Genomic DNA, 67,724 nt, shown 5'->3' with positions numbered 1-67,724 from the left:
CTTTATAAGGGAGGGAAAGCCCCCTTTAAACCAACTTTTCTTTGCGTTTCTTTGGCTAGAACCAGGTAGCATAATCACCCTCAGTTGCAAAGGAAAAGGTGGAAAAATCGGTGTAAACCAGTTATAATTTATCTCTAGGGCTGGGGAAGAGTTTCACCCCAAACAAATTGAGTTTCTGCCGTGAGTGAGGGAGGGAGGATAAATGTCAGGTAGGCATGGCATGATGTCTTTACTGCTGGCCTCAGAAGGCCAAACCTGCCCCTCCAGCTGTGCTGTGCTCATGTCCTGTCCTCTTGTGGGCAGTGCCAGCCATGCCCATGCTGGGGGGTGAAAGTGCCAGACAGGAGCCCGAGACAGGGACAGCGCAGAGTCAGAGCCTCCAAGGAGGGTGCAGGCAGAGGAAGCATCCGAGGTCAGTCCCTGGAGCCAGACCACCGGAGTTGGAGTTCCAGCTCCATCACTGAGGAGCTGAGCCACCTGGAGCAAGTAACTGAACCCCATCAGACAGGGACTTTCCTACTTCATAGCCCCCAGACCTGGGTGCAGAGTTAAGTGCTCAGTCATGTCAGCTCTCATGAGGCAGCTGGCCCAGTGGTTAGCTCCAAGATCTAGAGCAGCGTGCCCCCCCCCCACCTGGGTCACACCTCACCACTGCCACTTGAGCACCTCTGTGCCTTAAAATGACCATGTTAGCACTTTATAGAATTGTTCTGGAAGATTCAGTGAGTGTGCCCATGGGTTGGAGTTAGAGGAAGGCCTGGCACTTGGAAACAGCTCAGTGGATGGCTCCCCTGCTACTGTTATTACTCCTCCACGATGCTCTTCCATTGTAGCCTTCAGCTGCCCCGGCCAGGAACTCTCGGGAAAACAGGGGCGGCACAGCAGGGGTGGGTGGGAGCCCTGGCTCTGGAGTCGGGCTGGGCTTGAATCCCTGAGCTGTTCCACTTGTGGAACCTCAGACACGTGTCCCCCCCTCCCTGGGCCTCCCTCATCTTCTCCTCTGTACATCTGGAAATGCTAACCTCTTGTGAGGACCTAAGGGGAATGTCCTGAGCACCCTGACTCCTGGTGATGGGGAATGGAGCGGGGTTGGGTGAGGGCTGGGACTGGAGACTGTGCTGCCCCCTCGTGGACACCACAGGGATGCAGAGCCCAGGGAGGGGGGGGCGGGGCGGCTAGTGGGGACAGGGATGGAAGGGCTCTGGTCTAGTGAAGTGGAGGCCAACCCCATGTCCTGCTTGCCCAGACGCTGAGTCCCCGCGAGCTCTGGCACTTGGTGCATCAGTGCTACGGCTCAGAGCTGGGCCTCACCAGTGAGGATGAGGACTATGTCTGCCCCTTGCAGCTGAACGGTCTGGGGTGAGTCAGAGGTTGGTGGCTGGTTCCTGGGGTCGGGGGAGACCGTAGGGGCTGTGTGCAGAGCTTTTGGAGTCCTGGGTGGACCGAGGTGGGTGTCCAGCCTGGGAGACCAGGAGGATGTGTGGGGTTCAAAGGTACGGTGATCCCAAACCCTCCCTTTCCCCGCAGGAGCCCCAAGGAAGTGGGAGATGTGATTGCCCTGAGTGACATCACCCCCTCGGGGGCAGCCGACAACAGCCAGGAGCCGAGCCCCGTGGGTTCGCGCCGTGGCCGCCTCACCCCCAACCTTTCCCGGGCCAGCAGTGATGCAGACCACGTGGTGAGCCCAGGATGGGGGACAGAGGAGGATGGGGAGTGCTGTCAGGGAGAGGGACAGACTGGGGGGGGGCAGGATGGAGAGGGGACAGCCAGAGGGTCAGAGAAGAGGGAGTTGGAGGGGTAAGGGAGGAGATGGACAGAGGGATGGGGTAAGGAACGAGAGAGAGAGAGGCAGAAGGGCAGAAGACAGGAAAAGACTCTGAGACAGAAGAAGCAAGACTTGGATGGATGGATGGGAGGACGGAAGGGTGGATGGACAAAGACAGACAGATGAGGCATGGAGGCATGGAAGGATGGGTGGGCAGGAGAGGCACCCTGGTGGGGCCAAGAGGGGCCCTCATCTGGGCAGCCCCAGGGCCCCTTGCAGCACACCCCCCCAGCGTTGGTTTTCCTACAAATCCTTCTGGCCAGTGTGGGTGCACGGGGGCCTCGGGCTGGAATGGGGGTGGGACGGGGCTGGATTGAGCCTTTCTCCACAGGCAGAGGAGGACAAGGAGGAGCAGACAGACAGCCAGCCAGACGCCTCCTCCAGCCAGACAGTGACCCCAGTGGCTGAACCCCCAAGCACAGAGCCTGCCCCGCCCAACGGGCCCGCCTCCCTGGGCCCCTTGGATCTCCTGCCCAGTGAGGAAGTGTTGACAGACACCAGTAACTCCTCCTCGTCCACAGGGGAGGAAGGTGAGGGGGCGGCCCCGTCCTCCCCATGGGTTACCCGTGACCAGCCTCACTCAGGCTGGCGTTAGCAAGGGGTTCACCGGCTCGGGGGACTGAAAGCTCCAGGGGCGGGCGGGTAGGGCATTCAGATGGCGAGGCAGCCACCTGTCCTGAGCTCCGCCGGGCAGGCAGCGCAGGGATGGAGAGGAGCCCAGGCTGAAGCCGGATCCCCAGCCAGGGGCCCAGTGCCGGCCACACTGCCGTGGGACTTGGGGAGGCTGTTTAACTCCTCATTCTCCTCATCTGAAAAATGGGGGCAGCGATACTAATACCCACTTCATAGGGTCCCTGCTAAGAGACCTTAAGGACCACAGGGTCCCCTTAAGAGAATGAAAGGAGTTAATATGCGAGCAGTGCTCAGCCCACTTAGCGGTGGCTCTTGTTACTATTGTGTCCATTTTTCCTGTGCCAACTTCCTTCTCAGGAAGCCTGTATTCTCCCGGGGGCCCCTGGAGCCCCAGCCCGGGGCCCCCGGGGCCCCCCTGGCCCCCCTCAGCCTAGCCCAGCAGGGAGAGAGCGAGCTTCTGAGCTTTTCCCATGGGCCGCACCCCAAGCTCTCAGCTGGGCTCTGATTGGCCCAGCTTGGAGCACAGGCCCACCCCCAGGCCCATCAGTGTGGCCCAGGGTCACAGGGTGGGGTGCCCTGGGTGTGTGTCCCGCGTGAACCAATCGCGGTGGCTCTGGCCGAGCCTGGGCAAGGCCCCCCCAAAGCCACCCCTGTGGCAGAAGGGGGCCAAGCTGCGCTCCAGGGCAGCACCTGCGCCCCCCCCCCCAAGCCCGGGAGGCCAGGGTGCAGAGGGGCAGTCGCCAGGGGGAGACCGGGGAGCTGCCCTGGGGGGGATGCACCATCCAGCGCCCCTCTCGGCCCCCAGCTGACCTGGCCGCCCTGCTTCCCGACCTCTCCGGCCGCCTCCTCATCAACTCCGTCTTCCACGTGGGCGCCGAGCGGCTCCAGCAGATGCTCTTCTCAGACTCGCCCTTCCTACAGGGCTTCCTGCAGCAGTGCAAGTTCACAGGTCGGGGGGGGGGGCCCCAGGTGACGGGGGTGGGGGCGCGGGGAGGACGCTGGGCCTGGCCGGCATCGCCCTGCGCGTGGGTGCAGCTGCCACATCCCGGAGACCTCACCCCTCTGCCTCACAGCTAGCTGAGTGCCTCTCGCAGGACTCTGAGCCTCTCTGCCTCAGTTTCCTCATCTGTACATTAGGGGTGTGGTGATAGTCCCTGCCCCATCTGCGGCCCCCGAGAACTGAGTTGATACTAGAAACGAGCCACAAACAGCAGTAGGTCGGAAGCGTTTAATAAGCCCAAGCTCGCAATCACACACTTAGCGGCCGCTGGGTCCGATTGCTGCAGAGGCCGGGGCAGATGAGTTCTAGAATCTAGAGAAGCGCAAGTCACAGGCGGGCCGGGGCTCTGCACGTCAGAGGGGTGTCAGGTCACAGACAAGGATGGAAGGATGGATGGAAGGATGTGAGATTGGGACCACGAGGCCTGAAGGAGGAACTCTGCTGGGGAAAGGGAAGGAGACGAGGGGAAACCCGGGCGGCCAGCGGGGCACCTGCAAAGGCCCTGAGGCCAGGGGCGGACCCTGGGAGGATCCCTTGAGGCCGGGCCTCTGTGGCCGGTGCGGCGAGGTGAAGCCACAGCGCCAGGGACGTGGAAGGGTTCCCGTGGGACCAGGCGAAGAGCTCAGTAGGCTGTGGAAGGGCGTCAAGCAGCGAGGGGCGAGTCAGATGCTAGTCTTCCTGTTTCTTTACCGATGTGGGTGGAAATGAACCCCGTAGAACCCCCTGCAGGACGAGTGAGGCCGTGCCTGGGGTTCCATGCTTACGTCCTAGAAGGACTGGCACATCAGATTGAGGAACTCAAATTCTGTCCGGGGCCCTGGAGAGCCATGGAGTGTTCTAGGCAGGTTGGGGGCAGGGGCAGGCTTGGCTTTTAGAAGCTACGCCTGGACCTCAGTGGAGACTGGGGCCAGAAACTCGGGCGGGGGGGCCGGAGTGGGACCCTGGGCAGGCAGGGATGGGCTGGACCAGGAGCCACGCTCAGGAGGTCAAGTGAACACACAGGGGAGGGAGTGTCCAGGGCAGGGCCCAGGGCTCTGGGGAAGCCTGGAGGGTGGAGGGGGGGGCTACCCTGTGACAGGACCCCGAGAGAGAGAGAGAGGTTTAGGGGAATGCCGAGACCAGTGTGGGAGCTGGTGGGTATGAGGTGTCTGGGGAACTTCCAGGGGAAGGTGTTCAGGAGGTCACAGGATCCTAGGTCGGAGGCTTAGGGGAGAAGCCAGGACAGATACAGAGAGGGAAACTGAGGCTGCAGGAACGGACGAGATGGCCCCAGGATGGGTGGGTGACGAATGTAGGGAAGAGAGAGGTCCCAGCTCTGAGTATTCCCAACACCTGCAGTTTTAGGGTGTCCAGAAGGAAGGTGGGCCAGACACGCGGTGGGGCTGCGGAAGCAGGGCAGGTTTGGGGGCGAGTCCCCAGAGAACTGGAGTTCTTTCCCACGGCCTGCGGGCAGAAGACTGGAGAATGGTCTCCTCATTGTGTTCCTCCCTCTTGCAGATGTGACCTTGAGTCCCTGGACCGGGGACAACAAGTGCCACCAGCGCCGAGTGCTGACGTATACCATTCCCATCAGCAACCCCCTGGGCCCCAAGAGCGCGTCGGTGGTGGAGACACAGGTGGGCCAGGCAGAGGGGCTGGCGGGGCGGGGGGCACGGCCCGGGTGGAGCGGCCCTCACCCCCGCACCCCGGTCTCCGCAGACACTGTTCCGGCGTGGCCCCCAGGCGGGCGGCTGTGTGGTGGACTCGGAGGTGCTGACACAGGGCATCCCGTACCAGGACTACTTCTACACTGCCCACCGCTACTGCATCCTGGGCCTTGCCCGGAACAAGGCCCGGCTCCGGTGGGTAGCGGCCCCTCGCCTGGCGCTCTGGGGGTCCCAGGGTCCCCGCCCCGCTCTCCCCAGCCCAAGTCAGTTGCTTGCCACCCTGCAGAGGAGCGCACGTGTTGGGCCCCGAGGCCTCTGACCTCGGGATAGTAGAGGGCAGAGCGCAGGGACTCGGGTCAGCTGTTGTCCGCTCTGGAGGCTGTGCTCTGTGCCTGGTGCTGTTCCCGACAGCGGGGGGACAGCAAACCGGAGGTGTCTGGCTTGGGCTGCCACTGCCCGGGAGGGGGAAGGTGGGGAGGAATGGGTTTGGGGGAAGATCAGGAGCTCAGTTTGGGACGTGGCGAGCTGTCTCAGGGACCCCAGGTGGAGCTGGGGCACAGCAGCGTGACGGAAGAGTCCGGGGCGAGGTGCAGGCTCCGCTGCTGGCATGGGAGGGCATTGCTGAGGCTGGGACACTTGCCAAGGGGTGCTTGTTTGTCCGTGGGGGACCAGGGGCCCTCTCTGAATGGATGGACGGAAAGCACCCGCTTGGAATGGTTGGAGTCAGACCCTGACCCCCTCACCCTGTCCCCCCAACCCCAGAGTGTCCTCCGAGATCCGCTACCGGAAGCAGCCCTGGAGCCTCGTGAAGTCACTCATTGAGAAGAACTCTTGGAGCGGCATTGAGGATTACTTCCACCACCTGGGTAGGGGACGGGTCGGCCAGGGCAGGGACGGGGTCGTGGCCTGGCTAGGTCCAGCCATGCGGAGGCCTCCCTTGTGTCCACAGAGCGAGAGCTTGCCAAAGCCGAGAAGCTGTCCCTGGAGGAAGGCGGGAAGGATGCCCGAGGATTGCTGTCAGGCCTGAGGAGGCGCAAGCGGCCCCTGAGCTGGAGGGGTCACGGCGATGGGCCCCAGCACCCGGACCCCGACCCCTGTGCCCGGGCTGGCATGCACACCTCGGGTGTGTCCCTGAGGCCGGGGCAGGGCAGGTGGAGGAGCGGGGGCCGTGGGTGTGCTGGGACGGGTCTGACTCCTCGGTGCTCCCTATCAGGTTCCCTCAGCTCGCGCTTCTCGGAACCATCCGTGGACCAGGGCCCCGGGGCGGGCATCCCCAGCGCCCTGGTTCTCATCAGCATTGTGTGAGTAAGGGGCCCGGGCTTTGGGGTCGGACAGGCCCGGGTCTGCGTTCTGGCTGTGTGACCTCGGCAGGTGCCTGGCCTCTCCCAGCGTCTGCTGAAGCCAGAGCGTTGGGCTCACCCCGTGGCCTAGCGGAGATGACTGTACCGCTCCGTTTGTCGTGGAGAAGTCTGTCCCGCTGGGAGAGGGGGACCCTGGGGGCTCTGGGAGGTCGGAGGGGGGCCTGACCTCACCCAGGGGGCAAGGAGGGCTTTCTGGGGGAGCTGACGCCCAAAGGAGGTGGAATGAGGTGAACCGGGAGAGCGATGGAAAAGAAGCGCTGTCACTTACACATCTCAGTCCTGTCTTCTGTGCCCAACCCTAACCTGGGTGACGCTGGGGACAGTAGTGACTAACAGACCTGACGCCAGGCCAGAGAGCTAGGGGTCAGGGCCGGGCCGGGGAGGCTGGGGGAGGCTTCCTGGGGAAGCAGAGGTCACTCACTCAGCCCCTCTGGGCTTCCGTTTTCCAGCACCGGCCAGAGAGGGGCTGCCTGGCGTGCTGGGGGGCACTGGGGGGGCTCTCATGGCTGGGCGGCTCTCATCTCCTTGTCTTTCCGTTGCTGCTTCCACAGGATCTGTGTGAGGTAGGGCCCTGCTTCCTGCACCCCCCTCGCTTCTCACCTCAACCCCCAGCTGCAGCCCCTTGTCCCTACCTGAGCCCCCAGCTCTCCCGGCAAGGCGGCCTGCTGTGGCAGTTGAGGGCGGGGCTGTCAGATGGGCCTGGATTTGACCCCTTGACTTTGCTGCTGCTTCTGGTCTGTCGCCCTCTCTAAGTCAGCCTTGTCCTCTGAGAAGGGGGGTGATTGTGGTGCCCCTTCAAGGTGTGGTTGTGTGGGTACCGACTTACGAGAGCATCTGTGTCCTGACTCTGACCTCTGACCCCTGCCCTCAGCCTCATCGTCCTCATCGCCCTCAATGTCCTGCTCTTTTACCGCCTCTGGTCCCTGGAGAGGACAGCCCACACCTTCGAGTCCTGGCACAGTCTGGCCCTGGCCAAGGGGTGAGTAGATGGCCTGCAGGGGATGGGAACTCGGGCAGGTCCGGAGAGACCATGGCCCCGCTCAGGCCCTGCCTCCCTTCCAGCAAGTTCCCCCAGACGGCCACGGAGTGGGCGGAGATCCTAGCCCTGCAGAAGCAGTTCCACAGCGTCGAGGTGCACAAGTGGAGGCAGATCCTGCGGGCTTCCGTGGAGCTCCTAGACGAGGTGAGGCTCTGGGGCTGCAGGGCCCCGTGTTCAGATCCCAACGTGTGGTAGATACATTTGGGCCTCAGTTTCTTCCTCTGTAAAACGAGGAAGCCATTCATAGTCCCCAGCTCCCAGGGTTGCTGGAAAAATGGAAGAAAGAATCGGCTCTCATTGGAGGAAGAGTGTCCACGGTGTGTGACTTCAGGGATGGCTGAGTCCAGCCACCCCCACGCCATCCATCTCTTGACTCTGCTCACCCCCAGAGTTGGCTTTGTTTTGGGGCATCCTCCCCTCCCGCCCCTGACCGAGGCAATAGCAGCAGCTCCAGGCTGACCTGCAAAGGAAAGAGCTCATTCTCACCGGCTGCTGGGCTCACACATCCATCACTGAACCGGTGACAGTGGCTGGGGGCAGGCGGGGTTGAGGCTGGGGTCCCATCCCTCAGAGGGATGGCAGGGCCTCCCCATGTTAAGGTAAAGTCTGATGATCTTCCTCTCCTAAGTTGCCAAGGGCACAGAGTCAGCTTCTCATATTGGTTCACCGCAGACACAGATTGAGCCGGGCTGTTCTCTGGGCTAAAAGGACCAACTGATTTGCCCCTCGAGGCCAGCCCGTGAGAGGGATGCTCTTGTTACCCGCCGTCCAGCAGATAGGGATGCTAAGGTCTGAGAAGTTCAGACCTGCCCAAGGTCACCCAGTGGGGAATGAGAATGGCCTTCCCGTGTGCCAGGTGCTAGATGTTTGCCCGTCAGAACCGGAGCTAACCCTGTGGAGCAGGGCTGTGACTGACCCACCTTTCAGCTGAGGGACCAGGGGCAGGGTAGGGGCTTGCCCAAGACCACCCAGTGCGTAGTAGCAGGGCTGTGACTGGAACCTGGGCCATCTGGGCTCCTCCCATTGGCCGCAACTTAGAAGTTACACTGGGTGCAGTAGGCTCCCCTGTTGTCCCAGGGTGACCTTGGCAGGGGGCAGGGCCCCTCAGGTCTCTCTCCAGGTCCTCAACTGCAGGAACCCCTGTGGGCGCTCACCCCCCACCCTGCCCTCTCCTTCCTCCCAGATGAAGTTCTCGCTGGAGAAGCTGCATCAAGGCATCACTGTCTCAGACCCCCCCTTCGACTCCCAGCCACGGCCCGATGACAGCTTCTCCTGAGGACAGACCCCCAGCCCTGCGGCCAACCCCCCCCAATGGACAGATGGACACAGAGCCTCGGCGGCCACTGCTGGCACGGTGTGAGCGCCGGGAGCCTCCCGCCCACCCCTCCCAGAGGCCCAGCCAGGGGCCACGCAGACATGGGGACCACAGAACCGAGATGCACTTTAGACCAGCGTGTGCGAGTCCAGCTGCCATCGCCTGCCCAGCCAGGGAGCTGGCCCGGCCTACGGCAGGCCCCTTCCGCTAACTTATTTTGCCCAGCTGGGGTTGTGGGGGGTGCCTCTGGGGTGCACGATTCCCTCAGCTCTGGGTTTAATGTATTATATTTATTTGGGGTGACAGAGAGCCCCAATAAAGGGTTGGAAATGGCTGTGGCTGTGCCTGTGAGGTCCCTGGGAGCGGGCGGGAGCCTCCGGTTGTGCTGAAAGGGGGGGATCTGTCCATTTTCAGGGGCTGAGTCACTAACACGATCTGGGACTCTCCAGCATCTTCCACGAGCTTTGCGTCATCAGGGTCCTGTGCTGGGGCTGTGAGGACAGACTTAGGTGCCTGGAGACCTGGGTTCAAATCCCCTGACCCTTAGCAATCATGCAACTGGGGTCAACTCTTCTGAGCTTTGGTTTCCCCTTCTGTACAATGGACGTAAGAGTGGCACCTGTCTCCGGGGTTCTTAGAAGTGAATGGTTCTCCAACTTGAGGTGCCGCAGTCTCCCCGAGGGCTTGTTGAAAAACAGACTTCCAGACCCTCCCCACCCCCCGGGGTTCAGAGTCAGCAGGTCTGGGGTGGGCTGAGAGTCTGCACTTCCATCAAGTTCCCAGGATCTCCCTTTGCCAGCCACTCTTACGAGAGATGAGTTAATAGATGTGGCTACTCGTAACAGGGCCTGGCACAGAGTAAGCGTTCAACTAAGCTTACTCTTACCATGGAAAAATTGGGGGGGGGGGAGAAGTAAGTGCTGTAGTAAGCACCAAGTGTGTACCAGGCTCTGTGCCAAGGCCTGGTGTTCATTTAAGTCTCACCGTGACCCCCTGAGATGCGGTAGGCAGACGGGCACATGTCTGAGGCCACTCTGCAGGAAGACAACAGCCGCGGGCCTGGTTCCTGCTTCTCCACATTTAAATGCAAGGTCCTGTCCCCTGCAGGACCCTACAATGGCCTGTCTGGGTTGAGGCCATCTGGACTCCTGTCTTACCAATGAGGAAATGGGCTTAGAGGCCACGTGTCTGGTCCTGGACAAACCCAGGTCTCCCTCTCAGCCCTGGTCTGGTTCCAGAGTGAGTGAGAGGTCAGGAGAGACCTTTGACATGTCCCGGTCAGGCTGGAAGAAACTTCTCAACTGATGGCTTGGGACAGAGGACTGGACAGAGGGGTTGGATGGAGGCAGGAAGGACCACAAGTGGCACAGCCTCTCCTCTAGCTGTGTGATCATGGCAAGTTAGCCACCCTGCGCCTCAGTTTCCCATACCTGTTAATTGGCAATAATGGTAACACCTGCCCTATAGACAGAATTACAGTTAATATTAGGAAGGTGCTTAGAAGGGCACCAAGCCCATAGTAGGTGCTCAGTGAACACCAGCTTGTAGGGCTATGAGTAGGTGCCCTCGCCCAGTGCCTCAGGCCTGTGCTCACTGCCTCTGCCCGTCACTCGCTGCCCGGGGGAGGGCCTGGTACAGCAAGGGAGTTATTTTCTGCAGGGCAATTTCACAGCCCAGGAGGTGTTGGCAGAGAGGCCCAGACCACAGAGGTGTCCATTGTCCCTGGCTTCCTGTTCCTCTGCCCCGAGCCTGTCACACACCCTGGTTCCTCTTGCTCAGCGGGTCTGGGCCAGGGGATGGCGGGCAATCTGGAACTTCACCCTACCCATAACTGGAGGCCAGGACTTGAGCAGCCAGCCAAAACTCACTCCCACCCTGGTCCTGAGAGCCCAGAGCCCCCACCGCCAACCTCTCCACCCACCACTGCTGGGGCAGGATTCCAGATCCACCCGAGGCCAACTACAAGACCCTGGGCAAGGGAGTGAGGTGCTCTCGGCCTCAGTTTCTTCTGTGAAATGGGGATAATAACTTGCCAATGTTGGGGAGGTAGAAATGGACCCCGCATACCGGAAGGGCTCTGGCATTGGCATTTATTCACTTGATGAATATTTACTGAGCACCTATCATGTGCCAGGCACAGTTCCAGATGCTGGAAACAGTGGTGTGCGAGACAGTGTCCTCACTTGGGGGCACCTTCTACCCCAGGGTTGGAGGGACAGGCGTGGAAGGAAGATCTATATAAAGGAAGAATATAATGTCAGGTGGTGACAAGTGCGGTGGAAAAAAAAACGAAATGAGTAAAGTCGGTCAAGTGAGGGACAGGGGAGGCAGTTTCCTGGGAATGGACAGAAGACCTGAGGAAGGTGACATTGAAGCCAAGAGATGCGGGAGGAGAGGGAGTGAGTTACCAGGGGGAAGAGAGTGGTCCAGGCAGAGGGAAGAGCAAAGAGGGCAAAGGCCCTGAGGCAGGAACGAGTGTGGTGTGTTGGGAACAGCAGCAGGGGCCCTGACGGCGGTGGCGGTTGGGGGTGGCGTTATCAGAGCCCAGGGACCCTCCTCCTGAAACATGGTACCCCCGGGGGCCCCCAGGGCAGCGGCTCTGGTTTAGACCCAGCACACCCCACCTGCCTGGGTGCAGTCTGAAGTACTCTTGGTGGCCCTGGCCTGGCTCCCCCACCTCACACCCACTTGAGTTCCAGCACAGTGACCTCCAGGCCCAGATGTCAGGGATCTGAAGGCGAGGTCCCCTGGGCGTCCCAGCCGAGTCGCCGTCCAGTCCCATGAGGATGACCTCCATAAACTGAAGTCGGCAGCCCTGTCCCCCAAACGCCCTCTAAGCCCTTCCGTGACTCTGGGGGGGGTGACCTTTCCCAGACTCCGAGGCTGGGTGTCCCCAGAGCCGGGAGGGGTCGCCCCCCCCACCCCGGCCACCCCCCTGCCCAGAAGCCGCCGTCCCTGCGCCACCGGGAGAGGCCGGTGCAGCGGGCGCCTCCCGGGCCGCTGCGGCAAAGGCTGGGCGGCCGCGCCCTCCCCCCGCGGTGATTCATCCCGCCCCCTCCCGCTCCTCCTCCCTCCCGGGCCGCCGCCGCCGCCGCCGCCGCCGCCGCTGCAGTGCGCAGGAGACCGCGGCCCGCGCCCCAGCGCGCCCGAGCCGGAGGGGCCGGGGTCGGCGCACCTGGCGGATGCGCCCCGCCGCGCGCCCCAGCGCAGCAGCCCGAGCAGCGGCCGCCCGAGCGGCGGGGATGCCCGGACGCCGGGCCCCGGGGCTGGGCCCCCGGCGGTAACCGGAGCGGGGGGGCCGCGCCCCCCCCCGCCCCCCCGCCGGTCCCAGAGCCGCAGCTGCTGCGCCCGCGCGCTCCCGGGGACATTCTACTCGCCGCCCGGGCCCGCTGCCTCCTGCCCCGCCACTGATCCCGCGGCCCGGGAGGGGGGCGCAGCGCGCAGCGCGCCATGGGGACCCTGCTGGCCCTGGTGGTCGGCGCGGCACTGGGTGAGCGCGGGGCGCGGGGCCGGGACGGCGGGCGAGGGCCGGGACGGCGGGGCGAGGGCCGGGACGGCGGGGCGAGGGCCGCCCCCGGCCCGGCCAAGTCGGCTCCCGAAGTTGTGAGCGCGGGGAGCGGGGCGGGGGCCGGGGGGCGCGCGGCGGGGGCCGGCCTGGCACGGCTCGGCGGCTGCGGGCGCCCGGCCGGGGGCGAGGAAACGCGGAGTCAGCTGCTCCCGGAGCCCCGCAGGCTGCAATGTGACACCCACAGCCGCGGGAGGGGGTGGGGAAAGGCGGCGCCCGGAGACCGGGACGGGGGAGCCCGGGAGCCCGGGGGAGACGGGGACGCGGGGGAGGGCGCGGGAGGCGCAGCGGCTCCGAGAGCTCCGGGGTGGCCCGGCGGGCCCGGGAGCGGGAGAGGCGGGGGAGGCGGGGGAGGAGACGGAGAGGGCTGCGGGGTGAGCCCGGGGAGGCCAGGCCGAGGAGCGAGTTAGAAAGCGGAGCGCGGGGGACCCAGCAAAGTTGGGAGACGCAGGGAGAGATGCAGACACAGGTAGACGCAGGGAGACACGAGTTTGAAAGGGACGGCCCGGTGCAGAGGGAGACCCCGAGAGGCCGCGTGAGCCTGGAAAGAGGACCCGACGGGGTGGGCCCTTCCCAGACACTCCCTAAGAGATAAAAAGTCCGGGGAGACAGACACAGAGGTGCTCAAGGAGTTAGAGACGGCAGCGGAGGAGGACCCCAAGTTCCCAAGATTGAGAGAGGAAGCTGCTCGGGGACAAAGAAACACCCAGGGCTGGAGCCCGAGAGGCGCAGCATCAGCTGGTGGGCGCTGGGCCTCGGCAAGCGGGCGGCAGGTAGGGATACGGAGGAGGCACCCAGAGGGACCGGCATCCAGCGGGGGTGCAAAGTCCCTGAGGCTGCAAAGAGCTCAGTGAGTTTCAAGAAGCTGAGAGGAGGTGGGAAAGGGGTGTGGAGGCGAGGAGCCCGGAGGGGAACGGGGGACAGAGGCCAGAGAGGCTGGGGAGGGGGTGGGTGACAGCCGAAACTGTGGGGCCTGAGAGCTGGGCAGGAGTTGGGCCCCCCACCCCCACCCCCCTGAGGCCTTGCCTTCTCCCACCCACCCTCTCGGGCTGGCTGGTTCTGCAGAGCAGTGGCGGTGCAAATGACTCGGCCGCCTCGACTTCTGACACATCCAGAACTCTAGTCCCACCTAACTGCCGCCTACCGTGGGCAGGGGGACCTAAGAAGGGGCGCTCGGGTATCTCCTTGGGCACAGAGCAAAGACTCCGAGTAACTGACCGCAGAGACAGCCCTGTTGTTGGGGAGGGGGTTCCTGTGTGCCAGACCCCCTGCTGGGTTCACCTAACCTGTGGAATCTGCCCAGCAGCCCCTAGAGGCAGAGATGATCGTCCCCCTCACCTCACAGAGGGAAACTGAGGCCAGAGACGATGAGTGACTTGCCAAGGGCACACAGCAAGGGGCAGGGCCGGGCGTAGTGTCCATTCGCTGGAGGGGAAACAGATGGTTCCGAGTGCCTGAGAGCCAACAGCCAGTAAGCCTGGCATTGCCCCCAGGGCGACGGGTGCCCCTGCTCGACCTGAGCCCGCTGTCCCCGCAGTGTCCTCAGCCTGGGGGGGCTGCGTGGAGGTGGACTCAGAGACCGAGGCCGTGTACGGGATGACCTTCAAAATCCTGTGCATCTCCTGCAAGCGCCGCAGCGAGACCACCGCCGAGACCTTCACAGAGTGGACGTTCCGCCAGAAGGGCACTGAGGAGTTTGTCAAGGTGTGTGGGTGCCTGGCACAGGTGTGGGAGGGGGCGGCTGCGTGGGCGCTGGTGGCAGGCAGGACCCGGGAGGGGCTGTCTGTCCGTCTTCAGCCATGTGCTATTAGCAGCGACCCGGATTCTGATTCCGGCTCCACCGCCGACCAGCTGGTGACCCTGGGGAAGGCGCTGAGCCTCTCTGAGCCTCAGTTTCCTCCTCCGTAAAGATGGGCTGGCGATGGTCTCTGGCTCGTAGGCTTGGGTGGGGGTCGACCCAGCTGGTGCCGGGGGGCACCGGGTAAGTGTCGTTGGAGTGACTGAGTCCCAGCAAGGATGTCTCACAGAGTCATCGTGAGAGCAAAGCAGAACTCTCCTGACCTCCTTTGCGTGATGTGTATTTTGAGCTACAAACGAGGGGGACACCGCAAACCCGCAGGGCCCCCTGAGGCCCGGGGTCTGCGGTGGCTGGGAGGGGACGCCTCTGTCCCTGCCTGAGGGAGAATGAAAGCCAGGAAGGCCAGATGGGGCTGGGAGGGGGGCCAGGGGGTGCAGAGGAGGCTGCTGCCAGAGGCCTATGTGTGCGTGTGTCAGGGCCAGGGACACAGGGCTGGGGGCAGGCCAGGGCACGATCCTAGCCCCCCGTGCCCTCCCTGCCCGAGGTCAGGGCGCCCGCTGTCTCTTTGAGCCGCAGGGCAAGGGGCGGAAAAGTCTGGGGACTGCGGCCAGTGACCGGTCCGCTGCCCCCAGATCCTGCGCTATGAGAACGAGGTCCTGCAGCTGGAGGAGGATGAGCGCTTCGAGGGCCGCGTGGTGTGGAACGGCAGCCGGGGCACCAAGGACCTGCAGGACCTGTCCATCTTCATCACCAACGTCACCTACAACCACTCGGGCGACTACGAGTGCCACGTCTACCGCCTGCTCTTCTTCGAGAACTACGAGCATAACACCAGCGTCGTCAAGAAGATCCACCTTGAGGTGGTGGACAAGGGTGAGTCAGGCGCTGCTGCCCCCTCGCCCCCGTTGCCCACTGGCAGCCAGATGGTGGGACAGATGGCAGGTAGGGGACAGCCTGGCTCCATGCCTGGGCCAGGCAAACGCCCACAGCAGTGGGGAGAGGGGGGTGCAGTGGGGAGCTGCACCTCCTTCCCCAGCCCCGGGGCTCCGGCTTCCCTTTCCTTTCAACCCGCAGCCTGGCCACACCAGGCCTCTCGCCTGAAAGTTCTGGGTGCAGAACTCGCCCACCTGTGCAGAGTTTCTCCTGCAGGTGCCTTCCCGTCTCCGAGGAAGGGCCGTCGGGTGGGAAGCTGATGATGGCATCCACCTCGCAGGGCGCTGGGAGGATGGAGCGGTGCGCGGGGCCTCACCAGTGGGGCTGACAGTGGAGGTTCCGACTGTCCGGGAGCCTCGGGCCCGCCTCCCTAGAGCAGAGCCCCTTAAATTCTGCCGTGCACCCGAGCTCCCGGGAGTCTTGCTAGTGTAGACCCTGACTCAGCAGACCCGGGGCTGGGCCCGGGCGAACCAATGCTGCAGGTCTGGGGCCACACTGAACAGCAAAGATCTCAGGCTGTTTGGGGACATTTCATCATTTTGGCTCTAGCTGCCTTGGCTCCCTTCTCTGAACCATCTTCCGAGAGGTATAAATTGGAACTTTCCAGGGCCCGAGGGCCCACTGGCTTAGAGTCAGGAAGATATCCCAGAACCTGAGCCACCCGAGTCCTGGCAGTGCAACTCCCGAGGGGCCACCAGAACCGGGCATTGTCCTTCCTTCCCCCAAGAGGGGTGCAGGCCCACCCTCCTGGCTAGAGGCTGTTACTCTCCCCATTTTACAGATGGGGAGACCCAGGCTTAGGGAGGTGAGATTACGTGGCTGAGATCACAGAGCTGGGACCTGGATTTGAACCCAACCAAGCGTGTGTGACTGCGTGTCTGTTCTTGGCGTGATTCACTCTACTCTGCTGTCAGCCAGAGCCTGTGGGTTTCTCTTGATAATTAGCATTTTTTACGTTTGTTATCGAAGTTGATCCAGCAGGGTTCAGTGCAGGAGACACGTCTGAGCTACGCTTTGGTGTAGGTCACGATGCCGGGTGGGCGGCCACCCGTGGATGTGGAAGAGGGAGCCCTGCCCATGGGCGTGCCTGTGACAAGAAGCGCCCCCAAGTGCAGTGGTTTAACGAAATCTGCGTCAATCCTGCCTCCGGGATCAGTGCCCCGGGGAGGGGTCAGGAGCGCAGGGGGCCTGCCAGGTTCCTTCCGTGTGTCCCTCGCTTGGGTAGCTGTCCCCCTCTGCGGGGCGGAGGCTGGGGCTCAGGCTCGCCCAGGACCCAGCAGAGCCTCCGTTAAACACCATCTCCCATATTCTGTTACCTGCCCGCGCCCGTGTTCTTCACGTTGACCAAGGGCAGAGAGCTCTTTCCGTCGTCTTCCCAGGGTCTAGGGGAGTATCCAACATACTCTAGTGTTTTTTTTTAAGATTTTATTTATTTATTCATAATAGACACACGGAGAGAGGCAGAGACACAGACAGAGGGAGAAGCAGGCTCCATGCGAGAGCCCGATGTGGGACTCGATCCCGGGACTCCAGGATCACACCCTGGGCCGAAGGCAGGTGCTAAACCACTGAGCCACCCAGGGATCCCCTCTAGTGGTTTTTTATCCGCCCTGGTACAGTATTTTATATTACTGTATACTATCTGATTTAACACTACCAAACATACGATAGTATTTTTATGATAATCCATCATACTACAGGTTTTTTTTTAACATTACCCACCATGCTATAGTATTTTAGATTGATTATATTCTAGTAGTTAAAAGTTTTACTGGTTATACTATATTCATCATCAGCCAGCGTACTCATCCCACCACAGTATTTCTTTCATTCCCTCTGGTATGGTTGTACTGTTAGCATTGCCAGCCTGTCGTATTCTTTTATTATTATTGTTATTATTATTATTATTATTTTTATTATTATTATTATCCACTCTCTCCCTGCATCCTCGGCATTACCCATCAGCCTATATTGCCTCCTGGTAATAACCCCAAGGAATGAATGGTGTCATTTCCAGAGGAGGGCCAGTGGGTGTTGGTGGTGAGCCCTTTACCGAGGCAGCAGAGCTGCGGAAGATGGTAGAAGCACCTAGGGCCCCCCAGCGTAGTGGAGCCGGCGGATGGGGACGAGAGGGCTGCTTCCACGTTGCATGCCTGTACTATGGGTGGGGAACGTCTTGAGGTGAAGCAGCATCCGAGGCCAGTGAGAAATCCTGCACGGGGGGCAGGCTGCGGCTTCACACCTGGGGGCTGCCAGCTTTTGGAAGACTTGGGGGCTGTTGAAGAAATCAAAGTTCTCTCTGGAGGAGGTGCCTGGTACCCTCTGCGTGACCCCTCTGCCTCAGTTCCTCGTCAGTGAAGTGGGGCAAAGACAGCCCCGCCTCCTGAGGTGTCTGTGTGGCTTGGTGGAGACTGCGTTTGACATAGGGCACCCTTGACCGAGGGTGTCTTTGGCTGGGGTAGTTTCTGGAGCAGGTGAGAGCTCAGACCCTGCAGCCAGTTACACTTGGGGTTGAATCCTGGCTCCGAGTCCGATCCTGGCTGTGCATCCTTGCCCAGCACCGGCCCCTTTCTGATCCTCGGTGTCCTTGTCTGGACAATGGGCTACAGAGCCCTGCGGGTCACCGTCCTAATCTGACTGGGAGGGCCGAGGATAGCAGATTCCCTAAATCCGTTTGAGCACTGAGTTCCTGGAGCAGGGCTGAGAATTCTGAAGAGGGGAGCTTTATCCAACATAAATCCAACTCCGTGTGATTCCTGAGGTCAGCTGACGCGGGAAGCCGGGACTCTCTCCTCGGGGCTGTTTCGGAGACTCAGGGCGATGCTCACGTACAGAATTTAGCAGAGAGCCTGGCTGAAAGCACGCATCCTCCGTATGAGACTCCTATCTTTTGGATGAATGAATGAATGAATGAACCGGGGAATGAATGATGTGTGGAGCCCTCTCTCTAGCTCCTCCGGGCAGAGAAGCAGGGGAGAAGCATCCAGCCCTGCACCCTCCCTCACCCTGGCCCAGAAAGCACCGGTGCCATCTGCACGGCGTAGGGCAGCAGAGGGTGCCCAAGACCATGTGAGGACAGTGGGGGAAGGTAACACGGAGGAATACGGAGTGGACACCTGTGAAATCCGGCCTAGGACGCCCCGGTGGCCTTTGCCTCTGGTTCCTTGGCTGAGCTCATCCCCTTCACAGTTTAAATTTAGGTGCAGTGAGAGGAAGCTGGCAACGGCAGGAGCCTAGTGCCGTGGAAAGGATAGAAGGTTTCCGGAAAACGTCAGTGAAATAGCCAGTACTTAGGCAGTGCCAACTGCGAGCACATCCATGCGTGTTAAGGATATTTTTTTAAAGATTTAGTTTATTTTATTCATGAGAGATAGAGAGAGAGGCAGAGACGCAGGCAGAGGGAGAAGCAGGCTCCCCGTGGGAGCCTGATGTGGGACTTGATCCCAGGACCCCGGGGTCATGACCTGAGCCGAAGTCAGATGCTCAGCCACTGAGCCACCCAGGCGTCCCCGTGTTCAGGATATTAGCTTGTTCACTCTTCCCAGCAGCCCTGTGAGGAGGCATGGGTGTTATCATCTCCATTCTATAGAGGGGGAATTAAGGCTCAGAGAGGTGGAGTCATTTGCCTAAAGTCACACAGCTAATAAGAGGCAGAGTCAGGATTTGAATCCAGCCCCCAGAGTCCCCTGCTCTTAACTACTATGCTGTACTGCTCCAATAATAGCAGTAACCATACTACTGATATTAATAGTAGTATCAATAATTTATTGAGCGCTATCTATATGCCAAACACCATTCTAAGGATTTTTGAAGTGTATTTAATTGTCACAACACTCCCCAGGAGATGCTGTGGTTATCAGCTTTTCACAGATGGTGAAAACTCAAACCCAGAGAGGGTGAGTCACTTGCCCAAGGTTACCCAGCCTGCAAGTGGCAGAGTCGGGATCTGAACCCGAGCCTTCTGGTTGCAAAGCTACAGCTCTTGGGCGCCTCCAGCCAGCTGAATGGCACAGATGCCCCCTCAAGCCACATAGGGAGGCAGGTCGAGGGGGGTCCCAATGCCCACTGGAGGCTGGTTATAAGAATCACAGTAATGGGGCGCCTGCCTGCATGGCTTGGTCGGTTAAGCGTCCCACTCTTGATCTCAGCTCAGGTCTTGATCTCAGAGTCCTGGGTTCAGGTCCTGTACTGGGCTCCACGCTGGGTGTGGAGCCTACTTAGAAAAAAAAAAAAGAATCACAGTAACAATCCAATGACTCTGGGGAAGCAGCATGGTCCTATTCGCAGACCAGGCCCAGAGAGGCCAGGCCACTCGGCCAAGCTCCCACAGCAAGTTCGGGGCACCTCACGCCGCCTGCTCCTGGCCCTGATTGCCACCTAACCCTGCCTGGCCCTTGCAGCCAACAGAGACATGGCGTCCATCGTGTCGGAGATCATGATGTATGTGCTCATCGTGGTGTTGACCATATGGCTCGTGGCAGAGATGGTTTACTGCTACAAGAAGATCGCTGCGGCCACGGAGGCTGCCGCACAAGAGAATGCGTGAGTGGGGCCGGTGGGGAGGGGGTCAGGTGACCTAGACACCCAGGCTTCCCAGAGGGCTATGTTTGTTATCCTGGGTGGGTAAGGTTAGGACCCAGAGTCTGAGCCCCCCACCCCAGTCCCCTCCTCCCTCACACTCAGGGCTCCAGGCCCCAGCCTGGACTCCTTGTGGATCCCTAGGAGTCCGGCCTGCAGTCCCCTCCTCTCTCTAACTCCAGAACGCCATGCGTCTGGGGCAGAGACCCCAGCCCTGTCAGGTTCCTGGGGGTGGGCCAGACTGCTGAGGAGGGTCACTGTACACCCGGCCTTTGCCCCCACAGCTCGGAATACCTGGCCATCACCTCAGAAAGCAAGGAGAACTGTACGGGCGTCCAGGTGGCCGAATAGTCCTGGTAAGGTAGGTGGGTGGGCAGCGCCGGAGGGCCTGGGCGGGTGTCAGCCCACTGGGTCCCTGATACCTGTCTCTCCCTCACCTTTAGGCCCTGGGCTCCACCTCAAGGAAGAGCCAGCCCTAATGGGGAACATCTGGGCACGGCCTGCCCCCAATGGGGGTTGGCCATTCCTGGGCCTCTACGAGCCTCAGAGTCCTGCCAGCGGAACCGCCTGGGGTGGGAGGGACAGGGGGCTTGGCTCACACCCCCAATCTGGCCTACTTCCTCCTGCCCCATTGCCCACCCACGCCATGCATGATGGGTAAAGCAATATTGCCGCTGCCCCCGCCCCTGCTTCTGCTGCCTGTTCAGGAGGGGGGGCGGTGAGGTGGGGGCAGCGGCTCCGCACCCCTCCTTCTTGCTGATTTGCACACATCGGCCGCTTCAGATGCACACTACTGGGGCCCGGCCTCCCCCTGCCCCCTTCCCCTGCCCGGCAGGGGTCGTGATGGGCTGGCACAGTTTGGGGCAGGGGGTTCTGGGACCCACTCCGACCCCCAGCAACATTTGCCCTCCTTCCTCTGGCTGGACCTGGGGTCCCCCTCCCTGTGATGCACTCTTGCCCCAGCCCAACCCTGCCCTCTCTCACCAGCCTTGGACTGTGGCCACTTAGAAGGGCCCATTCAGCCTCTTCTCTCTTCACACAAGTAGTTTTGTTCATGAAATAAAGATTCTTGGACTTGACTCATAGTCTCTCTCATGAGCCCTGTCACCCGCTACGCCCCCAAATCCAAAAGCCTCTGTGTTCCCGGGGACCGTCCTCCGGGTCTCTGCCCAGGTTCAGAGAAAAGGATGGAGAAGGAACAGGTGGGTGAGTCTCACCCTCCTCAGGGCGCAGCCTCTTAGCACTTGATTGGTGGGGAATGGGGGAGTCATTAGCTCAGTGGGGACCATGCGGGGTGTGGGAGGGTGGGAGGGGGCCAGAGGGGAGCCCTGGGGGTAGCTGGGGGTGGCAGGGCAGGGAAGGGCCTGTGGAGGGAAGGCAGGAGTTTGGGTGGTCTGCGTGTTCCTAGCAGGGTGGCTCTCTGCTGCCCTGGGGGCTGGGGAGGGGGAGGGAAGGAGACGAAGATACATCTTGGGGGGGGAGAGGAGCCCCCCCACATGACCCCTTGCAGGAGGCTGTGGCTCTGCGTGGGGCGAGCAGCTGTGGTCTGTGTTTGGGTGCGTGGCTGTCCACCAGCGGGTGTCTGGCGGTGACCCTTGTGTGTCTGGGTGTTTATCTGGCCCTGGGGTCTGACGTGGATCCCTCCGGGCTGCTGGCGGGACAGCGTGTATCTGCCCGGCCGCTTCCGGCCCCTTGGCCTGGACCTCAGCACGCCCTGCTGCCTGCCCTGCTGCCTTTTCCGGGCCAAGCCCCCCCCCCGCCCCCCCTCCCCGTGTGCGGCTTCCAGGCTCCAGAGGTCACCGCTGTGGCCAGTCGCTGCCAAAGCAAACCAGCCCCCGTGACTTGTAGGAAGGCAGCTGGGGGAGGGGAAGGGGCAGAGGCTGGGCCGGAGCTGGGGGAGGGGGGTCCGGGGCCAGGGCCCGGCGGGTCGGGACCGCCTCGCTCGCGAGCTGGCCGGGGCGGCGGGAAATGGCAGGGGCGGTGGTACCGGGCAGGGTGTCCGAGGGGCCCGGGGCACAGGGAGGGGGTCGGGCCTGAGCTGGGCCGGGTGGGGGTGCGGCGTGGGGCGGCCCGTCCCCGACTCCCTGCAACTCGAAGGCCCGCCCTTGGGTGCTGCGAGCTCCCCCGGGCTGCGCGGTCTGCCCAGACCCACCCTGCGCACACCTGGGCCCCCTCCCGCCCGCGATCCCGCCCCGCCAGCCAGGTGGCCTCCGGCGCCCCGGCCCTGGCCCTGCCCCTCCCCGCCCCTTCCCCGCCTCCGCCCGGCCCCCTCCTCCTCAGGTGAGGCCGCCAGGCCTAGCAGGCCCCACGCCGCCGCCTCTGCCTCCGGGCCACCGCCGCGGGGCCACCATGCTCCCGCCCAGGCCTGGAGACTGACCCGGAGAGGGCACTATCTCTCAGCTCCGCCCCCACCTGCCGGACCCCAGGGTAAGCACCGGGCCCTGCCTTCCAGGCCCAGGGCAAGGGTCCCGTCACCCCCACCCCACCTAATGCCCAGCTCCCCAGAGAGGGCTTCCCCGAGACCCAGGAGGGGGGCTCTCCACCTCTGTCCCCCAGGACCTGGGAGTTCCAGCCCCCCTGCCTCAGACTCAGAGATTGGGTCTCCTCCCCCCTCAGACCCCAGACTCTGGGCCCCTCCGCCCCTCCTCCCACACACCCAGGGGTTGGAGCCCCCAGATCCCTCTGTCCCCAGGGGTCCCAGCCGGCCGGGATCTCTCTGCTCCCCAGGCCCAGGCAGGGGGCCCCCCACGCTGCAAATCGAGGCATTCCCCTGGCTGCTGGTCGGACACTGACCCCATCCTTGAACCCAGCCCGGTCTGCATCCGTGATCACGGCGTGCTCTGGCCGGGGCCCAGTCCCTGCAGCCTCCCTGGATGGGCGCCGGGGCCGGGGGGCACCGGGGCTGGGCTCAGCTCCCCCAGGCCCTGCCTCTCTGTCCGTCTCCCCACAGGTCCCACCCCGGCCCGGGAGGTCAGCCGGGGAATCATTAACAAGAGGCCGTGACATGGCGGAGAAGGAGGGTGAGTCCCCTAGTAGTTTAGGACGAACGATTGGCGCCCCGAGAATAATCGCCTTCGCGCAGAATGACGATCGCTATTGCTCTTTTGTAACAGAGCGATTTTATTTTCAATTACCTAAAGCTGAGGTTTTTTTCAGCTTCTTTCCCCTGAGTCCCGAATTGGGCTCTGCCTGGCGCCCCTCCCTCTGTGCTCTGCTCCCAGCTCTCTGCCCCCTCAGAGCCCCCTCTCTCTGGCACCCCTCCGGGGCCATCCCCACCCCCTTCTACAGTCTCCTCTGCCTGATTAACTATTAACCAAATCTTCTGTGGGGCTGTGCCACCACCTGCCTTTCTGCTATCCTGTATGACCTTCCTGGCTCCTTGCCTCAGTTTCCCCTCACACCCAGTGACTCCTCAGCTAACCCTGTCCCCCACCTGGAGCTAAGGTGGGAAGACCAGCGATCACGGTTCTGGACACAGACTCGAGCCGAACGCACAGGCCTGTATTTGAATCTGCTTCTGCCACTTTTTGGCTGTGTGATCTTGTATAAGTGACATCCTTTCTCTGGGCTTCAGTCCCCCCCCCCCCCGGGGTCCAGCATGGGTCCTCATGCTACCTGCCTAGCTACTGACAGGGGTTGCTGGGAGCACAGAACGCACACAGGGCACCAGTGTGGGGCTTAGCATGTAAAACCCACGCTGTGAACCAGAGCTGTCATGACAGAGGTCGGCCAGCTTGGTGTCTAGGGGCCCCAAGACCCCCACCGATCCTAGACCCTCCTCCCACCTCTCCACACTGTGGGCAAAAGAGCAGAGGGAGGACTTTGGACTCGGCCAGGATGGATGGAGAGAGGAGAGACCGCAGAGAAACCACTCCAGGAACAAGGAGAGAAAGCCCCCGCCCGAGTGGCTGGCACGGAAGGGCTCTGGGCAGGCCCTGGTAGGGGCTCCCTGGGAGCCAGCTGGAGGGGCCTGAGCGGGGGGCAGCCTTTCCCTCCTGCCCTCTCCAGCGGGGGCTGGCTCCCTCTCTTCTTCCTGGAACCAGGCTAGCTGGGTTCAGTTCCAGGTGGTAGCAGTGTCGAGCTGGGCAGCCCTGGGCAAGCAGCTTCCCCTCTCTGGGCCTCAAGTTTTCGTCTGTAAGACGGAGGTGGGGTGAATGCGCACCTCGGGTGGCTGAGGATTTAAAGGGCATGGTTGGCAGGGAGAGCTGGGTGTTTGGCTGGAAAGATCAGTGGGGATGACTGGCCCCCTGGGGTCTCAGCAGTTAGCAAGCCCAGCCTTGGCCCAGAGCAAACCCAGCACCCCGCCCCCGCCTGCCCCCGTGGCTCAGGAGCCAGCACTGCCCTTGCCGAGCAGGTGGGTGCAGAGCCTGGAAACTTAGGGATGGACGATTTTCCTCCTGGAGCGGACTGAGGGAAGCCTCCGCGGCTGGGGGCCACGCGCGAATGAACCAGGGAGAAAAGCGGGTCATGCCCCGAAGGATGGCCAGAGCTGGTCTGGGTGCGGAGAGAATGAGGCCGAGTGGGGTGCCCCGCATCCCCAGGCGGCTCGGCCCGGTTCTCTGGCCGCGTCCTGCTTCCCGGGGCTGGAGCCAGCGATCAAACCTGGACCCAGATGCCGAAAGCTTCTGGTGCTGTGCCAACTTGCCGGGTGACCCGGGGCAGGCGGCGGCCCCTCTCTGGGCCTCCTCTCCTCCGCGGTAAACCGAGGATGGCCACAACGTTACCTTCCTTGTCACCCCCCCGGTGCAAGGACGGAGGAAAGTGCAGGACGGGGCCAGGGCCGGGCTGGGAAGGACCCGATTCTGAGAGCCGCGGCTGCCGTTAGTGGTGGCTTTGAAGTGTGCCCAGGGCAAGGTTCTTGGTGCTCCCTGGGGACTTGGGATCAGAGGGGGTGACCCCTGGGTTGGCACTCAAGGTGAGCAGGGAACGGGTGTGCCAGGCAGAGGGAAGAGCGTGCGTAAAGCAGGGCTGCCAGATGTGCAGAGGCCCGCGATACTGCGGGTGTTCCTGGGGGTCCTGTGGGATGCTGAGAGTGCCCAGGGGAGCAGGGCGTCCAGGACTGTTTTTGGAGGCGGGCCTGTGATGCCCTGGCCGTGCCGGGTGTCTCCACCAGGTGGCGATGGTGGTCATTCTTTGTTTCTCTGGTTCTGACTGGTGGTTTACAAGTCCGGTGGTGGTTTGGGTTGCTTTTTGGAAGCTCCATCAGGTGTCTGATCGGGACCCGCAAGGCTGTCTGGGAGTTCAGGGAAACATAGGTCCAACCCCCAGGTCTCTAACGGCCCTGCTTATATCCTAGAAAGACTGACACCCCAGGGCTGGGGGCCTTAGACTCTTGTCTTGGGGACACCGGGAGTCATGGAGGGGTCTAGGTAAAGAAGGAACAGGGTCGATTTGGTATTTAGGAAGATCCTCAAGCTTCCCTGTGGAGGCTGGACCAGAGGGGAGGCTGAGTCCTGGGCTTGGGTGGGGCTGGGTGTGGGCAAGGAGAGGGTGGACAGGAGGTGCTCAGGAGGCCTGCAGGTTGGGGGGGCTGGCAAGCTGTGGTTGTGGGGAGGTGTCCTGCAGAGGGGGGAATAGTCCAGAGGATGAGGGCCTCTGAGATGGAATCTGGGGATTCGGGGGGGCGGACATTGAGGCCAGTACAGGACCTGGGGAATGCGAAGGGCCCAGAGGATTCCAGGGAGAGGCATCTATGAGGCTGCAGAGCAGAAAAGGGAAACTGAGGCTGTGGAGGTGTGTGAGACAGACGTGGGAGCAGGGGGCTCATGGGGGAGGAGGCCACGTCCCACCCTACGAACTCCAGGTTTCAGGGAGTGGGAAGAGGGTCAGGAGATGGAGAGGCAGAGGGAAAATCGGACGCATGTGCTGTCCCAGAGGCCGAAGCAGAGAGTGTCTTCAGGAAGCTGGGTTGGGTACGACGAGGGCTGAGCCCTGAGCTATTGACTGAGCGGGGTTTCAGAGACAAGGAGCCAAAGGTGTCACCTGTGAGAGGTTTGCAGCCGGGTGGTGCGGACAGAACACCTAAGGTCAGGGCAGCCTGATGCCCTTGAGGAGCCTCGGGGAGAAGCTGGGCAGGCTGCTCCCCAGGAATCGCGGCAAGGATGCTGTCCCCACCGTGGGGACACTTCTGGCCTCGGGAAAGGCATGCAGTGAGGATGCCTCTCCCGCCGGAGGACCCAGAGTGACAACACTTCCCGTCCTACCAGGGCACCTGTTTTGGGGTTGCCCAAAGCCCGCCCCCCAGATCCAGAGGGCGTGGAAGGAGGTCCTTCTCACCCCAGGAGACACGGAGTGGCAGTGCTTGCCACCCCAGCACGCACACCCTAGGCTGGGTGGGCTCCGGGCGACCCAAAGCCCTGGCAGGCACACCTGAAAACAAAGGGACCAGGACCAGCCTCATGGCTGCAGGAGCCAACACCTGAAACCAGGAAGATGGCTTGGGGCACAGTTGGCAGGAGGGCGGAGGCCGGGCCTGGCCTGGGCCCCTGCGGCCTCCTTGGAGGGAGGGTGTGTTTGTTTTCTCATGCCTTGCCGAGAAGTGCTGGCCTCTCAAATTCTTAAGGCGCCCAGGCAGTGGCCGTCCCAGGAAGATCCTGGGCCAGGTCCTGCTCCATTCAGGGTGCCGGTCTGGCCCTGTGCCCACCAACTGTGGTGCCAGACACAGGTGGGAGCGCTCGGACTCCTGCCACCCTGCGGAGGTCGTGCAGGTGCCAGGGGGCGGTCGGGGGCACGCCAGGCCCAGCTGAAGGCTCCTAGGAGCCCTTCTTCCTTGGCTCTCCCACAGACCCTTGTCAAGGGGTTGGCTTTCAGTCCCCGGGACCCCTGTGGCCCTGGGCATAAAAACCCCCTTCCCTTCAGGCCACCCGGCCTCCCTAGCAGATCCCAGCCCAGGTCCCTACCTTCCCACCTTCCCCAAACTCATGCCCTTCTGGCCGCATCAGTGGTCTCTCTCTCTCTCTCAAACAGATCATGCTTATCCTTGCCCCCGGGCCTTTGCCCGTGCTGTTCCCTCTGCCCTCAGTGCTCCTGCTTGAGATCTTTGCACGGCTGCTCTCACCTCACCCTTCAGGGTTCAGCTCAAAAGCCACTTCCTGGGGAGGCCTCCCCTCAGCGCTCCACAGAAGCCACCTGCTGCCCCCGACCTGCATTATTTTCTTCATAGGCTTTGCCACCACCTGGAAACGATCAAGTGTGTTTACTTGTTTATGTTTTCCCCTCAACCTTACACGTGTGAGAATGCGAGCCCCGGGAGCGCCTGCATCTCATCTGTCTTGGGCTGTGTCTTCTGAGCCTAGTACGGTGCCAGGGACAGCAGCTGCTCAGCAGGACAACGAGGGAACAAAGCTCCATTTTACCAAGGAGGACACTGAGGCCCAGAGAGGCGAGGGGTATGGCCCAGGAGCACCCAGCTCTCATGATGTAAAAGCACTTCTTGAGAACTTGCTCCCTGCCAGGCATTATGACAAGGAGAGGGAGCAGGGCCTAGTGCTCCTACGTGTGGGTCCCAGCGCCTGTGTCCCCGGGTCCAGGGCTCAGCACTGCCTCCTGCTGGCTGAATCACGGCCAGGAGCATGTGACTCCTTCTCTGAGCCTTAGGATTCCCTGGCCAAAAAATGGGAATCCTCCCCCCAAAATGAGGACTGTGCTTGGGAGAATAAGCCTGTGATAAGAGTTTGGCTATTAGGATGTAAGAGAACCTTAAAGTAGTCTTTTTAGAGGCGAGTGTGGGGTGGATGCCCATTAAACAGACAAGAAAGCTAAGGTTCAAAGAGCTGATGCCACCTGCCCAAGGTCCCAGGTTCGGGAGGGCTAAGGCCACTATTTTTAAGTGAGGCTGGCCAATTTTCAAATTTGGGTCCTTAACGTCCAGGGGGCACATTTGACCTCGGAGCTGGGTCTTGCGGCGGGTGGGGGGTGGGCAGGGCAGGGAATGGATGCCCAGGGACAGAGGAAGTAGAGCAGCAGAGAGAGAGAGTGACGGAGTGGTGAGGACACCCCGAACAGCAGGGAAGTGAGCTGCCAGGAAGGCAAAGGTCAGGGGTCGCGGCCCCTGAGAGGCTCCCAGAGCCTCTGAGAGAGTTAGTGGAAATGAGAGGTTCAAGAAGAGATGGTGCAACGGGACAAGGACATAGCGAAGTGCAGTGTCCCCGGGAAGAGAAAGGCCGCAAGCCAGGCGTGCGGGCGGGCAGGTGGCAGCGGTCCCAGCCACGCCCCTGCCCAGCAGGAAGCCTCCGGGAGCCGGACACCTGGTCGCCCGCACAGTAGGGGAGGGACGGCCCTGCCAACCCTGGGCCTGAGAAACCGGGCCACGGTAGCCCTGGGGGGCAGGGCACGGCTGGCCCCGGTGCCCAGACGTGGCGGTGACGAGGACAGGCCTGGCAGTGGCCCTGGCATGGTGTCTGTTGCAGGTGCCCGGACTGTGCCATGCTGTTCCGGACCCAAGGTGGCAGCTCTCACTGCGGGGACCCTGCTGCTCCTGACAGGCATCGGGGCAGCGTCCTGGGCCATTGGTGAGAGTGGCCCCTGCGCCTCTACCCTCCCCTGCCCACCCCCCCCCGCCCCCCGCAGCCCCCTGCCTGCCCGCCTGCCCTCACCTGTCTGCCTTCTCTGCAGTGACCTTCCTACTCAAGAGTGATCAGGAGCCGCTGTATCCGGGTGAGTAAAGGGGGCCGGGAGCCTCAGGGGAGCCCTGGAGGAAACCTGAAGCTGGTGGGGGCTCAAGGGACGATTTCTGAGCGGCTGCGCGGGCAGGGGCCGACGCGCCAGTGGTTGGAGCGCGCAGGGACTGAGCACCTGCTCCGCGCCGCCGGCCATTCTAGTATTTTCTAGACTATAAATGCGCTCCCCCCACCCCCCCATCAGGGCCTCATGAAATTCATAAGTCAGGGAGTCAAAAACCACATTTTAAAAAGCACGAAGGAGCCTAGATTAGAAATGACCGCAGCGCATCTCCTTTGGGGCGAAAACGTGGTGTTAACCTTTCGTTCTGGTTCGCGCGAGCCGCGCTGTTGCTCTCTCCATTTTACAGATGGGGAAACTGAGGCTCGGGGCCATGCATTGGTTTGCTCATTCAGGGCTGGGTTGTAAAATGTAAACACGTGTCCCCTACTGGGAGGCATGGTCAGAACCTATTTGTGAGCTGCCGTATGAGTTCGGCGACCCCTTCTAGTTCTCCGGGGGTGGGGGGCGGCTGCGGCCATGATCCCCATCTACAGATGTGGAAAAGTGGGACCAGAGAGGACATGCGGCCGGGAGGTGATGAGGCCGGGAATAGCTGCCAGACGGGCCGGCGAGCTGGGTCTGCTCGCAGCTGAGAATGAACGGCCACGCTAATAATAGAGGCGGAAACTAAATGTGGGATGAATGGATGAATTTTCCCGGGCCCCAGCCCCCAGCGCAACGGGAAGAAAGGGGGAGCTGGGTGAGGGGATGTGTTTCTCACTCCCAGGAGCCTCCTCCAATTCCCTAAAGGACTCAGCTGGTGCTAAGAAATGAAAATCCAGACAAGGAAGCCTTCATAGCGCCGGTCACCATCCCAGCACTCAGAGCATTTACAGGTGCCAGGTGCAGGCCTCGGGCCTCTCCGGTTTCGGTTCATTAAACCCTCCCAAAAGCCCATTTTAACACGGGGAGACTGAGGCAGAGAGGCCCGGCGACCGGCCGCAGGTGTCAGAGCCAGTAGGCGGCGCTCTGGGATCCGAACCCAGGCCGCTGGATCTCTGCAGAACGGCTACACTCTGCTGTTTCTCAAGAAACAGCCAAGCCACTCGCCTTCGCGACGGCTGCCACCTGCCAGGCCCGCGCTGTGCCCTTGGCTCCAGAACCCTGCGAATTCGGACCTGTCCTCATCACCCCCGTTTGGCAGACGGGGGACACTGAAAGCCCAGTGAAGTGACTTGCCCAACATCACGAGCTGCGGAAGTGGCGGGCACGGGCCGGGGAGCTTGGGGGGGTCACACCCTGGAAGAGTCGCTCCGTCGCTCCCCACTGTCCCTGGGCTAACTCCCCCCCCCCCCCCCGCAGGCTCCAGGCAACCTGGGTGCAGACCCCTCTTCTGCCCTCTCCTCAGGCTTGCTGCGGGCGCCCTCTGGGGTTCAGCCTGTGGGCCGTGCTCATGCCCTCCAAAGGCCCTCCTGGCCCCCACCCCCACCCCCACCCCGTCTTTGCTTAGCACCTGTTTCCCGCTCACGCCCAGAAGCGGTTTGGAAGTTCTGCACTGTCACTGCTGAGCTCTGTGGCCTCATCCCAGTCCTGCCTCTCCGGGTCCCAACATCCTCACCCGTGAGCTGCGGGGGGCAGGGGGAGAATGAGAGATGAGGCACTGCTTGGCTCCCAGACACTTGGCAAGTGTCGCTTTGGGGTCTCACCACCTTCAGGCTTTAACTTTCCTGAGCAAGGCCTTCCTGCACCCCTAGGCCCCACGCTCCCCTCCACCCCATGGCCATGCCCGTTGCCGGGGTAAGAATCCTCACACCTTACGTCGGGTGAATTTTAGGAGGATGGGGCCACTTCGTTTGCTGCCCCCAACGGTGTCCCACATATGGGTGCTCGGGAAGTCTTTGCTCAACCAACAAGCACAGGCAGGTCGCCGAGACGAGCTAACCTGTCCTTGGCCTCCAGCTAGACAGTAACTAGGCCGTGAATCAGACTCCGCTCCGGCCAACGCCAGCAGTGCTGCCCTTCAGTTCTGCTTGGGTTTTCCAAAACTGTTGGGAAATTACCAAACAAACAAAAACAGCCCCCAAACTATATCCCCACCTCAATTTTTTCTGGGACTTTTCACACCTCTAAGTATATCAGACAATTTAGTAAGCAAGCCAGGTGACCCAGAACACAGTATTATTATTGCTTGTGTGTGTGCAAATTATACAAAAAAGAATAAAGAGTTGAAAGGTGAGAAACAGAGGCAGAGAATGGTGCCCTTAAAGTGGGTGCCTCTCACAGTGGGTGAGAATGTGCCTTTAAAAATAATGGGGGGGCATTTGATACCCCGTGCCCCTCCCTCCCCCAACACATATCCATAGAGTGATCATTCCCCCCCCTAAAATCTCACCCTATTGGGAATATTTGGGAGCTCTTCACCCCCAGATTCAAACCGCAAGTCCTGGTCTTGGAAATCGGGGGCGAGGGTGGGGGGGGCTGCGATGGAGGCGAGGCAGCCAGGAAGCCGTCAGCTGCGGGTTAGCGGAAGTCACCCAGAGGCTGTCCTGGGGGGCCCCACGCAGAGCTTGGGGTCTGGAGCCGCGCAGGCCTCAGTGCAAGTCTCTCTGCTTCTCACTCGCTTGGTGATGTTGGGCAAGTCACCCCACCTGTCGAGCTTCGGGCTCCTTCCTCTGATCAGAACGGGGATGGCCTGGCCTCGGGGTGGCGCAAGGCGGGGAGAACTCAAGGCAGGGGGTGGGACACACAGCAGATTCCCTAGACCTCCTGCCTCCCCTGTCCCCCCAGATCTGTGCGCCGAGGGAAGACCGCTCAGCGCGGGTGTGGCCTGGTCGGCTTCCTCCTAAGAGGAATGTGCTCTGGGGCGCCAGCCATGCAGGAGGCTCAGGGGAATAGGACCGAGGGGGTCGCAGCTGGCCTTTCCCCAAACCTGCTCCCCCTCCTCCCTCCCCCCTCCTGCTCCACGGGGCTCCGTCCTTCTGTGCTCGGGGCCAAACACCGTGTGTGGACTTGTCCTTGATTCCTCTCTTTCCTTTATGGCCACATCCAGACTGTCAGCAGACACTGTCAGCTCGACCTGCAAAATCTCTCCAGAGTCTCAATTCTCACCGCACCCCCCAACCGCCCCCCGCTGCCCCAGCCCTGGCTGGGCCTCCATCATCCCTCCCTGGGCCCCCTGCAGTCGGCTCCCCAGGGCCTGCAGCCAGAGGGTCAGGGCCCTGCTGGCTCAGAGCCTCCCTTGGCCGCAACTCGCACCTCGCTCCGGGGAGAAGCAAAGTCCTGGTGTGGACCTGGCCCCCTCCCGGCTCATCTGGCCCCGGCTCCCTCCGCTCCGGCCTCCGTGCTCTTCCTCCCGTGCTCTTCCTCCCGGACGCCAGCAGCCCGGGCGTCTCTGCACCTGCAGTTCCCGTGGCCTAGTTCTCTGTTCCCTCACCTGCCTTCACGACTCTCTCCCCCCCTTCAGATCTCTGTTCACACCCCCACCCCCCCACCCCCGCCTTCTCAGCGAAGCCTTCCCTGCCCGCCCATGGGAAATGGCAAGTTCTCCCCGCATGCCGGTATGCCCCTGCCTCCGTCAAGCTAGATTTGTCTCCCTGGCTCCTTTATTTTTTGGACACGCCGTCTATTTTGCTTACTTGTCCCCTTCGTTACCCATCTCACCTGCTGGCCCTTGAGTTCCGCAGGGCGGAGGGTTGTGTCTGATTTGTTTATTGCTGTGGTGATCGGTTTCATTGCCCAAAATAGAGCCTGGCGCATCCTGAGTGGTAAATGTAAATAAATAGGGCTGGGGTGTGAGAAGGGGTCCTCTGGCCATCGGTGGGGAGCAGCCAGTGAGGGGCTGAGGGGGTGGCTTGATCCTCTTGATGCCTCCAGCATCACCTCACACAGGGCTGGGTATGGAGTATCGATGTCTAGTCAACGCTTATCCGAGTGAGTGAATGAACGAATGAGTGAATGAATGAATACTATATCCTCAGCTCAGAGAATAGCACTTTAGTGTATTCAAGGCTCAGATAAGTCCTGCAGAAAAGATCGTTCATTCTCTCTTTCTTTCTCTCTTTCTCTCTCTCTCTTTCTTTTTTTCTTTCTTTCTTTCCTTCTTTATTTTCTTTCTTTCTTTTCTTTCTTTCTTTCTTTCTTTCTTTCTTTCTTTCTTTCTTTCTTCCTTCCTTCCTTCCTTCCTTCCTTCCTTCCTTTCTTTCTTTCTTTCTTTCTTTCTTTCTTTCTTTCTTCTTTTTCTTCTTTTCTCTTCCTTTATAAAAGTTTCTAGGGCATCTGAATATTTTGGCAAACTGATGCGTCTGTTAGTTCAGGGTCTTCGGGCTGCCTAAGACAAAAGGAGAAAATAAACCGGTTAAACAAAAAAGGGAAACGATTGGCTCACGTATCCAACAATTCTGGGGGGCTTTCGAGCCTGGCTCCATCAAGGGGCAGGCATCTCTTGGCTTTCCTCCACGTTGGCTTATTTCCCCTCATGGGGGCAAAGATGGTCCCCGGCGGCTCCAGCCTCACACACCGTCCTCCTGGGAGCACGGGTGAAACCGCTCTCCTCTCCCCCGATGTCCGATGTCCCTGCGGAGGGCCGGCCACGAGGTCCCCGGGGTCCCGCCCCCAGCAGGTGCACCTGGCGCTCCGATGGGCCCCGCGTGGAGCCTCAGGCCTGGCCCCCCCGCCCCGGGGCGCGGCGGGGAGGTGACCCGGCGGCCGTCCTGTCGCCCTGCAGTGCAGGCCAGCCCTGCCGACGGCCGGCTCATGGTGTTCGACGACACGGAGGGCACGTGGCGGCTGCTGTGCTCCTCGCGCTCCAACGCCAGGGTGGCGGGCCTGAGCTGCGAGGAGATGGGCTTCCTCAGGTACCGGCGGCCCGGGTGGGGGAGCAGACGGGCGGGGGGCGGGCGGGGTGGGAGGAGCAGGCCTCACCCCTGCCTGCCCAGGGCCCTGGGCCACTCGGAGCTGGACGTGCGGACGGCGGGCGCCAACGGCACGTCGGGCTTCTTCTGCGTGGACGAGGGGAGGCTGCCGCTGGCCCGGAGGCTGCTCGAGGTCATCTCCGTGTGGTGAGGAGGGCCGCGGCCCGGGGTGCCCAGCCCGCCCCCCCCAGGGGCCCTTCCTCCCGTCCTAACTCGCCTCCCCTTTGTTTCTGCCTCTGCCCCTGTTTCTCTCCCAGTGACTGTCCCAGGGGCCGTTTCCTGGCTACCGTCTGCCAAGGTGAGACCCTGAAACCCAGAACCTTCTTCCTGGGACCCCTCAGGGCGGAGCCATGTCCTATTGGATCCCCCTCCTCCCCACACCCACACCTATCCTATCCTCTTATCTTACAAGAATGGAGCTGTGTCCTCTGGGACCCCAGGGTGGCGAGGCCATGTCCCCATAGGGTCCCAAGGATGGGACTGTGTCTCTTTACTCCCCTAGGTGGGCCCATGCTCCTGGAGACCCCCCAGGTCAGGGTCTCATCCCATCAGACACCCCACCACCACGACTGGCCATATCTTCTTAGATCCTATGAGGATGGAGCCATGTCCCCTGACTCTCCCAGGGTGGCAGGTCCATGTCACCTCAGTCCCCCAAAGCAGGCCATGTTCCTATAGGTCCCTGGGGATGGGGCTGTGTCCTGAGGTTCCAGACCCTCCCACCGCCCCTCACTCTGCCTCCCCCCCAGATTGTGGCCGTAGGAAGCTGCCTGTGGATCGCATCGTCGGAGGCCAAGACACCAGCCTGGGCAGGTGGCCGTGGCAAGTCAGTCTTCGCTACGATGGAGCACACCTCTGTGGAGGGTCCCTGCTCTCAGGAGACTGGGTGCTGACAGCCGCCCACTGCTTCCCCGAGTGAGTGTCCCCCACGGCCCTGAGCGGGAGAGGCAGGGGACAGGTGAGGTGAGAGAGGCTGCACCCAGGCAGCTGCCACTCTCCTCTCCTCTTCCCCGGTAGGCGGAACCGGGTCCTGTCTCGGTGGCGAGTGTTTGCCGGCGCCGTGGCCCAGGCCTCACCCCATGGCCTGCAGCTGGGGGTGCAGGCAGTAGTCTACCACGGGGGCTACCTCCCCTTTCGAGACCCCAACAGTGAGGAAAACAGCAATGACATTGCCCTGGTCCACCTGTCCAGCCCCCTGCCCCTCACAGGTAAGTCTGGGGGATGAGCCTTGGCCTGGGGACTCTAGAGGCTGGAGGGACAGAGCACCGAGCCATAGGACTCCATGGTGATGAGAAAAACGATCTTGAGGGGACACAAAGTAGGCGTGCACTCGATGGGTATGGCTGGTGTAGTCGCTTTGGGAAACCACCTGGCTATTCCTTGGAAAGTTAAACACGGAGTTACCCTTTGACCCAGCTGTTCCACCCCGGGGTACATGCCCAGAAGAGATGAAAACACGTGTGCACACCGAATCTTATACACAGATGTCCACGGCAGCTCTATTCACAACAGTCAAAAGTTTGAAGCACCCCAAATGTCTGTTTAAATAAATTAACAAAACGTGGCTAATCTACCCAATAGAATAATATTTGGCCATAAGAAGGAATGATGGAGTCCTGACCCGTGTACACAACGGATACACCTTGCAGACGTTGTGCTGAACCAAGAACACACAAGAGGCCACTACCCAATTCCATTTATAGGAAATGACCAGGATAGGGGGATCTGGAGAGAGAAAGTAGTAGATTAGTGGTCGCCAGGGGGCAGGGGTGCTAAGAGGTAAGGGGGGAGGATGGGGACGGGGAGGTTGGGAGGTGGTAAATAACACAGAATTTCTTTTGCGGGTTGAGGGGTTGATAAAAATGTTCTAAAATCGGTGGTGCCAACGGTTGCACCTTCCTATCGCCAGGTAAGCACCTTGACTCTCTACCTGTGAACCCTCTAAAAACCATCGACTTGTACACTCGCAGGGCGCCAGCTGTCTGGTGCGTGAATTAGGGCTCAGAAAAGCTGTTACCAAACAACCAAACCAGTTCCGTGAAATGGAAACTTTTACCATCTATGAATGAGTCCGAGAGGGCATCAGAAGCAATTCCCTCTGCGGGTCCCTGGAGCATTTCCTTGCTCTCGGTCAGAAGGACTCCCTCGGGGGCCAGGATGGCTTTGGCGCTTCTGCGTCGCCCGCCTTTGGGTAGCGAGCCGGCCCTCGGTCACCGTGCGACCGCGGCACTAATAAAAACAAGGCCGATGAAGTCGTAACACGACGGGGATGAGCCTCCGGGTAGCAGTGTAATAAGGAGGTGGTTCAGCAAAACGCTATCCCAGTGATGATCTGCGAACACCAGCTCTTGCACACACACACACACACACACACACACACACACCCGTGTGCCCGGCGCTGTTCTCAGCGTGCCCCGAGCCTGCGTGCACTGAGCCCCCACAGCACCTCGGGGAGTGGGGCGGCGGGTGGGGGTCCTCTTAGGATCGTGTTTTCCCACGCGGTGGAAGGTTTGCATTCTACTTCTTTATATGGTTATTTTCTTTTGACTGATCCGTGTTGCCGGTTTTCCATCGAAGAGGATGATACACATTTTTCTTTAAAATGGAACAAACCAAAAAAAAAAAAAAAAAGAAAGAAACAAACCCTTGTCTTTAGGGAGGGGTTACAAATAAGGAAGTAAAGAGGTGTCCACGGAAGCCCAGGGGGAGGCTTGGGTGTGAGGCATGGGGCTGAGAGGATAAGGGCATAGGATTTGGGATCAGATTCAAGTACTTGCCAGCTGTGTGATCCTGGGTGTGTGGCTTCGCCTCTCTGTGCCTCAGTTTCCCATATCCATTAAATGACTTCCTAGGGTTATCATGACGGTTAAAAGGGTGAGATGAGGAGCACGTGGGTGGCTCAGTTGGTTAAGCGTCTGCCTTGGGCTCAGGTCATGATCCTGGGGTTTTGGGATTAAGCCCTGCATCAGGCTCCCTGCTCAGTGGAGAGCCTGCATCTCCCTCTACTCCTGCCCCCCTGCTAATGCTCTCTCTCAAATAAAGAAATAAAATCTTTTTAAAAAATATTTTATTTATTCACTCATGGAAGACACACACAGAGAGAGAGGCAGAGACACAGGCAGAGGGAGACACAGGCTCCATGCAGGGAGCCCGATGCGGGACTCGATCCCGGGTCTCCAGGACCACATCCTGGGCCGAAGTTGGTGCTAAACTGCCGAGCTACCCAGGCTGCCCATAAAAATCTTTTTTTTTTTTTTTAAAAAGGAAGGTAGTATAAGTAAAGAGCTTAGAGCGATGCCAGCACATAGTGAGCACTGTTAATATGAGCAGTCATCGCCGTTGTCGTTTATTACTATTACTAGTTAGGGGCGCACTTCCTATTTGCCAGGCGTGCCACTCAGGGCTTTACCAATTTCTCACCACAACCTCCGAGGAAAGCGATGATTCTGTCCATTTTATACCTGAGAGCTCAGGCCCGTGGAGTCAGCAGCAGGCGGTAGACAGAGCTGCCCGGACGTCCGGTGTGGGTTGGGCACTGCACAAGGACATGCCACCGTAGGGGCGCCATTCTCCCTGTTGCTGGGGTAGACCTGGGTATCTATCACAGTGATTTTCTGACAGACAGAAGCCGAGTATCTAAAACTAGGGATGCCTTTTTCTATGTCTTACCAGAGCGCCTGCTAGGCGGGCGGCGGCCTGTGGGCCTGGGTTAAGAATGCAGGCTCGGGAGCCAGGCCCGCAGGTTCAGGTTCTCCCTCTGTCACTGACTCGGTATGAGACCTGGGACAAGGGCCTTGGCTTCGTTTCCGCCCCGTGAATGGGCCCCGAGCTCTGGATGGGGGGGGGGTGCGCGGTGAGCCCGGAGGGTGGCAGTCCCCCCCGTGGCTGAGGACGCAGGTGGGTGGGGGGCCGCTGGGCGGCGGGGCGGCCGCAGACGCGCCGTGTCCCCCGCAGAGTACATCCAGCCCGTGTGCCTCCCGGCGGCCGGCCAGGCCCTGGTGGACGGCAAGATCTGCACGGTGACCGGCTGGGGCAACACGCAGTACTACGGTGAGTCCCGGCCTCTGCCTGCGGCGCCGGCGTTCGGGGGACCGGGCTGGGCTGGGAAGGGCGGTCCGGCCGGTCGGACGCTTCCAGGTCCGGGGGCCCGGGGCCGTGAGAGCCCGGGCGGGCCGCAGCAGGGCGGGGCGCCGCGCCTGTCCCCCAGCTTCTGCCAGCCTTGCCCGCACACCCCCAGGCCAACAGGCTGGGGTGCTCCAGGAGGCCCGAGTCCCCATCATCAGCAACGAGCTGTGCAACGGCCCCGACTTCTACGCGAACCAGATCAAGCCCAAGATGTTCTGTGCCGGCTACCCCGAGGGCGGCATCGATGCCTGCCAGGTGTGTGGGCAGCCCCCGCGCTGCCACTGCGGGACCGGGGGTGGAGGCGCGGGCCAGCGGGGGGGGGTCCCTATCTCAGGGCCCCCGGCCACCCAGGAGGGCCTCCCAGATGCCCTCTGGGCTTCCAGCCAGGCCACCCCTGCCCCCCGCCACCAGGGCGACAGTGGCGGCCCCTTCGTGTGTGAGGACAGCATCTCTCGGACGCCACGTTGGCGGCTGTGTGGCATCGTGAGCTGGGGCACCGGCTGTGCCCTGGCCCAGAAGCCAGGTGTCTACACCAAAGTCAGTGACTTCCGGGAGTGGATCTTCCAGGCCATAAAGGTGATGGTGGGGCCCAGATGGGAGCCAGAGGGCGGGAGGGAGGAGGCCTGTGTTCCGGCCAGAAGGGGGCGCCCCAGGGAACAGCGGGGTTTCAAAGGGCTTCTGGAGAGGGGAGGTTAGCTGTGGGACGGGGGGAGCCTCTCAGACCTCAGAAGCCCCCAGTTGTCTTTCCGCAGACTCACTCCGAAGCCAGCGGCATGGTGACCCAGCTCTGACCTGTGGCTTGTCCTTGATGCACACGCCTCCAGGGCCCAAGTTCACCTAGGTGGCTCCGGCCCCACCCGGTGGGGTTCACCCTGGGCCTGGAACGGGACATTTTTCTTCTTGGGCTGAGCCCACAGGCCCAAGGATACCCTCCCTCCAAGGCTCCTCCTTCCACAGTGGCGGGCCCACTCAGCCCTGGGACCACCTGAGACTCACCCTCCTGACCCCCATGTAAATATTGTTCTGCCATCTAGGGACCCCATCTAGGTGCCCCTGATGACAGGATGCTCTTTAAATAATAAAGATAGTTTTGATTAACATGGCCTCTGAGTTTGCAAATGTAAACAGCAATGAGGACATTTGTCGGGGAGGGAAGAGAGAAATTAGGGACTGGCCCACATCAGGCAGGGAGCATTATTCTCCAATTCCCCACTGGCTGAAGAGAAAAAAAAATTTAATTGGTTCACTTAACTGAAAATGCCCTGGAGCAGGCGGCTTCAGGTACTGCTGGATCCAGCTGCTCAAATATTTTTCATTAAGACTGCCCCATTTCCTCTCTAAAATCTGCTTTTGTACGGAGAAGAGCTTTATTTGCAAGAAGACTCCCCTACAACCAGAGACCACTCACCCAGACGCTGGGCTGATATACCATGGACCACTTAGCAGCCTTAGTGGAAAAGGAAATGTTTCTTTTTAGCTGCAGCAAGAAAGCCTCAGGCCTGGCTCTCACTGGACAGATTTCGGTCACATGCTCCTCCGTCATCAAATCACTGTGCACGAGATGTGTGGGGCTAGGGGGTTGACCCTCAAGACCTATATGACTTCAGCGTAGGGGGTTCCCCAGTGGAAAATGGAGGGTTTTTTTTTTTTCTTAAAAAAGGGATGTAGGTGCCCAGTGGGGAATAAAGAAGACATTCATCAAAGGCCAACACAAGAAACTGGGCCCTAGGTGAGATAGGGGCAGCCTGTGAGCAGGGCCTGAGACCCCCCGACCCCTTCCTTCATGTGGGCTGCGGGTCAGGTCCCAGCTTCCCTTGGGACCCCCTCTCTGTTCCCTTGAGCATCTGCAGATGGGCTGGAGGCTTGCGGGCCGCCAGGGGGTGCTGCTGCCCCTAAACCGGGAGAAATTCCTGCCTGGGTAGTCCCCAGTGCCGCTGAAAAGCAGCTGGTCTGCAGGAAGATGCCCATTTCCCATGAGTTCCAGGGATAAACATTAAAATAAAATAAAAAACATAAAAATATTTTAATGTCCACCGACTGCATGCACCCAAGCAACCTCAGAGGCACAGGAAAGTGCCTTGGAACAGCAGAGCATTTGGAAAATGCCGCAAACATCACTCCCTGGATACTAAGTTGTTAGCCTGGAGGATCCCTGCCATCGTTTTGTCCCTCGGGAGCACCCCAGCCCCACCCCCACCCCCACCACCACCCCGTCTCATTTGCAAGCTCCAGGCAGGTTTTCCAAATGTCTGCATGAGGCCGCATGGGGCCTTACCCATTGTCTCTGAGATGCTCATTTGAGACTTGACTCACATTGTTTTGTTAGAAATGTATGGAGTTATGGGGACGTGACTGTACATTTTCTTTTATAATTAGCTGAAAAACAAACTGTACGTGTGTTTTAGGAAGCTCGGGGATTCTGAGAGAACACAGCCCACTGTGGGGGCACTGGATGGGTCTAACCATGTCCTGGAGGGCCTAAGGGGACACAGCTGTCCCTGGCAGGAGGGTGGTGGTCTGAGCAGACCTGACTCGGCTCTGCAGGGGACAAAACACGACACGGTCCACCCTGGGAAGACCTGAGGGGAGGCGGCCCTATCCTCAGGGATCTAGAGGATGTTTGGGCATTAAAAGCCAACAGCAGGTCTACTGGAAACAGGTCAACCGGGGGGGCCGCTCTGGGTTGTGCCCCATTATTGCTGTTCGGAGGCAATGAGGCAGTTGGGAGGTCGTGACTCACCCAACAGCCATTTACCAGTTTCCTGTGTTTGCCAGGGGACGGTGAGCCTCGTTTTCTCCTCCTGCCTCCCCAACCTTGCCCCCCTCCCAAGGACCCACGCAGATATTAGAACAATGATGACAATACAGCATTGTTTCCACGTTCTGCTGGGGTCTTGGTCTTCAGAAAAGCTGAATATCCAAACTCTTAACTTCCGTGGCCCTGGTGTGTGTGCATCTCCCAGCCGGGAGTATTTTGCCCACCGAGTGTAACCATGTCCGGAACCCAAGCAGGGCTTTGCGTCCGTCCGCAGCGTGTGCTTCCATCTGCACATTCACTTGCAAATATAGGAAAGCCTTCTGGATGTAGCTCGGAATGGAAAGTCCCGCATGTGGTCGGTAAATTGGTTGGCGTCCTCCCAGGCGAGTCCAAGGAGAAACGCGCAGCCTTTCACAATAGTTACCTTACAAGGAAAATGCCACCGTGGTGATCAGATCACGGCACAAGGACCGAGATGATCAGAAATAATTACTGTGAACGTTCAAGTTGGGGTGCAAGTGGGAAACGGATTTTCGTTTCTGCAGAAAGAGTAATACCATTGAAATACCACGGTGTCAAGTGAGCTGCGGCTCCACGTCCATCGCTGCCTAAACAACCACCCTGATCTTAGGGGTGTAAAATCGCAACCACCTCATTATACTCATAAAGTCATAATATCCTGCTCCGAAAGTCAGACGGGAGCCGCAGGGACTGCTTGTCTCTGCTCCGCGATGTCCGGGTCCTCAGCTCCAAGGTCTGAAGGACAGAGGGACGCAGTGGACAGAGACGGGGACAGGGAAGCTGCTTTCCTCGCATATCTGGTGCCTGGGCTGGAAGGGCTCAGAGGCTGGGCCCAGCTCTCAGCTCACCGGCCTCGGAGCACGGCTGCCTCAGGACATTGGGACGTCTCACGTGTCTCGGGCGCCCCAGTGAGCGTCTCGGCAGACACTGCCTCTTACACCCCGGCCTCCCTCCTGCTCCACTCGGTCGGTTGAAGCCGCCACAAACCTGCCCAGACTCAGAAGAGCAGAGAGACAGACGCCACCTCCTAACCCCCTGAAAAAATTCGGGGTCGTGTTTTAGAACCGCCACAGAGACTCATTGACTGTGGGAGCACGTTCGCAGCTGACAAAGTGGAGAAACTGTCCCTCACTCAAGTGTTCAGCCTGAAAGATTTGCCTGCTGTAACTGTGGATAATAAGACTGTGACAGCGATGAAAGGTGTTTTTTTTTTAATATTTTTAAAATTTAAAATTTATTCATGAGAGACACAGAGAGAGAGGCAGAGATACAGGCAGAGGAAGAAGCAGGCTCCATGCGGGGAGCCCGATGCGGGACTCGATCCTGGGACTCCAGGATCACGCCCCGAGTTGAAAGCAGACGCTCAACCCCTGAGGCACCCAGGCGCCCCAGCAATACATGTTTTAATAGGTTTTCAGATTTGTCTTTTTTTTTTTTTTTTTTTTTTCAGATTTGTCTTTACATCTCAGAAGTCCACCCTAGGATGGTGATATCCAGCCTTGGGCATATCTTGAGTTTAATGCTCAGCTAGTCAGCGCTTGGCCGGAATGCCTATTTGTTTGCCCTTGTAAATAATAATAATTATTACAGGAATAAGAGCATGCGTGAATATTTTTTAGCACTTCTTTTTTTTAATTAAAGATTTTTATTTGTTTGAGAGAGAGTGAGAGCAAGAGCGATCACAGGGGGAGAGGGAGAAGCAGACTCCCCACGGAGTAGGAAGCCCGATGCAAGGCTCTATCCCAGGACCCTGAGATCACGACCTGAGCCGAAGGCAGATGCTTAACCGACTGAGCCCCCCAGGCGCCCCTTTCTAGCACTTCTTATGTGCTGGGCGCTGCTGGGAATTTCATGTATGTAATTCCATTATTTGCTCAAAGGCAGACATTTGAGTGTGGTTTTCTTGATTTTTACTATTCATTCAACCAGTATATACGGAGCACCTATTATGTGCCACGCAAGCACTGTCCCAAGCACTGCGACACAAGTGGAGACACAGCCGATGAGGTCCCTGCTCTTACGGGGTTGTCTTGGAGGGGGACAGACCAGGAACGAATACCACCGGTCCCGCTTGCATTATGATTTTATTTAGATCACGTTTTCCTGTTTCTCTTTTTTCCAACTTAGCCTTGACTTTAACACCACTATTTGCAAAACTGAAGGTTTCGTGTGGCGGTGGCATATTCTTTTCAAAGGAAATAAGAAATATTAGATAAACGGACACGAGGGAAATCATCGCCGGCGCTGCCCCGTTCCCAGCGCTCCCAGCATCCCGCCCTGGCAGCCCGGCAGCCAGCCACACTTTGGGACGTGCTGGTTTAACAGCACAGCGGCCAGGAGGAAAGGGCTGTGGGGGTGACGTCCTTCAGGGAGGCTCTGTCGTCTGGCGCAAAGCTGGGGCTGTGACTAGAGAGTCACAGGAGAGGGTGTCGGGTCCCCCAACCCCAGCCCCTCCCTGCTGACCAGACTTGGACACTGTTCCCCGGGGGTTCCCTGGCCCCAGGCTGGGGCGTTCTGGGGATGCAAGCAGGAGGCCTCAACCAGAGACGCCTCAGAGTCTGGGGGAAGGCGAGGCGTCCGCTCACATCAGGGCCCGGGATAAGCACCCCTCTCTCCCACCTGTTTGACCAGGGTTTGGGGAGCCAATGCAGTGCCTTGGGGACCCCCACTTTGACGATGGGGTCCCCACTGCCTAACTCAGGACCTCATCCGCCAAGGCAGCCCCCAGTGATTTCCACAGGGGCACAGCATGAGCCCCCTTTGTGGGTTCGAATCCCCCATCATTCTCTGCAGCCCCCGTCCCCGCGGGCCCCTCGGCTGGCCTGCAACCCCTCAAAGTCCCCGGGGCACATCTTGACCACCCCTCTGCCCACGCTGGCTCCGGCCCCGGGGAAGGCTGGCAGGGTCCAGGGAAGGAGAGGCACCTGCGTTGTCAGCTCCTCAGAGCAGCAGAGCTCCAGTTCTGCATCTGCGGATCGCCTGACTCCTGCCAGGCCTGCTAATGGAGTGGGGAGCTCCTCCGAGGGCCTGTGGCCACCCTGCCCGTGGGGAAGGAAGGCCCTGGAAGCCGTACATCTGCTCTTCCCGCCTCCCCCCTCCCCAACCTGCAGGCCAGGCTCAGCCCCGGCCAGACCCATGAGGACCAGGATCCAGGGGAGCTTCCTAGGCCTGCGGGATCCACGAACCCTGGGTAGTGGAGCTGAGTTACAGGCTCCCCAGCGCCACCCCGACCCCCTCCTGGGCCCCCACCTCAGCCCTGGTATTGGCCTCTGCACCCACCCAGTACTTGAGGCCACCGTGGGGCTGCTCTGGCTGGGCGAGTGGGAATGAGGGCCTGGAAGAGGGTCAGCTGTGGCGGGTGGACCCCAGCCCCTGGCTGACACCCTTCCCCTCTGTCCCATCGAATCAAGTGACCTGGAACAAGGTGATCAGAGTTGAGGCTGGACATGCTCCCAATCTGGTGAACCCTGTCCTTGGGGACTGAGGGGACATGTCCCCCGCCTCGCCCCTGTACCCCTGTGGGCTGAAGCAGGGGGACGAGGCCCGCCCTCAGAGGATGGATGATGGCCTCTCTGAGGTCGTGCCCAGGACAGCTGGGGTGAGGGCCCTGACCCCCTGACCATACGCCCTTGGCCCCACCTGACTGGTCCTGTCTGCATCTGCTCCTTCCCACCTCTGAGCCCAGTCCTCTGTCCGCTGGCCCCTGGGGCCTGGCCCTCTCATCCCTGTCCTGGTGACCACCCCCAGCCTTGGCTTCCCTTCCTGCCTCCCCGGAGTCTTACACCCCTGTTCACACCTGAGGCATTTCCCCGGGGCACACAGGTCCACACCGAGTGGGGCCCACGTGTGTTGGCAGCAGAGTCACAGGAAGGGCTGGGGCAGCGGACGCCCACGAGCCGGCCTCTGCTTCCCCACGTGTCTCCCGCCCCAGGCGCCCTGCTCGGGGCCTCCTGGGACTGAATTCCCTTTTCTGGGGATGGACGGGAGTGGGACGGGGGTGGGGGTCCAGCAGAAGGGCCCAGGCTGGGGCTCTCTGGCCCGGCCCCCACGGGAAAGGGTCTCCTTTCTGGGGCAGGTGGGAGACGGAGACAGAGAGTGAGACGGGGGACAGGAGACGGGCAAGAGTGCGAGGGAGAGATGGACTGGACGAGGGATGGAGGAGGAAAGAGCGAGGAGGGCAGGGAGCCAGATGGATGGACAGTGAGCGAAGGTGAAGGAATAGGACAGATGGAGGGGTGGGCCAAAGGGAAACCGAGAAATAGAGATGGACAGACGGCAAGTGAGAGGAAGGCCGTGCAGGCTGCGGTGGCTGTGGAAGGGGGACGGGGATGTGGAGGGGACGAGGGGGTGGAGGGGGACGGGGTGGAGGGGGACGGAGCTGTGGAGGGGGACGGGGTGGAGGGGGACGGGGTAGAGGAGGATGGGGCCATGGTGGGGGACTGGCCATGGAGGGGGATGGGGTGTGGGGGGACCGAACGTGGGGGGACCTGGCTTGGGGGTGACAGGTTGTGGGGAGGCACGGGGTGCTGGGGAGGCAGGGGAGCCGGGATGAAGCTGGTGGATGGGGCCACGAAGCCCATCTGAGGAGTGAGCCGCAGGTGAACGCCTCCTGGGTGCCGCTGCCCGTGGGCTGTGGTCCCTCCCGGGTGCTGGTTCTCCGACATCCAGTGGACCCCGGGGGTGCCAGCGGCAGGAGCCCCCACAATGGCACAGGGGGCACGGCTGCCCAGAGCCCTGGGGGTGAGGAGCTGGCTGGCCAACCCTGTCCTGAATCATACCCCAGGTGGGTTCAACAGTGGCTGGCAGAGGGACCACCCCATCCCGGCATCCGGCACCCCCGACACCCTGCAGGCGGCAGATAGCAGCAGCGTGGGCGTCCCTGGGTCCTGGGCCTCCCGCACTGCCACCGCTGTGGTTCTCAGTGGCTGTGTCTACAGGGTGAGCGGACCTGCCTGCTCCCAGGTCCAAGCCCACTGGCACCAGGAGCCCAAAGCCCCAGCCCTCTCCTCCTGCAGGACCAAGGGGTCTAGGCGCACGCCCCAGGTCGGCCCTGGAGTTGGGAACCCCGATACCAGAGGCCCTAGGCGCCTGCGGTGCTTGGCCAGGATGAGGCGGAGAGACCCGGAGAACCTGCAGGCCACGTGCGGGTGGGTGAGCCTGGGGCCTGGGATAGAGAGCGGCGTGGGGAGGGGCACCCGGGGGTGACGGACCCAGGGAGACAAGGGCCGTCACAGGGACTTAGAGGCTGGCAGGCAGAGAGCCCACGGCAGATGGACAGGCAGACAGAAGAAGAGAGGAACAAGACAGACCGTCAGGCGGATGGACAAAGAGCGTCAGGTTGATGGAAAAACAGAAAGCCAGATGATCCTGGGGTGAAGAGAGGCAGTGGCGGGACAGAAGTTGGGGAGACAGACGGACAGGTGAACACATGGTGGGCAGAGGGTGAACCGCACGGGGGGACTGTCCTGAGCCGCACAGTGGGTCACAGGAGAGATGGGCCCCCCAGGTCGCGTCCTCCCCACCGGCCTCTCGTTGCTCCTCCTAAGGGGCAGCCCTCGGCCTCACCCCCACTGCCCCCCACTTTCCTGGCTGCACAACCCAGTCTCTGGCTGCCTCCCCGCCACAACTCCAGCCGCTGGCTGAGCCCACTGGCCATCCAACCTCCCCTCCACCATAGCCACTGACCCTAAAGGCGCAGCCCCCTGCCCTTTCCTCCCGGACTCCAGGGTCCGTCTGTAACTCCTCCGGGCCACACCCTCCTCCCGGCCACTCAGCAGGCGAACCCCACCTCGGAGGCACTCGCCTGGGCCAGCTTCACACCTGTGATCACGACCTCGAGGGACACCTTGCAACGCCCCTTCCCCCCGTGACCACTCACACCTCCTTTCCCAAACCTCACTCTCGGGCTGGCCGCGGTCTCACCTCCTCTTTCACTGGGAAACGCAGCAGCAAACCTCTGGAGCTCCCTCGGGGTCCTGGCAGCTGTGGTGACAGTGACGGTGGCCTGTGCCCTGGCTCAGTGCCCCCATCACCGCTCCTGTTGAGACTCTTTGTCCTTTCTCTCCTCTGCATCAGCAGTTCTCAAAGCGGGGTCCCCAAGGGCTGCATCAGCAGCACCTGGGAACTCGCTTGCAATGGAAGCTCCTGGGTGCAGCCCCCCACCCCCACAGGCCGCCACTCTGCGGGGCCCACAGCCCCTTTCTGCCAGCCTCTGGGGACCCTGCCTCAGGTTCAAGCCCTGCTGGTCCGAGTCCACGCTCGCCCTGCCCCTTCCTGCGGGATCCTTCTCGCCCTGTTCCCACAGGGCTGTGATCTGTTGCATCTCTAACAGCCCGCTGGAGCCCATGCCCCTCCCCCAGCTCTGCTCCCTTTCTTAGGGACCCTGCACAGCAACCCACGGCACAGGGGTCTGTGCTCACTGCCTCCGATCCCTCCCTGTTCATTCTGCGAACCCTCTGCAGTCAGGCCTTTAGCCGCGTCCCCCCAAACCACCCTGGATGAGGGTCCCCAGTCCAGAGGCCCAATCCTCAGCCCACATCCTGCTTGGCCCTCCGTGGCCTTAGACACCCCAACACTTCCCTCCTCCGTGAAGCACTCTCTCCCTGCTTCCGGGACCCCGTGCTCCTGGTTTTGCTCCCACCTGTCCAGCTGCCACTGCCCCAAACGCTGGGGGCCACCCCCCTGACTTGGGCCACCCTCCTCCTCTCCCTTGGGCAGCTCTTTTACATCTTCTGTAAACGTCCCCACCTGCTTCCCGTCCCTTTCCAGAGTGACCCCGGTCACCTGAGCCTCACCCCCCTTCTTCCTGACACACAGGTTTTTACCAGAAATGCCTCCCATGGAGTCAACACCTCCCCCAGAACTGAGCCTGCTGAGCCCCCCTCCCCGCCCCCGACTCCAGGGCTGTGTCCTGTCCCCACAGCTGGATGTGCACCTGCTCCCTTTGCCCCCTCCATCCCTGAGGCCGGGCGAGCTGTCCACAGGTACTCAGTCTCCCACCTGGCCGTAGACACAGGCCTTGAGCCGGGGATCCAGGGTGCATGCCTGAACTCGTGGCGCTGGACGCTGAGGTGGCTGTCGCTGGGATATGTGTGGCCCTGAGGCCCTGACACCCCTGGGAACATGCCAGCTGGGGCCTGGGTTGCTCCAGGTCAGCTGGCAGGAGGCAGGGCCCTGCAGCTCAGAATGGTCCAGCGGCGCAGGCCAGAGGAGGGCCTGGTATGCGGGCCCCGAGGCCTGCGGGCAGCTCCCAGACTGACGGGCCCCTCTGCAGCCTGTGCCCGGCCCCTCCCTGAGGGCCCACCCATGGACAGCTGTGCGCGGAGCCGTGTGCAGCCAGTGAGGGCTTGGCTGTCAGGCTCTGGCCGCCTTGGCCTGAGCCTGTCAAACTGTTGATGGCCCTGTGGGGGGGACATCCAGGCTTCAGTGGTGAGCTGGAGGGAGACCTAGTAAAGAGGAGGGTGGGATCTGCACCAAGACCACTGTGTACAGTTGCACAGGCTGTGAACTGCTCAGAAACATCAGTTCCTGCTTTGGGGTCTGAGAGGACACAACCCTACTGTGTGTGTGTGTGGTGTGTGTGTGTGTGTGTTGGGGAAGGTTCTAAGAAAAACACAGTGCTGGGGCTCTGAAGGGTCACGACCTGGGCCTGGGTCAGGGTGAGGGGTGAGAGGATGGTCTTGAATCCGACGCTTGGTGTGGATTTCTCTCTCCCTCTCTCCCTCTCTCCCTCTCTCTCTCTCTCTCTGTCTCTCTCTCCCTCTCTCCTGGCTCCAGAACGACTGTGTCCTGAAAGTGGCCACAGGGAGTCACATGCTAATTCCTGTGAGGCAAGCTGCCCATGTGAGGAGGTGCCTCTGTGCCGTGAGGACGGCATGTGGGACACCAGCTGTCGGGTCAGCGGTGAGGCCTGCGGGTCCCCACCTGCTCTGGCTGCCACCCCCCCACACAGGGCCCCATCCTGCCCCTCGGGGCCCCGAGCTGAGCGCTCTGGGCTGTGAGCTGTGCGATAGAGGAGGCGGGCCGGCGCCGTCAGCTGTAGCCCGCAAGCTTGTCCCGAGCACGCTGGAGCCTGGTGTGGGGTCCCAAGAGGCAGGCGTCAGGTGACCCCCATCACAGCACCGTTGGTGGCGCTGCCGTCACCACCCAGAGGTCCTGCTGCTATGTGCTGGACCCCCGGGGGCGGGGGGCGGCCTCTACAGAGTGGGTGGGCAGTGAGTCCCTAAGCCCCGCAGCCAGGGTGACGGGGGGCCTCGGTCGATCGAGGTGGATGCCGGGGGTACAGGTGGTGTGAGGGCACAGGGAAGGGCAGGGCCCGGGGCCTGGGTACAGCAGCCGCTCAGGCTCTCCCGAACCCCGGCCCCGCGCGGAGCCTGCTCCCCCCTGGCCCCCCGACGGCGGCCTGACTGCACAGGGAGGGCTGTGGTGTGGCATGGGCTTCGGGCTCCGCGTCGCTGATCGTCGCCCCTGTTCGGTGTGGCAGCTCCCCGGGAGCCAGGACAGGTGCCACGTGGCTGGGGGAGACCTTCCGGGCTGGGGAGCGCCGGGCGCCGTTCTGCTGCTGCCCCCCAACATCCTTGCGCGCCACCCGCTCCCCTCGGGCATCTGGGCTCCTGCACCACCCTGATGGCTCAAGCACCTGTGTGTCCGTCTCTGCCAGGTCCTGTGCTGCTCTGGCTCCTTGTCCCCTTTTCCAGGGTAGAAAGTGGGTGAAAAGAAACAGGTCCAGCAGCCCCATCAGGCTCACCCCCGAAATGGATACTATCGGGGTTCATGAGAACCGGGTCGGCCCCCGGGGACAGCCCAGGCGTGGCTCAGCTAAGCCTGCCGCCCCGGAGGACATGTGAGTCCTCGGAATCCCAGCCCCACGGGGGGGGGGGGGGATAATTGCCTTTTCCTCCAATGTTTCCTCATTTTACCCTTATTCTGATTATACTCCCTTCTCTGTCTACATCCATCAGGACACATTCAGTTTAAAATAACAGAAACGCCTGTCACACCAGCTTAAGAAAGGCATTTATTGGTTCACATAATTGAAAACAAACAAACAAAAAAGGGTCTAGGGGTCTCTGGCTTCAGGCACAGCTGGATCCAAGCGCTCAAACAACGTGTCAGGGACCTGTGCCCGCTTCTGGGCTCTCCTCTCCTCCGTGGTGGCTTCCCTTTCAGGCACGGGCTGCCCCACAGGGACGGCCCCACAGGGACGGCCCCACAGGGACGGCGGTGGCCAGCTTAGCAAGCGCCTCCGGCAGAGCACCTCTTTCTCCGCTCGAGCCGCGTGGCCGCCTCTGACCCAGTCACGGGGACTGGCTGGGTGCTGGGCCCCGGTGGGCGCGGGAAGCTGGGTGGGGTGAACTGCGTGGGAAGTGCCCGGAGGAAGACGAGGGACGGCTCCCCGAGGAGATCCAGGGAAAGGGGGAAGAGTGCTGAGCAGGGCGAGGCCGCAAGGGTCTCTGTGACCGTTTGGTCTTGCCCCTTCCTTCAAAACTACGTCACATCTGGACATTTGAACACCTACTATGGGCCCAGCAGTGCTGGGCCAAACATGGTCCTGTTCTCCTGAACCTTCCTTTTCTCTGTCCTCTCCTTGGGTGGATGCCCAGGGGGTAGCCCTCCCTGTCAGCTGGCAGGGGGGCCAGGCTTGGGGACCAGGACGGCCTCTGCTCCCACTGTGGCCCGAAGGTGGCCAGTGGCCCTGCCTGGACCTCACCCACAGCCCCAGCCTCACCCTGCTGCAGCCCTAAGGCGGGGGTCACCCCCAGGGGCCCTGCGGGAGCTTCAGAGGTGACCCCAGTGATGCTACTGAGGCCCACGTTACCTTGGAGAAGAAGAGCGAGGCTGGTGGGGACGGCTACGGGCTGCCTGTCCCGCCCCCAGTGACCAGGGGCAGGCTGTGTCAGCGAGGTGGTGGTCCTCGCTCCTGCAGGGTCCGCAGGGGCCCCGTGCCCCCCGCCACAGCAGAATCAACCCGGATCCGTGGGGATCCAGCCGTGTCAGTGATCTGTGTCTCCCTGGGCCAGTGGCCACATCCTTTGCTTGGCCCCGCGGGTGCATGGCACAGGCCACGAGGGTGCAAGTGTCACCACTGGACTCTGTAGGAATCCCTCCGTCGGTGATGGGTCACAGACTAACGCTCTGTACTCCCGCGTGTCCCCAACCTCCTCCCATGTTCCAAAACGCAGCGTGGAGGACACTTCCAGATTCTCCTCCCAGGCTCCCGCTGGGCAGGCGCCCACCTGTTGGAAGCTGATGCCCTGCTGACTGCCGTCTGTGTGGTTTTTTTTTTTTAAGATTTTATTTATTTATTCGTGAGAGACACACACACACAGAGAGGCAGAGACACAGGCAGAGGGAGAAGCAGGCTCCCTGCGGGGACCCCGATGTGGGACTCGATCCTGGGACCCCGGGGTCACGCCCTGGGCTGAAGGCGGCGCTAGACCTCTGAGCCCCCCGCTGCCCTGCCGTCTGTTTTAATGCCACCTCTGGGCGGACTCTGTGACTCCTTGCGTTGTTCTCTGCCTCCCTGTCCAGTGGACGAGTTGTCCTTTCCCCTCCTCAGAAAGCCTCACCTGAGATGCCCAGAGGTGTCGTGCTGAGTCCCTGTGGTCCCCTGGGCTGCCAGTGGGACACGGGGGCCCCGAGCCCTGCCCGGACAGGCTCCGCATGGAGCAGCTCTGGGGAGTTCTGGCGAACGAACGGTTCCAGACCCTTCGCCAAGCGTCACTGACACGCAAGGACCCCACGGCCTACGTGCAGGCTGCGTCTTCGACCTCCGCCTGTAGGCCTGGGCCGTGCTGGGGGCCTGTGTCCAGCTCTGCACCCTGGGGGGCATCCACCTGCCTGAGTGGCGAGCCAGCCCGGGATACCCACAGATGCTCCTTCGCCTTGTGACAAGGGCCTTACCCCTGGGGCGGCTAGGATGCCCCCTTCCCCAGCTGATTGGGACCCCTCATCCCCAGGGAGACCCCAGGCCCTGCTCCCCGGGATGGTGACCCAAACCTCAAACCCGCATCAGGGCTCCTTCAGCCTCTCTCTGGGCCCATCTGCTTGCCCTTGATCCTGAGTTGTCCTAATTGTTCATCATGGGCCACAATCTTTTTTTTCTAACGATTTTACTTATTTATCTTAGAGATAGAGTGAGCACAAGCAGGGGGAGTGGCAGAGGGAGAGGGAGGAGCAGACTCCCCACAGAGCAGGGAGCCTGGTGTGGGGCTCGATCCCAGGACCTGGGACCATGACCTGAGCCAAAGGCAGATGCTTGACCGGTTGAGACACGAGGAGCCCCGATGGGCCACAATTTTTCAGTAGCCTGTGGCCACGATATTCATAGACCACATGGAGGGAAAGCACTAACCTGCAACCATCCCAGGTTCTTCTCGCGCTGGTTGAGGAATCAAGGGCTTGAGGGGGTGGCCCGGGTCCATCTGTCCCTTCCCCCAGGTGTGGCATGTCTAGCCACCAGCTACTGTGACTTCTGTGCACCCCCCCCCCAGCCACCTGTGCCAGCATCATCCACGCCCTGCACCCGCCAGCACACAGCGGGCTGCTTCTGGATGCCCTGGCGGCGGGCCTCTGGGTGCCGCCCGCTGGCTGCAGCTGCCACCTGCAGGACCGCTACCTCTCAGGCACCAGGGTGCTGCCCCACGGCCACCTGTGACCAGAAGTACTTGTGCCGCAGGCCTGCGTACCCGTTTGGGCGCCACCCTTGTGCCTGCAGGCCCTGAGAGCTCTGCTGGCCACGCAGGGGTGTTTGGGGTTGCCACCCCATGCACTAGGGGACACTGTGGCTCTCTGGAGACCCCCACCTGCACAACCTCAAGGTGGGGGAGCAGATGCTATCTGGGCCACGGATGGGGGTGGACGTGCCAGGATGGCACCTGTCGCTGGAGGGACAGTTTGGGGTGATCCAGGTAGGCACAACCCAACTCTAGTCCCCAGTCTCAGAGACCCCTGATGACTAGTGAGCGAAAATACCAACAGACTGATGAAGCCCAGGGGCCTTCACTTCGGAGAGGGAGCTGCCGGGGTGCTGCCATCCTTGGAACCGGCACAGGGTCCCCACCCGTGCCTTGGGCTGCAGAGCCCGGCCGCCGGGGAGTCCCGGGACCTCTCAGAAGGTGGTGCCTGCCAACTTCCTGCCAACACCTGCTCTGGGAGCCAGAATTCCCCGCCCAAGGAGCTCAGAGCTCATGGCAGGGCCTGCAGTGACCTCGTCCCGGGCCCATCCTCAGGGACACAGACTCTGTGACCAGGCCCCATTGCAGGCGGCGGGGGGACCAAGGTGGGCCAAGGAGTACGGGGGGGGGTATGGGGATGGGAGACCTCCCGCGGGTGGGCCGCAGCCAGGCCTGGGAAGACAGGACGTGAGCCTGGGTGGCCTCTCCTGGGCACCACGTCCTGCCCAGGAACTCTGAGGCCCACCTGGCCTCCAGGGCGTTAGGAAGGTCTGCGTGCCAGGGCAGGAGGATAGAACATGATTCATTTACCAGGTTGGCAACTGGAAGGCACGGGATGTGGGCCTCCATTTAGACTCTTGTTCGGGGCCCCACAAGCTGGTGGGGATGGACGCTGGGCCCACCCAACAGTGTTAGTCGAAGCTCTGACAAGCAATGTGGGGAAGGAATGAAGCGGGTGGCATGGGGCCTGGAGGCCTGGGTTCGAATCCCGCTGTGCCATCCACTAGCTGTTGCCCTTGGCCTAGAGGCTTGACATCTGCGTGCCTTGGTTTCCCCATCTGTGGCTTGGGGGGTAATGCTCCTGTGAGGACCACGTGGCACTGTTCTCTGCTCGCACAGAACACCTCTGTGGCCGGATGCGTGGGTTTTCCACACCAAGCAATTCTCCAGTTCTCTGCGGACACCGGCGGGTGATCCGACAATTCAATTTAGTTCGGACACAACCCACCTGAAGACAGCATCGGGCCCACAGGTTAAGGGCTCAGTCCCACACTGTCCTGTCCCCTTCAGGCGCCAGCTGCAAGTAGTGGGTCACCGTGGCACCTACGACTTCTGTCCAACTTGGCTACCAACGGAGGGTCCCCGCAACCCCCTCCTCGGGTTCGTTAATTTGCTCTAATGGCTCACGGAACTCAGGGAAACACATTTACTAGTTTATTTATTTATGTTTATTTTTAAAGATTTTATTTATGGATTCATGAGAGACACAGAGAGAGGCAGAGACCCAGGCAGAGGGAGAAGCAGGATCCCTGCAGGGAGCCCGATGCAGGACTCGATCCCAGGTCCCCAGGATCATACCCTGAGCTAAAGGCAGGCGCTCAACCGCTGAGCCCCCCAGGCGCCCCTTCTTACTGCTTTATTATAAAGTCTATCACAAAGGATACAGGTGAATGGCCAGGTGGAGAAGTACCTGGGGCCAGGGCCGCAGGGGTCCTGGACACCGGAGCTTCTGTCTCCGGGGAGTGGCGGGGAGGGGAGGTGTCACCCTCCTCACCTGTTGGATGTGCTCACCAACCTGGAAACTGCGAACCCCATACTTGAGGGATTTTTGTGGAGGCTTCAGCATGTAGGCTTGGTCGGTCCGTCACTCATTTTCCAGCCTCCGTCCCTTCCCCAGAGGTGGAGGTGGGAATGGACCAACCAAGCTTCTGGTTATAATTTGGCATCTGGTGACCAGAGCCATGCTGGCACCCACCAAGCAAAAAAGACGCTCCTAGCACCCAGGAAATCCCAAGAGATTTAGGAGCCCTGTGCCAGGAACTGGGGTCAAGGACCAGACATCAGAATAAGAGATTTCCCTAGCACCCCATTGCTCCGGAAGTTCCAGGGGCTTTAGGAGCCATGTGCCAGGCATGGGGCATAGACAAAATATATATATATACACCCTCCTTAATGTGTCACAGGTGCCTACCTGGGTGTGAGGACTAAGATGCAAGCTGCCCCGGTCAAGGCATTTAGGGCGTAAAGGATTTGATCAATAAATAATACATATAAGTTTGCAGCAGCGCCCCGCACCCCACAGTAGGCCACGGTGCAATCTTTAAAACACCCCGAGTCAGGTCACCTAGGTCCTATTTTAAAGCCCTCTCATGGTTCCATCTCACTCGGACTAAAACTGTGGCCTGTGTGACCCCCACCAAACTGGTGTCTCTGGCCTCATGTCCTCTTCCTCATCCCCTCCCTCACTCTGTTCTGGCCACATTGACTGACCTCTCTGCTGTTCTCCCAAAACCCCAGGCAGGCTCCCCCACCTCAGGGCCTTTGCACAGCCTGTTCCCTCCGCCTGAAACAGGCTTCCTCGAGAGGCTCACATAGCTGATGCTGACTCCTCCTTCACGTGTCAGCTCAAATGTCACTTCCTCTGGGAAGCCCTCCCTGACCACCCCCCTGCAAGGAGTCCCCCTCAGTCTCTCTCTCTCTCTCTATTATAATCTCCCATTTTCTTTCCTTTGAGGTATTTGTCAGTATCTTAAATCACCTTTTCTATTCATCACATCTTTGTTTCCTGTTGGTCTTCCTCTTGCCAGCGTAGGGGTTCTCCAAGGGCAGGGACTTTGTTTATTTCGGCAGAAAAAAAAAATAGACAAAAATCTCTGGGAGAAAGACAATAAACCAATACCTAAGGAAGCCTCTAGAATGTCAGGGGTGATGCATGCAGTTCGTTCTGGAGAAAAACAAGGCAGGGAAAGAGGCCAGAGAGGGCAGTGGAGGCAGGGAGGCCGGGAAGCGCTGGGGCAGAGACCGGAAGGAGGGGAGAGAGGGAGTGGTGTAGACACATAAGGGAAGAGCGTCCAGGCAGAAGGAACAGCCAGTGTCAAGGGCCAGAGGTTGGAATGGGGCCTGGGGTGTGGCTGGAGCAGAGCCAGCGGGGGGCTGAGTGGGCAGAGATGAGGACAGCGAGGTGACAGGTTGGCCTCCGAGGGCTGCGCAGGCCATGGGGAGGACTTCGGATTTTATCTGCGGGTATCAGGGAGCCACGGAAGGGTTTGATGGAGGGAGGGATGGGATCTGGTGGAGACTGGATCAGGGGGGCGGAAGCCAGGGGCCCCCTGGGTCGCAGATCGGCCTGCCCCTGCCTCTGGCTGGGGTCACGCTCTGGGCCTTCCCCACATCCTCAGCCATCACAGTCCAGGTGACCTCTGGCCTCTCCGATCTACACTAGCACCTCGGAGGCCTCGGGTCCACTTGGATGTCTTGGGTGATTCCACCGGCTCCAGTGGCACTCGCTTCTCTGATGCCCGTGGCTCAACCACGGGCTTAACTCTGTGCCACCGGAAAGGCAGCCCTATATCGGACCTTCTGGAGACTTCCGGGCACCCACGACAGGGCCTGCAATGAGAACATGGAGCCTCTGATCCACGGGGAGAGCTGCGTCCATGACCTCTGTGCCACAGGGGGCTTGCAAGGGACTCTGTGTGCCACGCTGAGGGGCCACGCCCAGGAATGCCAGTGACACGGCCTCCTTGTGCAGCTCTGGTCACCTGCGGTGAGCAGTGTCACCACGGGGGTCCTTTCTCAGCCCGACCTCACTGGCTGACCCAGTGCCACCTCCAGGATGTCTTCCTAGGCCAACGCCACCCAAGTTGAGTCACTGTGTGTCCTGCTGGATAATTGCCCCCCTGAGGGCCTTCCCTGCTTAAAATGCCTCGGTAATAATGACATCAACCAGCCAGGATAGTCTAGGTCACGCTGCGGTAACAAAGCAACCTGACATCCCCAACGTGGCCGAAGATTGTTCTCCCTTCTGCGAACTCCACAGCAGGCAGGGCATCATTCAAGTTCACCTCCATCCTGTGATGGCACCTTGGCGATATGTGCACCCCACCCTCCAGTCCTTCACCTTGGAAGTCACACTCATGGCTGCTAGGACTTTGGCCAGAGCTAGTCACGGACCCACTTATTTCCAAGAGGCCTGGGATGGGGAAGCACATGGGCCTTTGGTGGCTGTAGGTCACTCTACCATATGCATTAGCTCATTCAATCCCCATAACGTTTGTCTTCTGGGTGAGGAGACTGAGGCACAGAGATGTGGGACTAGTGCAAGGTCACCCACAGAGTCAGCGGGATGTGTGTTGCTTTGATCCCTGCTGCCTTTAGGACGACGAAGCCCAAGCCCTTGGCTGAGTCCTTGAATGCTCACATAGACTGGCACCCATTTCTGAGCCTGTCAGCTGCCCTGAGCCTCTTCCGACACTTTGGATCCTGAAGGGTATAAGATCCCGACTCTCCAACCATTTTCCTGCTACTTGCCGCTCTTTCAAGTCTCAGAAACCCACGTGCCAGTGAGGCCAGGCATGCAAATGGCTGATGTGGGCCGGGGGTGGGGTGGGATGGTGGGCATCGTGTCCTGAATGAGGGGATTGGGAATGTGGGCTCAGGGGGCCAACAAATTTATTCCAAGTCCCAACTCTGTCACTCAGTAGTTGCATGATTTTGGGCAAGTCGCTGAATGTCTCTGGACCTCAGTTTCCTTATCTGTAAAAGGGGTGATGAAAGTCTCTATCTCGTGAGATTGTTGTGGGGCATAAACAAGACGGCGGGTGAAAAGCAAGCTCCTGGGAACTGCTCAATTATGGGTCATTCTTTTCATTGATGAATGATAATGACCTTGTACAGTTTCTGGCTAACTCAGTTTTCTTCAGTGAAGTCAGGAAGAAAATTACTAAGCATTATAAGAGATAACACCTAGAAGGAGCATAGAGCAGGACCCAGCATACAGAGAGTGCTCGGGAAATCTTATCTAAGACAATCCTTATCACCGTTTCATCATCACCACCACCACCATCACCACCATCACCACCATCACCACCATCACCATCATCACCACCATCACCACCACCATCACCATCACCATCATCACTATCATCACCACCATCACCACCATCACCATCACCATCACCACCACCATCACCACTACCCCATCACCACCATCACTGCCACCATCATCACCACCACCACCGTCACCATCATCACCACCATCACCACCATCACCACAGTCATCACCATCATCACCATCACCATCATCACCCTCACCACCATCACCACAGGCATCACCATCACCACAATCATCCTCATCACCATCATTGTCATTGCCATCACCACCACCACCACCACCACCATCAATATCACAATACTTCCTGATGATACCTCCACATTCCCCACTTTGCCCTTGTGACCCGTCCTTGGCTTCCTCACCCTGCCCTCTGCTCCCTTAGTCCTCTTCTGGTTGGAAACATTCTAGAACAGTAATGCTCGACTTATTATCAACCCCCATCTGTGTTCCTCCAGAGCTGGCCTGTCCCCCCAACCGCCATTATGAGCTCTGCAGCTCCTCACACGTCTCAGCTCCTGCACTGAGACTGCCCTGCCTGACAGCTGCCTGACACCATGCCAGGAGGCAGCCGTGTGACATGGGCCTCATGCTCAGGGACACTGACGGCATGCCCCGCATCCACTATGGATGTTCCTTGGGTGGCAGGGACCTCCTGGCCAGGAAGGCTTTTTGGGCCGGGGAGCATTGTGAACAATTCCATCACAGCCCAACCATGCCACGCACTACTCAACTGCTCCTGCAGGCTCTGGGGGAAGTAGGGGACCCTGAGGGCATCTCCAGGTGCCACCCACTCTTCTCAGGCACCTGCCAGGGGTCTGTGCACTAGCACATCGCCACCTTCGATGGGAGGACCGTTGAGCTCCCAGGCACCTATGCTTCTGTCTTTGCCAAGTCCTTTGGCTCTGCCCTTTTACAAGGTGGACCTTATGAAGGAGGACAGGTCTTTCTCAAAGATGTCTATCTGGCCGAATGGGGCAAAGATTTGTCCACACAGAGAAATACCTGACCCGGCCAAAGTAAGCACTTATTGGTTTCTAGAAAGATACTTGGACTGATTAAAGCTAAAAGAAATGTTTTGGCTCAAACTAAGTAAAAGTCCTGTGACATATCCCAGTGAAAGTGCAGTGTGATTCTGGGTCTGCACAATTTCTCTGTGTACTATTTTGGTTGTTATTAAAAAAAAAACAGAAAACCCCATTAAAATTAACTCAAACAAGTCAAATTTTTAGATTCATGACTGAAAACTCCAGAGGGAGATCAGGCATGATTTGATCAGGGTGCAGATTCTGTTTCCCAGCCTTTCTCTTGGTTTGTGGTCCTCTCTAGGGTTGGGTTAGCTTTGGCCTCAGGTTGGCTCTTCCTGTGGTGGCAAAATGATTGCAATTTCCAGGTCCCAAATGTGCATTTCGCACTAATCAAAGCAAACCCCAAATCTTTTTTTCCCTTAATTACTAAGCAAAATTCTGGGCCTCACTTCTATTGGACCCCACTGAACCAATCCTTGTGTTCCAAAGATTATCTTAGCCTATCTGGTCCTGCCCTCAGGAGCTGTAGGTGGCCGGGAACCCCCCCCCCAATCCCCAGCCTTCACAGCTGCTCATTATAGGGAGAAGGGTAAAATAGGAGCCCACCCCAGTGGGCTCACATTCTTAAACCAGTATTTCTTATTGCAACAGTCTTCAAAGAATGTAAATGCCCGGAAAGCGTCCCCTCTGAGACCTGAAAATTTTATCTGGAACCCACAGGGGTGGCTGTGTTTGCCACGCCTGAGGGCCCCTGCCTACAAGAGTTCCATTGTTGGCTGTTGGAAAACACACGGCCCTGCCCCTTCCACCCCACCCCCTTCCAGGAAGGGAACCAGCTTTCAGAATTAGTCACGCTGCCAGCATCCCACACAACAACCCCATTGAATCCAAAGGGCAGCCCCACAGGGTGAGGGCTATTCTTAGCCTAATTTACAGATGGGGAGACTGAGGCCCAGAGAGGGAGACTGCCTTGCCTGAAGTCACATAGTGGAAAAGGGGTGGAGCTAGGATGTGAAGCTAGGCTCCCTGGTTCCAAGTTCCTTCCCTCTCCACCTGTGGGCCTACCGTGTGCGTCCAAAGTGAGATCTACTTGAGGAGAGTAGGGTACTTGAGTCATCTTGTTACCAGGCCCGGGGGACGGTAACTCTCAAGAACGGTTTTCATTCAGTCACTCAACAAATATTTCTTGGGCGCCTGCTATGTGCCAGGACCCTGTGCTTGGCGCTGGGGACACAGAAGGAAGGGGACAACCAAGGTCCCTCCCTCCCAGAGCTGACGTTCCAGAGGTGAAAGAGACAATGACTATAACCAGTAAGTGTGTAATTATACACAGGTCAGGAGGTGATAGCATGGGGCAGGGGCTCCAGGTGGAAGATGTAGTTTTAAATCCGAGGGCCTCACCAAGAAGGTGATGTCTGAGCAAAGCCCCGAAGAACAGAGCTGAGGGAGGGACCCAAGTGCACCTTACGAGAAGGAACTGCAGGTGCAAACGTCCGGGGGCTGGAAGGGCGCCCGCGGTGCTGGAGGACCAGGAGGGAGGTCAGTGTGGCTGGAGCTGAGTGAGCAAGTGAGTGAGGGGTTGAGGGGGAGGAGATGATGACATCAGAGAAAACCAGGGACCAGAGGAGTGACTTAGGGGTCGCAGGGCATGCTGTGGACTTGGACTAGGAGAGAGGTGCAGCCAGGGGAGGGCTCTGAGCCAGGAGGGCCCTGACCTGACTCAGGGGGTCGCACACAGTCTCCTTCTGGCTGCGGGCAGGTGGGGAACAGACCCAGGGCAGGCACGGGACCCGGGACGTGGGGAGCAGCAACTATGGGGTCCCGGACCGGGACGATGGAGGCCAGGCCAGGGTGGGGGCAGTGGGGGAGATGTGGTTGCTTCTAGAAATATTCTTTGTGGTCTAAGCCTCTTTTCTAACCTGTTGTCTGTTCTCAGGACCCTCAAATTTATGCAGGGTCCTGTTGTCCTTTGGTCACCCCCCTCCCCCATAAGCATACACATAGGCATGGAGCCCGATGACCTGGCTTGACACCCCAACTTCGACCCTGAGAGAACCGTGTGCCTTGAGACCAAGCGACAGCCCCTCTTTGCCACCCTTGCCCCCACTGGGAAGAGCGACGCCTGCCTCGCAGGAGGTGAGACCTGCAGCCGAGTAGAGCATTGTTGGTTGGAAACTGAGTGAGACAGTCAGCCATGGTTGGTAGGTGACCCAGGGACGTGCAGGGGTGCGGCCCCACCTTCTTAGACTCGGAGGGGTGGGGGCGGTAGAGTGGAAATGCTAGGATGACAGGGGCCCTGGTGCCAGCAGCTGCTGGGTCACTGCCTCCCCACGGCCACGGGTGCCGGCCAAGCTCTTGGATCTGCAGACTCATGGCCCTGCCTCTGCAGCCAGGAGGGAGCCTGTCAACCCCAGGGCCAGCCTCAGAGCCCCGGGGACACCCCCACCCCACTGGGCAGGGCTGGGCACCCGGGGGGCGCAGACAAGGCAACCCACCGAAGCGAAGGAAAGGAAGACCTCGTGGGAGGGCGAATAAAGAACGCGAGCTTTTATCTCTGAAGAAAGAAGCATATATGAAATTTATTTATTTTTCACATACAATATTTCATATGTACTACGTGCCAAATACCTCAATACACAATTTTCAAAGTCCAATTCAATTCTGCTCCTGTAACAACTTATCCAATTCCGAATTTACTTTTTTTCCCCTACGTTTGCCTTTTTTTTTTCCTCCTGCAGTTGCCTCTTTGGTGTTAACCTCAATTTAAGAATTTTTATTTATCTTCGCCAACTTTGATCTTGAATTTTTGTCATGCCGGGAAAGTTACATAGAGAGCACAACGAGGGGCGCCCGGGTGGCTCAGCGGATGAAGCGTCTGCCTTGGGCTCGGTCATGATCCTGGGGTCCTGGGGTCGAGCCCCACATCGGGCTCCCTGCTCGGGCAGTGGGGGGAGTGGGCGTCTCCCTCTCCCTCGGCCTCTCTCCCTGGATTGTGCTCTCTCGCACTCTCTCTATCAAATGAATAAATAAAAAAAAATTTTAAGAGTACAACGAACTCAAATACTCCTTATGAAGATCCATCGATTCTTACTATTTTCCCTCATCTGCTTTTGCTCCATGTATCTGTGTCCCAGTTATTATTTTTTTCCCCGAGTGTCTTGCCTCTCAGACATCTTCTCCTGCCTGTCTTTGGGCAGGTGGGCACTTGTGAAGGATTCGATCTTCTCCACGGGCAGTTGCTGTCAATGCCTTTTTGGGAGGGGGTCACAAAACACGACCAAGCTTTTCCTTAACTGAGCCTTTCCCCGTCGCTGTGGGCAGAGTCGGGATGACAGGCCGGGGGTCTTTCCTGTGTAAACCATGCCCCATCCATCCTGGGCCGCGGCCGTCCAGGGTCTGCCCCGTAACCGTGGCCCCGAAGGCAGATGCAGGTGTGAGGCGGGAGGTGGGTGTCCCTGTCTCCCATTCCCTCCCATGAAGCCTCAAACTAGGCAGGACATGGCCCTGCCCCTCCAGCCACTGCTGCCAAGTGGGAATCTCCAAGCGCAGGTCGGATCAGGCTGTGTCTTCCACGAGAAGCTGGAAAGACAGATTACAGTTGGGAACATCCCGATGTTTAAATGTCGGCAACTGTGCATTTTTGCACCGCGTTGCGAACCAAAGGAGGCATGTTGGGTTTTGGCCCCCCTCCCGGACATCAGAAGCAAATGGCAAAACCCAAATTAATAGAGCAGAGTCGGTGATACATGACACCCTATGGCTCTGCGTTGGTACTTCAGCGTGGCATTGCTGAACACTTTGTCGCGTCCAGAAGCTATCTGTAGGTTTGGTTTTTCTCATTTTGCAAGAATTCCCAAGATACTGAGAAATCACAGTTAATCGTGAGCTTCGGCAGATTCCTCAGGGCCAAGTGATGTCAAAGCAAAATGAAGGGGAAATATTTCAAATGACTTTATTACCTATATAATATAATAATATATGTAACATATTTACATATAAAAGATCATATATACATACATCATATATATATGTAGAGAGAAAGAGAGATTTTAAATATGATTGAAGTCAAATTGGCCTAGAAGACACCTCAAGATTCAACCAGTAGGATGCAAGCAGCTGCACCCACTACTCCCTGCAAACCTCCCCCGAGTGTCAGTGTGCGCACGTTCATCCATCCCCAGCCTGACGCACATGTGGTTATATAAGCACATTCTGGTCCAGCCCTGGGGGGTTGTTACGGTTGGCCTGGGTTGAATAAAAGCCCCATAAATGTCTGTATATCTAAATGCAAGGCCACTGTGATGAAAGATTCAGGAAACAAAGTTGGCGGAAGTTGGTCCTGCAGGCTGAAACCAGTCCTTAGAGGTATTTTGTTGGACTTGCATAACTTTTTAAACCACACATTAAAAAAAAAAAAGTCTAGCCAACTTTTTATTTTATTTATTTTATTATTTCAACTTTTTTTTTCTTAAAGTCTTCTCTACATCCAGCGTGGGGCTCAAACCCACCACCCTGAGGTCAAGAGTCTAGGCTCCAACCCACCGAGCCAGCCAGGCGCCCCTGAACCAACTTTTCATATCGGGAATTCCGTGTAAAGATTCGGGTTCCTAATATCAATTGAAAATATAACAGCAATTGCCTGGGATGGTGTGGAGACTATCCTTTATGTCTTTTAATTATACTTATTTTGAAGTAGGACATTTTCAGAATATAAAAATTCAAAAGGTACAAGAGGGAGGCGTCTCCTTTGGTGCCAGCCCCCCAGCCTCTCACTGACCAGAGTTATTTCATTCATGAACAAGTGTATGCAAATACATTCTCCACGCCCCCCAAAGGTAGCATACTCCTATATATCTTGCTCTTTTCTGCGCCCATAGTAGCGAGATGTCCTCTCTGTGCACCGAGCTTGTTCCAGTCGTTTGGGTGGCTGCCTTTTTTTTTTTTTTAAGATTTTATTTATTTATTCATGAGAGAGGGGGGCGGGGCAGAGGGAGAAGCAGGCTCCATGCAGGGAGCCCGTTGTGGGACTGGATCCTGGGAACTCCAGGATCACGCCCTGCGCTGAAGGCAGGCGCTCAACCCCTGAGCCACCCAGGGATCCCATGGGCGGCTGCCTTTTAAACAGGACAATAGTTCTCCCGTTTGCCCAGCTGCCAGCGCGCCCTGTGGTCTCGTGCCCGTCCTGCTGCACTCGTTCACAATCCTTGCCTGGCCCCCTTGGCATCTCAGTTTGCAGACGCGGGCCCAGGTAAAGGACAGTCCCGCCCTGAGCGCAGGCCTCTTCTCCCTGATGCCTGCAGTTCCTGCACTTCCCAGCAGAGGGAGACACCACCCAACCCCCAAGAGCACCTAGGGGGTCTTCCCAGGGACGTTGCATCTTGAAAGTCTGGGCAAGAGAGGCTGTCTTCCCCGAGACAAAAGACCCCCTTAGCTGCACTGGGATCATCCCCTCCAGGCCTCCCTTGACTGTTTCTGTCTCCCCCTGAACCTCCCACTTTGATGGAGCCTCTCACCCCAAGTGCCCCCTCCACTCCTTGTAGGGACTTCTTAATGGGAGCAGGGCCGGGGAGGCCTTGTCCTAGTCTAAGGCCTGGGATTGAAAAACTGCCTGAGGGAGACACATAAAGAAAGCATGTATCTGGGCTTGCCTTCCTTGCTTCCCCAGCCCTTCCAGCTAGGAAGTGGGGGGGTCCTTTCTCCCTGGCCCCAAGGACAACCCCCAGCAGACAACCCCCAGCAGAGTCTTGACCTCGGAAACCCCCTTTCCCCATCCTGCACTCCGCACTCTCCCTGGCCTGGCTCCTCCAGCCCTCCTCCCCGCCCCCGAGATGGTGTTGGGGGTCGCCTGGAGTCCAGCTGGTGGCCAGTGCAGAGCCACCCCTTTCCTGGCCCTGCCCCTCCCCATGACCCCAATCCTCCGCCAGCCACTCAAAGGCGCCTTGTTCTCCATCCAGCCCCCAGACAAAAGTCCCTCTGTCTAAAAAGGCAGAATTAGGGGGAGGGGGCACCCCAACGAGGACCATGTGGGGGCCTACACAGACCCCAGCCAGAAGGAATGCCATGAGGAGGAGGGACAGGAGGGGGGAGGGAGGGAGGGGGCCTTGCACCGCTGCGCAATGGCCTTATCCGGAGTGGGAGGCAGCCTCCACCCCAACGCCCTCGGCCTGGACCCAGGCATCTGGCTCCCAGCACCCTCGGGAAGAGCCCGAGCTAGGAAGGTCTTCCGATGCTCAGAAACCAGTTCCCAATCTCTCCAGGGCACGTTGGGCACTTGGGAGCGAGGTCATGGTCTAAAGCCCGAAGGCGCCCACCCTTCCACTCCTAGCCCTTGTGCACCCCTGCTCTCACCTCATGACCTTGGTCCTATCAGCATCTTCTGCTGACCCTCAAGGGGTCGGAAGCAACAGGCGATCTGGAAAGGGACTTCAGATATCCTGAAACTGCCACCAAGCCCTCCTGGACCAAGTGTAGCACACAATCTAAGTGACAGACATGAGATTATCACCCCAGTGCCTCGCCTTCCCCCCACCATTCTTCCAGACAGAAGCTTTGCTGTTGGAGACCTCAACCTTCTTCCTTCCAGGTCCCTTCCACAGGGGCGAGACATTGAAGAAAGCCCCCTCTCCTGATGTGAGGAGCAGATTCCGGCCCATCGTATGCCCCCTCAGCCTACCTGAGGCTGCTGTGACCTTGGGGACCTCAGGGAGCACCCTGGCTGGGAAGAAGGATGTGGGAGCTGTCTCTTTAAGAGCAGGAATGGGGTGAGAGAGCCCCAGAGCTTTAGGGAGTCCGACTTGTTCTCTACCTGCCCAGGTTTGCCTAGGGCGTGGCAGCTGCGTGCGGATAAAGGCAGGACTCAGGCTTAGCAGCCGCATTCCCTCCCTTGTCTCCCAGAACTTTCCAAGCCTTCTGGGGAGCCACACAGGTGAGCGGCTGGGGTCCCCTCCCTCCAACACCCTCTTGGCTCTGCCCCCAAACCACTCCAGCTTTCCCACTGATCTCTGTTAAAGACACTAACTAGAACTTCCTCCTTGCAAGGATTTTTCCGGGGGGGGGGTGCAAGGAGCAGGAGGCTGGAGATTAGACAAAGCATCTTCCATTGGCCTGATCGGGGTCCCCCCCACCCTGATCATTCTGCCTTGAGGGGGCTGGGTGAGTGAGCTGGGACGAGGGTAAGGTCCACATGTGGGAGCGGGGTGCCTGGGTGGATCGCGGGTGTCGGAGTGGACCAGAAGCATCTAGGTTGGGCATATCTGGGTGGACAGCGTTGGAGAGGGGTGCCTGGGTGGACGGGGGTATCCAGGTGGATCAGGGCCAGATTGAGGGTATCAGAGTGGATGCGTGGGCGGCAGGGTGGACTTGGGGTGTCTAGGGATTGAGGAGTGTGGGTCCTGGATACTTCTCAGGAAAGGGGATGGTGGCTTCCTGGGGAAGCTATAAAGTGGGGAGTTGGGTAGGAAATTCCAGGGACATGGGGGAGTCATTCTGCATGGGCTTGATGGCCACCATCACGGAGAGGCCAGCAGAGCGCAGACGGTGGAACCGGCCATCGCACTGGTGTTGGGACCTGCAGGGCGGGGAGGGAGCCCAGAGGGGTGTGCAGAGCCCCCATCTGCAGGCTGTCATCCTCTCCAAGTCCTCACACCAACTACAGTCCCTTCGGGAGCAGCTCAGGGCCCCTTCCAACAGCAGCCTGGGCCGGGAAGGGAAGGTGAGGGCAGCCTGCACTACAGGAGAGCCAGGCTAGAAAGTTTGCCCTGGGGCTGAGGTGCAGCTGAGATCACCCCTAGGTCTCCCCTGTGCCGGGGACGCCCGGACAGGCCCTGGGGATGGGGAGTAACAGAGCCCTCACAGCCGGGGGGACTTGGTGCATTCCATGGGAAGAGGTTTCAGAGCTGGGACTCTGGGCCCTGGGTGAAGCAGACAGCACTAAGCTGAGTGAGCCGGGGTCAAGAGGCTGTGGCAGCAACGTGGGGCGACCACGGTGCCAACATCATTGAGTGGCGAAGATTCTATGAGTGGGTAAGTGTGAAGAGCTGAGACCAGTGCCTGGCATGGGGTAACCGCTCAAGTAGGCCCTAGCTCTCACTACGGAGGCATCCTCTCGGGTGACAAAGCCTCATGAGGTAGCTTTATGTATTATTTATTTTTTAAGGACTTTATTTTTTTATTCATGAGAAACACAGAGAGAGGCAGGGACACAGGCAGAGGGAGAAGCAGGCTTCTCTCAGGGAGCCCGAGGTGGGACTCGATCACAGGACCCTGAGATCATGACCTGAGCTGAAGGCAGATGCTCAACCACTGAGCCCCCCAGGTGCCCACGAGGCAGCTTTAGAGGATAGGTGGTCCTCCTACAGACCTGCGCCCTGAGCCACCAGGCTGTCCTGCCCACACACCCGCTCCAGCTCTTCTCCCCAAATCTCTGGGGCCCTAAATGCCTTAGTAATGCTCCCCAAAGCTACAGGCCCCTTCCTGCAAGAAATGGTTGCATTTGAGTCCACTGTAGGGGGTTAACCGCTGAGAGGATTGCCAGGACCTGAGTGGGCACAGGGACAGGGAAGAGTGTGTGAGAATAGGCAGGAAGGAGAAAGAAACTCGAGGTGGGGGTTACGTGGAGGGTACGGAGAGAGATGGGTGGTTCTCTTCAGCTGTAGAGAGGATCCTGGGGATGGAGCAGGGAATGTCCAAGGGCTCAGTGAAATGAGGGCTGGGACAGATCACCTCCGGGGATGCCAGGGGGTGCAATGGGTGAAGACACAGCAAGGTCGCTGGGCAACGCCCAGCATAGGATGGGTCGGAGGACAGGCGAGTTCTGGCTGTCAGCATTTTGACAGTGTATGCTTGTGGCAGCGGAGCAGGGGCAGGGCTGGGCTGGGGCTGGGGCAGGGGCTGGGCAGGGCAGAGCCGGGGCTGGGGCTGGGGCAGAGGCAGGGGCAAGGGCTGGGGCAGGGGCTGGGGCAGGGGCTAGGGTAGGAGCAGGGGCAGGGCAGGGGCAAGGGCTGGGGCGGGGGCAGGGAGAGGACATGGGGCGTGCACAGAGAGATGGGGCTTATCTCAGGCACTCAGGATGGGGGCAGGGTGGGCTGATACCAGACCAGGAAAGGGACGGAGGGATTCTTTTTGCTGCACAGCCCTATCTGGGGAAAGAGGAAATAATGGCTGCCAGGAGGAGCTTGGCAGGAGCTGGGGCAGGGGCAGGGGCAGGGGTAAGGGCTGGGCAGGGGCAGGAGCTGGGGCAGGGGCAGGGGCAGAAGTGGGGCAGGGGCAGGAGCTGGCGCCGGCACGGGTAAGGACTGGGGTAAGGGCTGGGGCTGGGGCTGGGGCAGGGGCAGGAGCTGGGCAGGGTAGGGGCAGGGTAGGGCAGGGCAGCGCAGACCCAGGGCTCCGAGGGTTGTGGAGACAGATGGGGCTGGGGCTACAGCCAGGTGGCTCCTCCCTGCTCTGACCCCCCCCCCCCCCCGCACCTCCACCACCTCCACCCCAGGCTCCAGTGCTCTCCTCTGCACATCCTGCTCTGAGCAGCCTAAGGAGCCAGCTCCGGCCCGACCCGAGGCCCAGCCCAAGGTCTGCAGAGCCCGGGCAGGGCGGGCAAGCTCCGAGCTGTCTCTGGGAGACACACCCGGGAACCCGGGCCTCCTGCCACCTGGCTCCCAATATCCCGTTTCCCAAAACACCCCGAGGCCCTGAGAGTCCTGAGTGACAAACAGCGGCTGCAGAGCCAGGCTGCTTTAAATCCTGCTCCC

At 59.9% G+C, this 67,724-nt stretch overlaps 4 protein-coding genes across 6 annotated transcripts in view; all 4 read left to right on the top strand.

The window, feature by feature from the left end:
• GRAMD1A (GRAM domain containing 1A) overlaps window positions 1–9,153 on the top strand; it is an 18,773-nt gene extending 9,620 nt beyond the window's left edge. Inside the window, exons 8-19 of the mRNA XM_055310581.1 lie at window positions 1,247–1,359; window positions 1,528–1,678; window positions 2,157–2,355; window positions 3,264–3,407; window positions 4,956–5,074; window positions 5,157–5,299; window positions 5,867–5,970; window positions 6,054–6,227; window positions 6,318–6,405; window positions 7,337–7,444; window positions 7,528–7,648; window positions 8,688–9,153. Of these exons, the coding sequence (XP_055166556.1) occupies window positions 1,247–1,359; window positions 1,528–1,678; window positions 2,157–2,355; window positions 3,264–3,407; window positions 4,956–5,074; window positions 5,157–5,299; window positions 5,867–5,970; window positions 6,054–6,227; window positions 6,318–6,405; window positions 7,337–7,444; window positions 7,528–7,648; window positions 8,688–8,780 (1,557 nt within the window). The 3' untranslated portion in view covers window positions 8,781–9,153. The remainder of the gene's footprint in view (window positions 1–1,246; window positions 1,360–1,527; window positions 1,679–2,156; window positions 2,356–3,263; window positions 3,408–4,955; window positions 5,075–5,156; window positions 5,300–5,866; window positions 5,971–6,053; window positions 6,228–6,317; window positions 6,406–7,336; window positions 7,445–7,527; window positions 7,649–8,687) is intronic.
• Window positions 9,154–11,937: 2,784 nt separating this feature from the next.
• On the top strand, window positions 11,938–20,772 carry SCN1B (sodium voltage-gated channel beta subunit 1). 2 transcript variants are annotated; one of them, XM_055311257.1, is made up of 6 exons: window positions 11,938–12,309; window positions 13,922–14,088; window positions 14,815–15,055; window positions 19,516–19,657; window positions 19,978–20,054; window positions 20,137–20,772. In XM_055311257.1, exons 1-5 carry the CDS (start codon window positions 12,270–12,272, stop codon window positions 20,042–20,044), a joined length of 657 nt encoding a protein of 218 aa, XP_055167232.1. In that variant the 5' UTR covers window positions 11,938–12,269; the 3' UTR covers window positions 20,045–20,054; window positions 20,137–20,772. The 2 variants fall into 2 exon arrangements, with proteins under 2 accessions (XP_055167232.1, XP_055167231.1); XM_055311256.1 differs by having other exon boundaries at window positions 11,939–12,309; window positions 19,978–20,049.
• A 1,156-nt stretch (window positions 20,773–21,928) lies between these two features.
• HPN (hepsin) lies at window positions 21,929–38,475 on the top strand. The gene is made up of 13 exons (XM_055311255.1): window positions 21,929–22,120; window positions 22,644–22,713; window positions 28,102–28,203; window positions 28,307–28,348; window positions 33,078–33,207; window positions 33,289–33,411; window positions 33,522–33,562; window positions 34,014–34,179; window positions 34,282–34,472; window positions 37,219–37,314; window positions 37,502–37,644; window positions 37,801–37,965; window positions 38,142–38,475. The coding sequence occupies exons 2-13, from the start codon at window positions 22,698–22,700 to the stop codon at window positions 38,178–38,180; spliced, it is 1,254 nt and encodes a 417-aa protein (XP_055167230.1). The 5' UTR covers window positions 21,929–22,120; window positions 22,644–22,697; the 3' UTR covers window positions 38,181–38,475.
• Window positions 38,476–64,823: 26,348 nt separating this feature from the next.
• Window positions 64,824–67,724, top strand: part of FXYD3 (FXYD domain containing ion transport regulator 3) — a 6,196-nt gene continuing 3,295 nt past the window's right edge. Inside the window, exon 1 of one of the 2 annotated variants that reach the window (XM_055310975.1) lies at window positions 64,824–64,906. The gene's annotated coding sequence lies outside the window, so the exon portion shown is untranslated. The remainder of the gene's footprint in view (window positions 64,907–67,724) is intronic. The other variant, XM_055310974.1, reaches the window with a different exon arrangement.

The sequence above is a fragment of the Nyctereutes procyonoides genome, unplaced genomic scaffold (assembly GCF_905146905.1).
Source record: "Nyctereutes procyonoides isolate TBG_1078 unplaced genomic scaffold, NYPRO_anot_genome, whole genome shotgun sequence".
Lineage (NCBI taxonomy): Eukaryota > Metazoa > Chordata > Mammalia > Carnivora > Canidae > Nyctereutes > Nyctereutes procyonoides.
The sequence above is the reverse complement of the archived record's forward strand: the minus strand, read 5'-3'. Positions and strand labels throughout refer to the sequence as shown.

Bases quoted from the DNA above. Each gene is read 5' to 3' on its own strand.
- SCN1B (XM_055311257.1), top strand. From the start codon at position 12,270: ATGGGGACCCTGCTGGCCCTGGTGGTCGGCGCGGCACTGG. The intron at 12,310-13,921 runs GTGAGCGCGGGG...CTGTCCCCGCAG, and splicing joins GGTGGTCGGCGCGGCACTGG to TGTCCTCAGCCTGGGGGGGC. The intron at 15,056-19,515 runs GTGAGTCAGGCG...TGGCCCTTGCAG, and splicing joins CCTTGAGGTGGTGGACAAGG to CCAACAGAGACATGGCGTCC.
- HPN (XM_055311255.1), top strand. The intron at 33,563-34,013 runs GTGAGACCCTGA...CCTCCCCCCCAG, and splicing joins CCTGGCTACCGTCTGCCAAG to ATTGTGGCCGTAGGAAGCTG. The intron at 37,315-37,501 runs GTGAGTCCCGGC...GCACACCCCCAG, and splicing joins GGGCAACACGCAGTACTACG to GCCAACAGGCTGGGGTGCTC.